We start from the raw sequence: 55,066 nt of genomic DNA on the forward strand, positions 1-55,066 counted from the left end.
ATTGACGATTACAGAATCATGTGAGTCGGATCCCTCGAACGGGGCATGCAGGGAAGGTGGCAATACCCCCTTGGTGTGCATATAACAGGTACATTCATGGGCTCTCAGATGTAGATCCAGAGCTTGTTCTTCAACACGGAGTGGTGCACCGATATCTGTGAGCGACGAATGGAGGTTTAACCTCACGCTGTCGAGTGCAAATATCAACAATGCAAACAAAATTACGACACTTGCAGGTTTTGTAAAGAAAGTTTATTATTTTACTGATCCTCTCCTCTATACACACTAAAAAGAGGTACTATATGTGGACTAAATGCCCTATCCTCCTTGCTGCCCGACTCACAACCTACATTCAGCAAGTGCTGTGTCTGTACAGCGTAATGTTAGAGCAGCCGTTGCCAACTCCCTGTACTGTGGACCCACCCCGCAACCATCCCAACAGTTCGCCCGTTGGGCACCGCCGACCTCCCCCCCCCCCCGCATTGGGAATGGAGGTTGGTGAACACGGGAAGCAGAACTTTGTGGGGGTGGGTCCATAGCGGCGGAGTTGATAACAGCTGTCACGACCAGCTATTCTCAAACGGCAGTCGTCTCTTCCCCCATCCTGCAGGGAGTGGGAGTCCTTTACCACAGGAGCACTTCCAATTTAATTTCCCGCATTCAGGTGCTGGTTGCATAACCCCCCCCCCCCCCCGCCAAGCGAAAATGTCTCTTTCCTATCTCGAGCAGTGTCATTGTAAGAGAAACGTTCACTTGAGCCGATTTATGCAACCAGCCCACAGGTCCCAAAAGCCAGGCTGGGCCGCAACGGTGACAACACCAGGGACTGGGGTTTGAGAACAGCCGTCGGATATAGACCCCATTACCCTCCCCTCCCAAGCCCACCGTGGCCTCTCCACTTTAGTTGAAAAAAAAAACCCTGGGGCCTCTTTACCGCAGAAACTCCTCCTAGGCCGCGGCTCCCACGCTCTCCAGGACAATCCCACGTTTTCCACTCTGAAAGAATCCCCGGCGATCCGGTCCAGGACTTCCAAGGTCTTCCCAGAACCCGGGGAAATGCGAACCCCTTTTTAAACGGCAATGTTGCCAGGGGGGGTTTTGATGCGACGCGTGGACTGAAACTGCGCTGTGTGTCGCACCCGCTAGAGCGAGTGTGCCCGTGTGAGAGCAGCGCTGGGGGGGGGGGGTGCGACTCAACTCGAGCCGATTGAGCGTCAACGCAGGGCAAATCCCAGGCGCGTCGCTCCGCTCGTTTTCAATCTCCCGCGCGAGCTGTGGATTATACACGCGCCGTTCTCACCACCGCAAAGGGATTTTTGGGGGAAACCCGAGTGAGATATTTAAAACCACAAAACAATTTAACCAGGCCAAAAATCGCAGAAACACCTGTAAGAGCTCACTGTAAAAACCTCGCCCAAATCGTTTTTAAGCGCAATTTCTTATTTTGTACGAGCACTGGTCGCTTTCTTCTGGAATGTGTCTGTAGCCGAAGTGGATTCACTGTGCTACGTTCAACGGTAAGTCGAGAGTTGTGTCCCTCCGTTAATAACATGAATAACGATAACATTCAAACGTTAATAACACTTAAGTTTAAAAAATAAAAATATATAAAAGGCCATGACACGTGGGGACTGAACGCCTGCTTGCACGCACCCCCGACAGTGGCAGGAGAAGTTCCATAACCGCATCGCAACTCACAAAAAAGAAACCCTCCCACAACACACAAGAGCCAGGCAAGAGCGGTGGTTGTCAAGGGCAAATACGGCCAATGCGAGACCTCGCAGTTCAAGATGCACGGAGATCAAAAGTATCCAAATTGTAATTGCCATGGACAGTTAAAAATTACGACGTAGATCCCTCGACCTTCGTTTTTTTTTGCTCTCTGGAAATTCGACTTGCTGCATGTAAACCTAAAAAACACACCGGCTGGGGGTTTTACTTTACCTGCCATCTGATTCATATTAAAAAGACGATGACAAACCCATAGGGTGGAGGCTCGCAAGCACCGCTGTTGGTTTTGCAATGAAAACACGCTCTCTCCTGCCGGCGAGAATTGGCGGGACAACAAAACCAGTGTGCGCGCACGCGTCATTGTGAAATATACCCAAGTCTCGCTGAAGCGCGGCAGAGGCCCGCCGATACCTTGCAAGCCCCGTGAGATCGTTCTGTACATGCACAGCATCCTGACTGAGCACCAGCCTTAAAAGAGACAAGTGTGAGCGCATTCCACCTTTCAGCGGTACAGCAACGTGACAAGATGTGACAACGGTGTGTTGGCCTGACCCACGTTCAGCATCACGGCCCTATGCCATGCCACTGTGGCAATCGGACGTGATCATTCAAAAGGACCGGAAGTTTGTGGTGCCTCTTGTCGGCACGCTGTGCCAGCATGTGTGCAGACTGCCAAACTGGTAGTCGGTGCCCAATAGTGGAGGACTAATAACGAATATACCGTTGTGTTACAAAGAGAAACACCCACTGCGGGAGCGATGATCCTCGTTGGTAGAGATGTCCAGATTTCAACTAAGGTGGTAAATTATGGTCGCCGAGCTCCCAAGACAGCGAGCGGACTCTTACTGGGTCTTGTATCGAGTTCATTGAATGTACACACACGTGCACCACCTTCCAGCGGTCTACTCCCTCCCTTACGAACGCTATTTGCCACTGGTATCACAAAAACGAATTTTCCATTAATTGGATGAAACTCGCCCAAGACTGACGACGGTATCTACCCTTTTAAATCTTCCGACAAAGCAAAATGTCGCTAATGCACATTTTGCTGTGCTCGCTAGCAGATGCGCGAGTCCTCTTTCTTGGATGAGGAAATCCTGGCTTGGGTTAAGGTTTCAATCAACCACGTCCCAGTACGACCACGCGCTTTCAGAGACCCAACACCTGGAATCGGCTCAACCGTGGAACAAGCCGTGGACAATTTCCTCGCTATCCAAGTACATTGCTACACGCGAATTGCATCTGGAATTCTCTACACGACTGCATCGACAGAGTTGAGAGAAAGCGATAAGATAAAGCGATGAGATCTGCAGACACTGCGCGTATATATTTGGACGGCAATATCTGTGACGTTTGCTATTCGCGAGTATCTCCGGAACGTATCCCTCGCGATTAACGAGGGAAAACTGTATTGACTCGGGGAATTGAGTTTGTTTACGAAGAGAGAGTGGGGATGGCGGGTGGGGGGGCATGAGGCTTCTGCTGCAAGCCAAGGCCGCTTCTCACAAGCACCTTACTGGAACCCAACTCCTCTGGGATAGCGCGCCACTAGTTCAGGAGCGACCAGCCACTGCCACAAACAACAGCCAAGCACGAGGTGTCAATTCACTTCGCTCGACGAATATACAGTATTTAGAGAACGACAGTTGTCGTGCGATTGTTTTTGAGAGACCCTCTCTCGCCGGCGAGCTTGGGCTGGGGGGTTCAGCGGCTGTAACCTCACCACCCCCCCCCCCCTCCGCACAGCAGCTATGGGTATTACTAAAACCGCGAAACCGCGAGATGACGGACAACACCGCGGGGAGACGAAACGTCGATGCAAAAGAGAAGAGCTGTTTCTGCAAACCAGAGCTCCGGAGTGTGAATCAGTCGACTCCAGTCACCTGCACGGGTCCCTCTCTCTGCCTTGCGGTCGCTTCAATTCGAGGCTCGCCGGTAGGAGGGCACCCCCCCCACCCCCAACGCTGCCCACAGAACAAAGATTTTTTAAAAGTCCCCACCCACTCCCAACTGCGCAGCGCAAAGAGTTCCCTGTAATGCCTGGAGCAAGCGTGTCGACGCCGCGGCCCAGGTAACACACACAACACACGTGCCTAGAACTCAGGCTCGCGCAGGCAGGCAGGCAGGCACCCCACTTCCCCACCCCCGGCCCCAACCACCCTCGCGCCCCTATGTGTGTAGCACCAATCCGGCGGTGCTCACAACCGTGTGCGAAGTCGCGCACGGCGCCGGAAACACAGAAGAAAATATACACTATAGCCGACCTCCCCCCCCATCCACTGCTCGCTGCCCAGTGCCGGCCTAAACCCCTCCCCCCCCCCCCCCCAATTCCACTTCATGTCAGAGTTCAAAGGCACAGAGCACTCGCGCTGACACGCACACAACACGCCTGCCGCTCGCGCACCTTAAGAGCAACTACAGTCCCTTTTCATTTGTTTCGTTTTAACTGTTTGCTTGACACCACTGCCACTGGATTACCTTCCGGGTGAAGAGCCGGTTGCTGCTCCTGCCTAGGCCAAGTTTAAAAAGGTCAAACCTCAGCGGCTTAAGGTCAAACGTTGGATTGTACCTTTTGTGGATTAAGCCAGTTAAAGTAGAGATTAAGAGACCACCCAATCAGAGACCGGGATTTGAAAATCTAAAATGTCCCAAGTCTTCACGCTGCAGCCTTACGTAGGCGAATTAGTAAATTTTTGTCCGTCAAGTATCTGAAAGAGACCTGCGCTGGCTTCAACACAGGCAACCGCTTAGCCACGAAAATAAGCCTCAAAAACAGCACAGCTTATTTTCCTTTCTTTTTTTTTACCAAAAATATAGTTTGTCATAAAAAATTAAAACAATAAAATTAAAATAAGCTAACAAGGCATGATTAAGACTTACACCTAACTTCAACAAACGCTACTACTCTACAGCCTTCAAAATGACTGCAAACTAAGGAACTCGATAACATTTTTTTGACTTTTTTGTTGTACGTCAACCTACGCCAACCGTAGGCCGCGCGTGTTTTTTTGTAAAAAAAACAATCTAAGTGCTTTCATTTTCGCAAGAGACATCCGAGCTGAGCATCGCACCTGCCTGTGAGTGCAGGTGAGGGTGGGAGAGCAGGGGTGGGGGGCACGGTTTCATCAGGGGTTGTGGTTGGTTTAAAACTATTTTTTGTTTTGCGCGACAAGACATCACAATGTTTGGGTGGGGATACAAACTCGTTTTCCGTGGTGGGGGGGGGGGGGTGGAGGGCGGGGGGGCTGCGTACCCGCCACCGCCACGTTTCTTCCCCGTGTTTTGTGTCGTGCGACCTCATGTCCGTGACCACGCTGCCGCCATTCGCTCTCGGCTCGATGACATGGAGGCCTCAACTCCACCCCCTCCCACTCTGACCCTTCCAGCACTTCAGAGCTGCCCTGGAGACTTCACATTACTGCTTCTGTCCGCTTTCCTCGTTTTTAGCGACACTTTCTTTGACCGCTTTCGTTTGCTCAAATTATTTCTCCACCCGACTGGTTTTGCCGTTTCCGCGGAGCGCGGCGACGTGCGTGGCGCGCGGCGATGGTGGTGGGAGGGGGGTGGGGGGGGTTGAGGGGGCGGCCATCACGAGGCCTGCTCGATCATCTCCACGACCACGCGTCCCTCGTGCCGGAGCGGCACCCGGCTCCCGTCGTGGCCACGATCCGACGCCTCTTCACCTTCCTCCTCTACTTCCGCCACGGCTGCCGCGGCCGCCACCACGTGCCTCCGCAGCCGCTTGATGATGACCTCGCTACGCGCGCCCTCGTCCGCGTCGTCCCTGTCCTCGTCCGAGGGGGAGCCGGCCCTCCGCAGCGGCGACGACGACGCGGCCGCCACGGCCGCCACGGCGTGCAGCGGCCGCCCTCCGTCGTGCGTCCCCTCTATGTGCTGGATGGCCTACGCCCACACACGCGGTGCGCACACGGTACCGTTATGCGCCATCCTTCTTGAAACCACGCACGTGCGCGTACCTTGTACGCCGTTTCCTTTTTCAACACGCGCAGTCGCGAGCGAGCGGGCGAGCAGCGTCACCTGCACGATGGTGTCGAGGTTCTGCCGGGACGTGGAGGCGCTGGAGATGACGGAGGAGGGCGGCGCCATGGTTACCACGGTGACGTGGTGTGGCGGCGGTGCCGGAACAATCACTGTCGGGTGCTGCTGGGGCTGCACACACACATACACACGAATCAATCCTCGAACAAAAATCTTAACACCATATTATGACAATCAAATTGCTAGTGTAGGGAGGGGGGGGGGTGAACCATTACAACTGCGATTTGTAATGCGCTTATAACATAACAATGTCTCAAGAGCGTGTAGGTGAAGAGGAAGATTTTAAGGAGAGACAGAGAGAGAGAGAGAGGAGGGAGCAGGGGGAAGTTGCCTGGGGAGTTCCGGAGGAGAGAGCGTAGCGGCTAAAAGATTGGCCGCCAATGGTGGAGAAGCGGATCTTGGGATTGAGGTGGCAAGAGTCAGTGCAGTGGAGGGAGCTGAAGGAGCCGCTGGGAGGAGGTTGCAGAGGCAGCGAGGAGGCGCATGGCTGTGGATGGATGTGAATGTGAGGACAAGGATTTGGTAGTTGCACACGCTTCCTGGCTAGGAAGACAGAGAAGTGAAGCCAGGAAAGGAGCGATGCAAGTGTAGGATTTCAGAATTAGAATATGTATTCATACTGGAGGAATCCGATGGAGCTATAAAAAGCTCTTCTTCTTTTTTCGATTTAAAGCTTTCGTGACTGCAGGGATTCATATTATTGCTTCTTTCGGTAAAGTCACGTAGAAGGGAAATAATAAAATAAAACTATAAAATTATCACGACGTTTTGATTGCAGCATCATCATCATCAGGTGTGATGATTGCTTGTGTTACAATCGAAACGTCGTGAGAATTTAATAGTTTTATTTGTATTATTTTATTATTTCCCTTCTACGTGACTTTACCGAAAGAACCAAGAATATAAAGCTCTTTTTCACAGGCGTCCAGTAGATTTAGTTCAGGAGAGACCCGGGCTGCAGCATTTACATGCCTAATGTGCACGTGCAGACCTCAAAGCGTGCGCACACACCGACATAAACACCGACACACCAACACCGACAACATAAACACACCAGCACACGCACCTCTGACAAACGCTGCGGCTGTAGCTTGTGTCCTAGGATATGCTGCTGTTGCTGTTGCAGCATGTGCTGCTGCTGTTGCTGAATGTGAATCTGTAGTTGCTGCTGCGGGTCGATCCGTAGCGCCGTGTCCCGGTGGGGTGGCTGTATCTGCAGCTGCTGAGCGATTCCCTTCAGCTTCTCTGGGTACAGCTGAGCCTCCATTGAGCGCACCTGCTCAGCCCGGGCAACAAACAAATAAACGCTCGCAACCGCAAACACTCACGCACGTACGCACGAGCAGAAGTAGACAGATACGCGATGCGTCCTCGAGCATAAGAATCCACGTTTCTGGATTCGTGTACATTGCACGTTATGAGAATCAAGTGACCCCTGCAGGCACCAGCGGCCACTGCACTCACCACGATGTTAAGTCACCGAGCTGCCAGAGTGGCGCCAATCCTAACGCCCCAGGGGAGCTCCGCGCTCCAAAACCACCAAGTGGAATCGGCACGAACCCCTCCAACTGGGTCGCTCCTGGCTCCTAACCCAGTCTCGTGTGTCCACTCCAGGCACCCTGAACTCTCATCCCTTACGCGTCTGTCCCTCTGCCCGCCTGCCCTCCCTTCTCCATACCCCTCCATCCAGCCCCATTCCTCCGTCCCCCCACGGTCCACACCTGCTCCTGCAGGAGGAGACGCAGGCGCCGCTCCTTGTCGAGGGAGGCGCGCAGCTCGAGGAGGTCACGTCGCAGCTCCTCCGCCTTGTCCTCCTCCAGGATGTCCGGCGAGCCGATCCCCTCGTCGCGCTCCTCCGCGCCGCGTCGCGCCCGCAGCGGCGAGCCTCCGTCGCACTCCTGCGTGACGCGCACGGACGAACGCGCACGTTCAAGCAGACGGCGAGACGATCGCACCGGTACGTACGTTCAACTCCTTTCGCAACGTACGTCGCCAACCACGCTAAATCGGAGGTGCACTCATCTGTTCAACTCAACAATTTTTATTTGACCGGGTAAGGCCCACTGAGCTACATTGCCTCTTTTTCAGAAGCGACCTGGCTATCATAAATGATAGCTCAACTTAAGCGGCTCATCACGTAGACATTTATAGCAGCCAAATACTAAATGTGGAGGGAAAAACCGGAAGACCCGGAGAATAATCCATGCGACGAAAGAGAGACATGTAAACTCCAAATATACAGCAGGCGTCAGGGTCGGGATTGAACCCACAACCTCCTGTATCCCAGGCGAGGTATTTTAAATCTCACCACCGTGGCACTCACGGAGGCCACAATGTAGGTAGAGGTGAGACAACTAGAGCTGAGATATCCAGCTATAACTACAGTAACCGATTAGTCTACCGATGAGACATCACTGTGTAGCAAAAAAAATTTTTTAGTTTCTGGGTAGTAAGTGTTATTTCCTAATTGCTTATGCCTCAAAAGTACAGAAAATGGCTATTCCCCACAAACTTTGCTTTTGTAACTAGGACAGTGATACTTTGAAATTTACCTATTTTCAATGAGAAAACGTGGTGTGCATTTGTGTCATTCCTTCACGTAAAGTCCTGGTCACAAAAGCAAAGTTTGTGGGGAATAATAGCCATTTTATATACTTTTGCGGCATAAGCAATTAGAAAATAACACTTACTACCCAGGAACAAAAATCGTGTTACATCGTGATACCAGTTCGATGCACCAGCGCGTCACATTTTAATTATATTTTCATCCATCCAGACGCATCACCCGAGTGCGCAACCCCAAACTGCAGCTCCGAAACACAACCTCCAAGCCATTTCTCTTAGCGGCGCAATGGGAAGGATCTTGCGTTCATCAGTGGCTGGAGCAATTAACCAATGGAACGGCTGCAGTCAAGAACATTAACCACGTGTCCTCCATGTGAGCGACGGAGCGAGCGCGCCCCCTGCTGCTCAGGACTGGAAACTACCACCGGTCACGTGGCTTTCACATAATTTCCCCAGCCGAACGTCATTCCAAATCAGTAAACTTATTGCACTTCATTCAATCTGACGAGAGCCCAATTAGATACAACTTATCGCCCGCTCGGGAAGCGGTCGTTAAAGCGGGCACGTTTAACGCCACAAATGAGTTGTGTGTGTGAAACTTAATTTTTATCGACGCCTCATGGCTCACTCGCGTCAACAAATTCTTTCACGTCTTTTTGACATCAGACCCTCCCATAATTTCCTGCAGAAATGAGCAGTAGACTGCAACCCTGTGGCCCAGATACGGGCCCGCGACCTCGTTTCATACAGCGCGCGACTTTGCATCACACGGTTCCGCGGCCACTTTTTTTTAAGTGGCCTACAAACTACATACTCACGCATCACTGCAAGCAACTAGGTCACATTAATTGGGTCGTAGGGGGGAATATTTTCTACCTGGCAACAACACCGTTGGTCTAATCTTCGGGGCCTCTTGCAGCGAGGCCGTGGCGCGTGACAACGCCAACTGGGCTCTCGATAAAGAAACAAGTCCAACTCCCCCCCCCCGATCCTGCTGCCGTGGAAGGTTCCCCACAACATTGATCGCGTTGCCGACTCGCTGCCCGTGGGGGAGCCGGGCTATCAGCACGGTTGCCCCGCGTGACGTTGCTGTCGCCCCTCACCTGCACGAGGCGCTTGAGGTGAGCGTTCTGCTGCAGTAGCCGCGTCTTCTCCTGCTCCAGGGAGTAGATGTACTCCGCCGTCTGCTGCAGGATGGCGGCCTGCGGCACGGCAACAAGTCGGCGTGGCTTTTGTAATTAAATCGATTCTCTGAAGTTATAGTTTGATGCGACGTTAGCGAGAGCTCGAGAATTGGATCGAATTGTTGAAGTCGTCGTATAAATTACGGCGACGAATTGAACCTGGGTTGCTGAGGGAATGACAAGTTGCACCAATGGCCACACCGTCATTCCCCTACATACAACGGCGGGGTTTTTATGAATACAAAGTCCTCCCAACCCACCACAGTACCCGCCTCCCTTACGTTGTTACGCGCAGAACATGCCTGATGATTACTAAATACTTCAACGTGAGAAAAAGCAACAAAAATAAAGCCACCTGTGTGCACTGACAGTGCTCAGCATTGAATTGGTATCAACGGATAAACTCAAAACAATCTGTTTTAACTTGTAACCCATGGGCGTATTATCTGGGTTAATCATGTTTGCGATAAAAAAAATGAGTGCCTGCTAGTTTATGAGCTGCTCCTCACTCGTCGAGAGTTAGCGACTCCGAGGCAGGTCGTGACACCGCTGCTACCAGTCATTGGCACACAAACACACAAGAGATGCGCACGCCGATGGGTGCGTACCTTGCTGAGCTTCTCGCCGTCCGTGTGCGGGATGAGGGTTTTGAGCGACTGGAAGCCGGCATTGATGCTCTGCATGCGGCGGCGCTCGTTGCTGTTGGCGATCTCGCGGCGGATGCGCCGCTCCGTGTCACGCTGGCTCTCGGGGGAGCCCACCGACACGTTACCCAGGCTGTGAGACACGGTGAGACAGTGGTGAGCAACAGAGTCTGGGTGAGACCCACAGCGTTCGGGTGAGACAGTGGTGAGAGACAACGTCTGGGTGAGACACAGCGAGTCTAGGCGAGACGCACGGTATCTCTCTGAGAGACGCGCAAACGACTCGGTGGACTGTCACAATTCCAGGGTCACCATTTAAGGTCACGATCAGGGTGCGAGTTACAATTCTCCAATTTGTCTTTCAGGGACATGATCCGAGGTCACAAATCAGGTTAACGATGCAAACGTACAGCCCTTTTGTACATGTACGCATACATTTATAGCAGTGTGCATTTTAAAAGAGTGCTAAAAATGTTTGGATCGGAAATAAATAAAAATTACAGGCACAATTTTAAGCATGTAAGATTAGCGTAACAATCCGTATCAATCAGTAAATTGTTAAATCCATGGCATGAGGTAAACGTCTTCATAAACTAGCATTCTGCCATGTTCATTTTTTTTGTGATTAACGCTAACACATAAACCACAAACCATAATCCTGGCAGGTGATATATCATGAAAATTAAACATTCCACTTGGCTCATGAGCCAAGCAGGTTAAAGTAAAACTCAACTATTTTTTTTGCTAAAACAATTTTTATTTGACCAGGTAAGGCCCACTGAGCTAATAGCTAGTTTGTCATAAGCGACCTGGCCACAAATGATAGCTCAACCAAGTGGCTTATACTCCGGAAATTTTTAACAGCCAAATATTCTAAACGCATGTTTCTAAATGAAGAAAAAAATCGGAGGAACTGGAGAAAAATTCACGCGACCACGGGGAGAGAGACACGCCAACTCCAAATATACAGCAGGCGTCAGGATGGGGATCGAACCCACGACCTTCTGCATACCAGGCGAGGTAGTTAACATCTTGCCAACATCCCAAATAAACTATGATACATGATTAAGTTGGTCGGTAGTATATACAGTGTCCATCATGGGCAGAACGCTTAGCGTCTAAACTGTTTTGTATAAAGTCTTCCGATTTACTGGCCTCTTCTGCGGACGTTTCATATTGCATTTTTCTTCCCTCACCAAAACGATGTTCTCCATAAAGCATACTACGGTGCCCTTCTTTAACGTGCCACAAAAGCAGCTATCACTGTGACCTTGCTATCACACGTATTTCTAACCTAGGGATAAAAAGTAAATCTAAATATGTATTCGCATTTGCTTCCAATAAGCCGCGTTTTGGTGCAATAGCTAAAAGACAAGCCGATTAGCAAAAAACGCTCCGAACAACCGTGCTTAGAGAATGCTCACGGGGGGGGGGCATTCATCACATGCGCAGCGGTACTTTGCGAACATGTAGGTGGTACAGTCACGTGACAATGACAGGTGCATCAGCTCGATGTTAAACAGCAAAGGTGGCTTCACACAGGTGGCGGGCGGGGGGGGGGGGTGACTGCTCATGCGGGGTATATAAGGTTCATTGGGACAAAGCCCGTGCCATTGGGAGCCCGAACAGCAGCAGCACCATGGAGTGCTCCTACTCCACAACCCCCAGGCCTTGTGCTGCTTGGGACCTTCAGAGCCACCTGTAGCTTCTTCCACAGCGAGTGGGCAAAGCCCCGACCTCACACCACCCCCCCACTGCTATCTCCCCCCCCCCTCCTCCCAGCGTATATTTGTTGCTCATTTCGTCATCAGCCATGGCTAATCCACCGCTGTATGAAAGCCTCCACAAGACCAGCCTTCCTCTCACGATCATGCGATATTATGATCCACCTAGCACCTGCATGACAACAGATTTCGCTCCCCCTTTTTGAAATCTGAAAGCTGGCTCGCGTGGCTGTGAGGATCTCCCATCCTTGGTGGTGGTGCTGCTGCTGTTATTTATGTTCTGTATTAACCCCCTCGGGTATTAAATGAATGCTCACCTGTCACAATTTGCTGCCAACTCTGCGCATCAATGAGCCATTGGACCCTTTGTGTATTGTATCGGGGACTCCTCGTGTCGTCATGGACTGATAATAATTTACGCGTGAGTGTTAGGGCCAAACCAGGCAGCAGCAGCAGCTTAATCATTTGCAGATTGTGGCCGCATCGTCCACAGGACCGCCGGCTCGGGGACACAAGCTTTCAACAACTTGCATCGACGTTGTTCTGCCTTGCACCGGGGATTACAAACGATGCTTTCCTTAAAATGAACGTAATCCAAAACTCCGGTAACGGGCCCCCAACATTCAAACACATTATTTAAGCTCGTCAGCTATCCGGACAGACAATATCCAGCAGGATTCATTCATTCAACGCACACCAATTCTATAAGACCCCCCCCTCCTCCTCACCAAACCCACGCGCGCAATTCCACCTTTTGTGGTCACGTTCAGCAAAAAAAAAAATCGGGCTTGTAAACAACACAATTTGCTACTTTGGACGAACAGATGTTGTTGACGAGGGGCAACTCCGTGCAACAAAAAGTATAACCCGTAAAAACAAAGTTTTTCACTATAAATCCTTTATATATGCGCGGCAGCGAACTTAATATAAAGGATTTAAAAATATATTCGCCTGTGGAGGACGCGGGAATCGATCCCGCGACCTTTGGCATGGGAAGCGAGGGCGCTACCAACTGCGCTACTCCGCCACGGCCTGTGGAGGGGTTACGCTCTGGGCTCTTATACTGTGAATGAGTTCTATTTGAATATATGTAAAATAAATTTGTTTTGCCTAAAAAGTGTAACATTTTGGGAATTTTTTTTCACGAACATTAATTGTCTGGCACAACGAGTCTGTGTGGAAAATGTCAGCTCGATTGGATCACGGGAAGTGGGTTAAAAAACGACCGAAAGATTTGCACGGTCGTAAGCAAGCACGCAAGCAAGCAAGCGAACTTAATATAAAGGATTTAATAAAGGATTTAAAAAAGAAACACGGGAGCCCGTCCATTGAACAGTCACAATGAGAGACTGCTGCTGCTGCTACCGCCACCGCCGCTTTCCTTTACGAGACTGTCGGGAGCCTGGCTAGGAGAGAGGGCCCCATCCCTCGTGTAGTGGCAACAAAACCACGGTGACTGGTCCGCCATGTGGCCGCGGACAGTTAAAGGGGGACACACCCCCCCCCTACGTCACACCCCCCCCCACGACCCCTCCCCCCTCTCACGTCACCACCCCCCCCAATCCAACGGCCGCTTCCCCCCTCCCAACTTGACGGCCACTCCCCCTACCCACGGTCGCTTCCCCCCCCCACGTCACTCCCCCCCCGACCCCCCTCCACGACCCCTCCCCCCCTCACGTCACACCCCCCCCCGCACGTCACACCCCCCCACGACCCCTCCCTCCCCCCTCACGTCACCCCCCCCAACCCACGGCCGCTTCCCTCCTCCCCCCACGTCACCCACCCCCCTCCCAACTTGACGGCCACTCCCCCTACCCACGGTCGCTTCCCCCCCCACGTCACTCCCCCCCCGACCCCCCTCCACGACCCCTCCCCCCCTCACGTCACACCCCCCCCCGCACGTCACACCCCCCCCACGACCCCTCCCTCCCCCCTCACGTCACCCCCCCCAACCCACGGCCGCTTCCCTCCTCCCCCCACGTCACCCACCCCCCTCCCAACTGACGGCCACTCCCCCTACCCACGGTCGTATCCCCCACCCCCACGTCACCCGCCCCCCCCCTCCACGGCCCCTCCCCGGTCACGTGGCGGGAGCTTCCATCAGCTGTGGCCGTGCACGTGTTGCGGCCTACAGGGGGCGCCACGTGCACTGCCCCATGGCCCCCAACTCAGTACGGAGACGCGAACCGCAACACTCTAACCCCCACACTCTAACCCCCCCACTCCCACCCAGTGTTCCTCGCGAATTTTCAGGGAATGGAGCCCTACTTTCGCCGATAAGACATCATCAGTGCGAGGGCGGCCACACATTTGAAACCACTGGGGTTTGACAGCAGCATGATAATGGTGGGGGGGGGGGGTCACATTTGTGTACTGTCGGGGGCCGCACTAAAGGCAATCAGGGGCCGCCAGTGGCCCGCGCGCCTTGCAATGAGAAGAACACTGATCTCTAGAGACGCGACACGCAGCAATGTAGCCTGCCAGCCATTGTCCATCCTACTCCAAGAGCCAAAAACCACGATCGATCATAGATTGACACGGCTCTAGCCGACTACAACGACACCCCCCCCTCACACCACTCGTGCAAGCACACTCCAGTGTAGCCTACCCCATCCCGACACACACCACAGAAAGACCCACACCAATCTACCCTACTCATAAACGCACACCGCTATGGCCTCGACCAGCCATGCTCCACCACTCACACGCCACTCGATCAGAACCACACCGCTCTATCCTGTTAACCACGTACACTGCTAGCTAATCTACACCACCACTCTACCACACATCGCTCTCGCCTATGCTGCACCGTGTCATGCCCACACCACTCACGCAGACCCACACAAACCAACCCTGCTCTCTGCTCCTCTTGCAATCATCTTAGTACGTATGCAAAAATCTGTCAAAACGTGACACTCCCCCCCCTCCCTATATGCATGCGTACTTTTGCTCCCCCCTCCCTTGCGTAAACTAGACGCACCCCCACGCCCCCGAATCCTATAGAACGGCCAAAATTTAATCCACTTAGAAACAATCAAGGATGAGTAATATTAACGTGTTTAAGCAAACAGATAGTCCACCGCCGCACTATCCAACTCATTTGAAGGCCAATGTAGACAAATTACTATCGTACGCACATTGTCAGTAGCCCCCGCCCCCATACGCACAAGCGTACGCATTTGGGTTACCCCCCCCCTCCACCATGCATTACGCACTCAATGGATGGGCCCCTATTCAGGCGCTGCACGTGCGCGCGCCTTTCCCGCTCTCTCTCAACCCTCCTCCTCCCCCCGGTGTCTCCTGGAAACCGCGAGTTACGACTGCTGAGGGCTGGGCCAGTCCGGAGGGGAGAGGAAAGGAAAGGGAGGGGAAGGCATTAGGAGGTGCCCAGCAGCAATTTCTCCTTCTGCCCAACCCCATGATGAGCGGCGCCACTCCTTCTCCCATTCATTTACAGGCTCCACGCGCTGGCTACCCCAGTCCACGTGCTTGCTGCTGCTGCTGCTGCGAACCAAAGTTTCTCTCCCCCCCCCACCTCCTTACCCCCTTTTCCAATCGTCTCATTTTGTTCGATACTTGTCCGACGAACAAAACGATTTCACCGGCAGCAATTGGAGAGCTCTCCCGGGCGAGAGAAGCCTGATCAATGCCCATTTCGTCAAGACGCGCATCGCGTGGGATGGTTTTGCACCAAAAAGATTCAGAAAAAAATGTCGTCCTTTTGGTACAGACTATAACAGATCGGATATTTCGGAGTAAGTTTAAGTTGAATAGTTTTTTACATATAAAAAACCCACCCATTGACCCCCCACCCCCCCCATGTATAATTGGATGTACGAGACATCAATTCACTTGCACAAATAACCACAGTTGTTTACGGCGTCTTAAATCAATTGTGATAAAATATAAATGAAGTCTTGAATGGAATGCGTCTATCAAGGCGGGACTTATAAGATCCACTTTCCCATAGCAAAAACTGGGGATGCGTCTTAGTGACCAGTTTGTATAACTTTAGACACTGGGAACATGTTTTGGCCGATCATTTACTTCCGAAGCGTCTTATAATTTTATAAATCGGTCTCAAAATACTTTTTAAAACTACCATCGCAATGCGTAAATGTAGAATTTGACTCGATGTAAACCTCTTTATACTAAATTACATTTCTCAAGACACTCAATGACAACCACCCCGTTATTGTAAATAACATGTTGCAAACGGTACATACAGTACTTGTGATAACCCCAGCCATATAGCGTGGCTGTATTAACTTATACCACCGCAATGAAACAATGTTTACACATCGGCAAACGAGTCTCAAGACTCGTTGTGGAAGAAGATACTGCACCGGGATGGTTGGTCAATTCCATTAACGAGTGTCACGGACTTCACTTGGAAGGAAACCAAACAATAAATATTTTGTAATAAATCCATATACAGTACTGCCACCTTCCAATCCTGCACAGCATCTGTGATTCCCAGACTGTTGACCCATCCATGTAGCTAACAAGCGACGAACTCTGATTAGCTTACAAGTGCATATTCGGTAAAGGTGCGTACGAGTGATTTAAATAATGCCACTTAATACTAAGTGCGTTTGATTATATATTATTAAAAAATTCTTGTTTTAGTATCCTTACTCGTCCATGCTGCAGCAAGTTATTCTGCATTGCTATGGGACCACCCCTATCCCTCTTTCCCCACCGCGTAGTCAAGTCAAACCAGACGCAAATACTCCCAAAGCAGCACGTGTCGCCACTACAAGCCGTAGACACAACTGCACTTCGTACCATTCTCCCCACTGGATGACAGTAGTTACACGTGCGTGCCTGTGTACATGTCGGGGGGTCGACCTCTAGCACGCACTCATTGCATCGAGGCTGCAAACACCAGACCGATGGTGAAACTCGACCCCGATCATTAATCAACATCATCGATTGCTCCGGGGTAACATTAAAAGCCAAAGCGCATCGCTTTGGTTGGGGCCGCCAACGACGTTGGATGTTGCGTGGGTGGGAAATCTATTCCTGGCCAGAGTAACGTGGAATTTCCGTGCAACGTGGGCTGCCCACCACGTGTTTTGTCATCGCCATCGTTGCTGATGCAGAAGTAGCTGCGGCACGTGCAAGACGAGCTAATTGAACAACGCTTCTCTCTCGCACTTGACATATGGGAAGCTCTCCCCTCCCTCCATTCTCTTTCCCTTCTCCCGACACGCGGTCCCACAATCTTCACGTTCTCCGCCACGTGCTCCTCATCCTCCCTAGCTCCGCACTCTTCCTCTGCTGCCGCTCCCAGCATCTCCCCCCCACACACACAAATACATTAATTTCCCACTCTCCCTTCCATCTCTCTACGGTACATCTCTTCCCGCTTTGTCCCCATCTCCATCGTTCACCCCTCCAGTGGACTCATTCTCGCCTTCCCTTCTCCCCCTGTTCTCCACAACAACCGCCCCCCCCCTTCTCCATCATCTCTCCTCTCCCACTACATTCCATCCTCCCCCCCCCAAAATCTCCGTTCTCTTCCACAGACTCCCATCTGTGCCTGCTCTCTCTTCAAGAATCCCATCTCTCCCTACACACATCACCGTAACACGATCTCCACCCCCCGCCACACCACCACCTCTCGCCATCTCCACGTTAACCGCACATCTTCTAATCTCCCCCCACCACAACCTTCCTACACATTTACCTCTCCTCTCTACAACCTCTCCTCTCTACAACATCACCACCCCACCCCAACATCTCCCTGTCGGCCACCTCTACAAACACGAAATCTCCTCCCTCCCGCGTCTCCCCTACAAACATGGGGGGCGGCGTGGTCACCACGTGGCCAATGTTTTCAACACAATCGCGCGCCAAAGGCGCTCGGGCGGCGTTTAAAACGACAACACCACAACGGGGGAGGGAGGGGGGGCTGCTGCTCCCCCTTTCCGTCAAATTAAATAAAAACACCGATTACCGCTCGCAACAACAATGCCCACGTCTGCCGTGCAAAACAACAACCCGATACAACCGAGCACACGCGCAATATTTAAAGTGCGCAACGCGCGCGGCGTGCGATGTCCCTCCTCCTCCCGTGTTGCAGCTCTCTCTCTCCTCCTCCCCCCCTTCGTCAACACTTGTTCTCTCTCTGTATCACCGTGTCGCACGCAACTCGAAACGACAACAACGCCCGCCCGACCGACCTGCACAGGCCGCCGATGACCTCCTGCTCCGCCTTGCGAAAGTCTCCCAGCGCCACCGCGGCCGCGTTCTCCGAAGGCACCACGAAGTAGGCCATGCTGCCCGGGGGGGGGGGCAGCAGCGAGGGCAGCTGCTGCTGCTCCTGATGATGGTGGTGATGAAGCTGCTGCTGCTGTTGATGCTGCTCCTCTTGATGGTGATACTGCACCTCTTGATGGTGATGGAGCTGCTGATGCTGCTGCTGGTGATGAAGCAGCTGCTGATGCTGCTGCTGATGATGAAGCCGCTTCCGCTGCCTGCAGCCGATGTTGGTTCAACTACTGACCACCGCTCGAACGCTTCAGCTGTTGCTGCTGGACACTGTCGATGCAGCAGCTGCTACTGCTGCTGCTACTTCTGCATCTAAATGCAACTACTCGGGACTAACCCAGCCTCGCTGCTGCTGCTTCTTCTCCTTGTCGCTGCTGCTGCTGCTCACCTCTCGCAACTCTCAGCGACTGTTCCACCGAGACACTTCAATGACTGACACTGACGCTGCCGCTGCTGCTGCTGCTGGTGGTAGAAACGACGCGAGCACGGCGTGGCTTTGGGGGGGGCTGGGGGGGGTGTTGGTGGTGTGGGGGGGTGTTGGTGGTGGTGGAGGGGGGGTGGTGTTGGTGTCGGGGGGGGGGTTGGTGGTGTTGGTTGTGGTTGTTGTGGTGGTGCTGTTGGGGACACACACACGCGGCGAGCGAGAGAGGAGCGAGAGCGGAGGGAGAGGCCCCGAAAATGGCGGGAAACAGCTGGGCGAGCCGCAGCACCGCCCCCCCCCCTCGAGCCCCGCCCCTCGCCCCTCGGGCCCCCACCGCCGGGGCCGCGTGTGCTGCCTCCGCTGCACGCCCCACGTGTCAACAAAGCACTACATTGGTGGCCGCGTGGTGCCGGGGGGGGGTGTTTAATTTTAATTTTAGTCGCCGCAGAGCACGTTCGGTTAAGTGGAGACTTGTGTGGGTCACGATTTGACGGGGTTGATGGCATATTTTGTAATTCTTTTTATCAGCGCGTGGCTTATTACGCACTAATTTAGAGCGTATTGGTCACCCCGTTTTCTTAAAATGTCAATGTTCATCCTATAAAGTCCCATCACAAGGGAGAAACACAACACAAATGTTTTGTCCGTATTAAAACTGCTTTACGCCGTATGGAGCTGAAAACTGAATGTCCCTGTACAAGAATAGCGGGTGAATCGAATGGGTTGACACGGTATGATGATGATGATGCACCTCCCCTGATTTCAAATGTTCTATCTCAATACACAATAAAAAAAAAAACAACACTTAATTTTCATATGTATTATCATGGTGATAGTCGCTATAGATGAAGGTTTATCATGACATTAAAAAATATCTCGATTAAAGGAATGAAAGCTGAGTCGAAACACGTTTGCTCCTGCTAATTAAGCACGTGGGGTGTTATTTTTAGTATTGTATCGTATTCTTGTTCTCTCAACACTGTTTACATCAGTTATACATCTTGACTTAAAGCTTTCGTGACTGCAGGGATTCATATTCTTGAGTCTTTCGGTAAAGTCACGTAGATATAAACAAATTCTGAAGACGACCGCTTGTGTTGCGATCGAAACGGCGTAGTTTTTTGTTATTTTCTTTGAACATATCTACGTGACTTTACCGACCGAAAGACCAAAGAATAATAATGTTTACGGCAAATACTTTGTAAAAGCTGTGACGAACGTCTAATTGTTATGCCACCCCAACCCCAGTTTTTAGACTCTACTTCGCATATTTAAAGGGCAGTTTTTTTGTTAATGTAAAAATAGATTTATTTTTTATTTATTCGGAAATGTTTGGAGGCCTGCGAATGTCCGGGATGGAACGCGTCCCGAGATTCACGTCCACGTGATTAAAGACTTGATCGATTAAAATCATCTTGCGTTGTGATTGCAGGTGGACCATATATATAGCAGCATCGTGAATGATGACGATAGGGGGGGGGGGGGGGCTTTATACAGGAGTGGATCGATCGTGGCCACTAATATTGCAATTATTTTTCTAACCATATCAGTGTAACCCCCCCCCCCCCCAAATCAATGTCTGTACAAACCTCCCAATAAAAACCAAATTGCACAGAACCTACCGATTATTATCGGTTCAACAAAAGCAATGTGACTTTAGAGAAACAATTCTAGATTTGAAGATTTCGTGACTGTAATAATTCATACTCTTAGGTTTTTTCGGAAAAGTCACGTAGGAAAAAATTATAATAGAGAAAAAAAAATATTTCTATTTTTTATTTGGATTATAATTTTTTTACCTACGTGACTTTACCGAAAAAAACCTAAGAGTATACTTTAGAAACAACTCGCAATGAGGGATTCGTCTGCACATCTCCCCGCGTGCACCCATCGCCCCATCCGTGATGTGGTGAAGGAGCTCGTGGGCAGCAGCGTCAGCTGCGCGGAGGGATTCCGACTGCTGCTGCTCGGGGCGCCGCGTGTGGGGAGACCTCGTGTCTTGGAGGAGGGGGGGTGTTCATTTGCCCTCACAACAACAACGACGAGCCCAGCCCAGCCAGCCCCCCTTGCTTTGATCACTCGCAACACCACAACACTTCGCAGGCCGCCCTTCTGTCCGCTTCACGCGTTTGCGTCGCACGGTCACGGCCGTTCGAAGGCTGGATAGCTCAATTGCCGCGAGTGAATGGCGGCGGTTGTTTGCAGCCTGTCGAGTGGTTGATGATGGTGGGTTGGTGGTTTATAGTGAGTGGATGGAGGAGGAGGCTGGGCCATCGTGAGCAATGACGATGGTGGTATTGGGGGGGGGGATGTAAACGAAAGGGATGGGCGGGCTGGCGCTGCTTTCAATGAGCGACCATCACAAATGGCGCCTCCGCCCTCGTGGTGCCGAAGAGACGAGGGGTGGTGGCGGTGGGCGGGGAGGGGGAATTGCCCGCACGCCGTCGCCTTTGTAACGAACGCCACACACGCCGACCACGTGCGTTGCCGTTGCCAAGATCGACACGAAGGCGGCCATCTTGGTAAGGGTTCCGTCCGCGTGACTCCGTGAGGGAGGGTGACGTCACAGCATGTGACGTCACGACCACCGGCTGTGTTGCCAGCGACAGTTATCCAACCCCCACCACAAACCACCCCCGACCAAGATGGCGGCGGAAGCGCATGCGCAAACCAAATTGGTGCGCGCGTGGCGTCATCGGCCACCAGCTGATGGAGAGAGGTGGGTGGGGGTACTTTTGTTTTCTTGTTGCCCGTTGGTCGATAGGTAATCACGTGCCGGTGGCGAGCGAAAGCGCGACACCCCATTGGTTGGATTTGAGATATTGGGGTGGGGCCAATGGAATGTTCTCCCCAACTCTTCCACACCTCCCCCCACCCCACCCACCCACTCCTACACACGCCCCCCTCCTCCTCCCCCCTCCAACTTCCGTTTGCTGCGAGTTGTGGATACGCGCGCGCTGATTGGGTGGTACGCGACGGTTGAGTTATGTTAATCATTTATGTTAATTATTTTATGCAAATTAAGGTTATGTTAATTACGCGCATACCACGTGGGCTCCAGTGCGAGCAAATCGCGCTTGAGCTCTTAAAGTGAAGCCGAGACGCTATTCTAGATTCAATTTTAGTTTTGATTGCGCGCGTCAATCGATCAGGGTAATCGATTACCGATACCAATTACTGGCGACCAATCGGAGCCGGCGATGGGAGTGCAGGGCGCGTCACGATTTTGCTGTGCAGCGTAGTCCAGAAGTCTTGTGACCACCCCCCCCCCCCCCCCCATTTAATTATCCTAAAACTTTATTTTTAAATTAATATTTTAAACATAAATAAATATGCAAATTAAAAACAATGTTAGTAGTCAAATAATTGGGGGAGGGGGGTCACAAGACATCTGGAGCACCCTGTAAATCTGGCTCTCGATTCATACGCATAGAATGCTTGTACTGATACACAATCGATTATGTAAAATATGTAAGTAGATTAATCAAAGTATTATTAGTATTATTAATCATTATTAATCAAAGGATTATTTGCTGCATTCGCAGGGCTGCGCAGACATACAGTACTGTAACAAACTCAACATATTAGTCACCAAAAACACTGGCCTCAAATCGAACATTAACAGCTAGGCGACGTTTCGGGCAATGACCCTTCATGGGGACCATCAATTCTATTTTATTTTAAAGCAGTGCTATTGACGAATTCGTATTTTGTTTATGTTACACATTCTAATGTTGCTGTGAAGACCATGACAGACTGGTAAACATGTATTATGCTTTTCTTCATGTAAGCTGAGGCATCGATTTAAAGTTTTCGTGACTGCAGGGATTCATATTCTTGGTTCTTTCGGTAAAGTCACGTAGAAGGGAAATAATAAAATAATAATCAGGTGTGATGATGATTGCTTGTATTGCAATCGAAACGTCGTGAGAATTTTATTGTATTATTTTTATCATTTTATTATTTACCTTCTACGTGACTTTACCGAAAGAACCAAGAATATAAGCTGTTCAGTTTTTTTTTTATATAAATAAGAGTTTTGTCAAACGATTAAAAAACCTTACGTCTCGAGTTTCCTGGCTGGCTGCTGGTCAGGGCTCCTTCTCCACCCCAACATTAACAATTCAGAATCACAGTCTTTATTGAGACTGGAGGAATTCGATGAGCTATGAAGCAATTTCCCACAGATGTCCAGTATTGTTAGTGGCTGCGGGTCTTTTCCGTCGAAGCTAGCTGCCTATGTGGCTCAATTTGACTTCCCGTGGCACGAATAAGACCTGAAACGGTGGAACAAGTTCGGAAGACGTGACATTTCGACACCTGAAGATGTGGAGTAACGAATACAGAATATCTTCTTGGTTCTTTCGGTAAAGTCATGTAGAAGGGAAATAATAAAATAATAAAAAGAAACCAATAAAATAATTCTCACGACGTTTCGGCCACAACGCAAGCAGCGTCTTTCCGACAGACCTGTTCTTCACCTGAGGACGGCTGCTTGCGTTGTGGCCGAAACGTCGTGAGAATTGTATTTTATTATGTTTTCTTTTTATTATTTTATTATTTCCCTTCTACGTGACTTTACCGAAAGAACCAAGAAGATGAATCCCTGCAGTCACGAAAGCTTTAAATCGAAATAAAACTTAGATTAGTTTTCGATAGGGGGATAGCAACGAGGTTTATCAGACATCACTCGCCACTGATGTTCTGCTGTTAGGTTTGGTTTGAGAATTCAACTTGGGTTCGTTACTTGGTAGGTTCAAAGAACATTGCGCTCACCATTGCGCCACCACTCCACCCCCGCAACGTATCGCTCATCTTCTTGGTTCTTTCGGTAAAGTCACGAAACGTCGTGAGAATTATTTTTATTTTATTATGTTTCATTTTTATTATTTTATTACTTCCCTTCTACGTGACTTTACCGAAAGAACCAAGAAGATGAATCCCTGCAGTCATGAAAGCTTTAAATCGAAATAAAACTTAGTTTAGTTTTCGATAGGGGGATAGCAACGAGGTTTATCAGACATCACTCGCCACTGATGTTCTGCTGTTAGGTTTGGTTTGAGAATTCAACTTGGGTTCGTTACTTGGTAGGTTCAAAGAACATTGCGCTCACCATTGCGCCACCACTCCACCCCCGCAACGTATCGCTCATCTTCTTGGTTCTTTCGGTAAAGTCACGAAACGTCGTGAGAATTATTTTATTTTATTATGTTTCATTTTTATTATTTTATTACTTCCCTTCTACGTGACTTTACCGAAAGAACCAAGAAGATGAATCCCTGGAGTCACGAAAGCTTTAAATCTAAAAGAATACAGAATACTTAATTTCAGAACTGCTGTAATCTTTACAATTCGCGGCCCAATTTAATCCTATCACCAGACTCGAAAAATATATATTTAAAAAATCCTTCACAATACATGTTATCTTGCCATTTTATTACGCATTTGTTTTTTTATTACTTTTACTGCTCCGGCTACAGGATTGTGAGAAGAGTGTGAAAAATGACAGCTGCCTCTTAATTTTTCCGTTGTTTTTGGAGGTGATGTTTATTTTCCATAATTAGAGGCTTGGGTTCCGACCACTTGAGATGAAACCCAACGTCTCGAAGTGTTAGTTGGAAGGGTTGCGTAGCGGTCATATGACACTGCATTCTGCAGACGATGAAGCCGCTTGTCGGGCTTTGGCACAAATAAGTAAATGCAAATATTTACACGTGTCTCTTTTGTAAAAAAAAAAATGCATTGCACATTAGAGCCCAGTGGGATATTCAATAACCAACAGCCATAATTTGGCCGGGGTGGGGGGCTTCTTCTGCAAGTTGGAAGGCCCCGTTGGTTTCAGCAAAGTGCTGTCACGCACGGTGGCTCCACTGAGCTGCGTTAACCTCGGCCAGAGAGGCTCTGTTGGGATCCCTGTGTGTTCATAGTTAGTCCAGATGTCTTGTGACCCTCCCCCCCTGCCCCAATTTATTGACCTCTAACATTTTTCCCCTTTGCATATTCACTTCTGTTTTCGATCAAACGTTACTTGAATTTTTTATTTAGTTTTTAATAATTAAATGGGGGTCACAAGACATTGGCCGCCCTGTAGAGTTCAGTTTGCAGTGGAACGTAAAAGGTGAAAAGTTAACCTGTTCACCACAACCACCGCCCCACGGCCTCGCTGTGCAGTAGGTTGGTAGGTCTCAACATTGTGAGATAGGGATTACGAGTGTTGAATTCCATGATTAGTGTAACGATTCCCATAATGCGTATCGTAAGATCTTTTTTTGTCTCTCCTGATGAGTAGTAGAAATAATGACATGTTTTATAACAGCCCTTTGTCAAGCCACTGATGGACGAAGGCCACACGGTGTCGGTCATTGGGCTCGTTTGACCATACTTCACCAGGCTGGTCGGTATTGATTCTAGATTTGAAGCTTTCGCGACTGCAAGGATTCATACTCTTAGTTTTTTTTGTTCGGTAAAGTCACTTAGGTAAAAAATAAAAATTACTGTATCACTTGATACAGTGAATTTAGCTGTGACGGTCCCACCTGAAGACGGAGACTTGTGTTGCCTCCGAAACGTCGTGATTTATTATTTTATTTCTATTTGTTATTTTTATTTTTTATGTCTATTATTTTTTTTCCTACGTGACTTTACCGAAGAAAAAAAAAACCTAAGAGTATGGTCGGTATTGGTTGGTTAAGGCAGTACCTTGGACCAGTTCAGATATCACTCGTAAGCTGTGGCCGGAAAATGCGCGTACCAGTATGAAAGTGTGGGGATTCGAACTGATCTGCTTTTTTTTTAATCTTGCGTTCAGCCGGATGTCCAGTTGTGACTAAAATAAAAAAAAACATCAAAGTGCACTTAATATAAGCCTTGAGCTTAACATTAGCATGAAGATGATTGAGTAGCTTAGGGTGGTAAGGCTGTGCCCGTGTCACACTACTGAAGCAACACTGCATTAATATTGGGTTCAAATCCCATATTGCCACCCAAAATAAAACCAGGTTGTAGAGTAATTTATACCTCTGCCTGGTAACAGTGACTGAACATGAACATTGCATTTTCTTACACGGATAAATATATTGCAATATTCAATAACGTATAAATAACAAGGTAATAATTCAGTGTCTGTGTATATACGATTTTAAAGAATATAGAAATATTTGTTATGCCACCTTTCAGTCGTGTCACAATTACATCTATATAATTCGTTCTGTATGTGATTAAATAAGAATGAACCCGAAAGGACGACCACCACGAATATTGAATGATAAGACCAGCTCATGTGCATGAGTGAGGTGCATTGTGGCATCACAGCACCTCCAGTGATACTTTGCTAGCAGCATTTCGGATATTGACCATGAGGCTACTCCAGAAACTGTACACATGAATATGCATATTTAAAACATTTTTTACTTAACTCCCCTCCATTGGGAATAAGGAGGGATGGATAGTGGCTGTGTGGGGAGACCTACATCAAGCAGTGGATAGAACATGCCTGATGGTTAAATGTTAAATATAGTTGAACATTTGTAATGGTCCCCCTTTCGAATAGTGGCTGTATTGAGGAGCTGCGAAAGTAACTTCAATTGAGTTACATTTGTGCGTGTTTCCAGATTTCAATTGTGCCTACATATTTTGACATAAGCATGTATTGATATTTAGTCTGGCCTGGACACGTTTTTCCAAGTTTATGGGTATTTTTATTGACTGGAGCTGATGTAATACAGCCGTAATACAATCGTCGTGCTGAAATCTGCGTTACATCTCAACTTTTCACGCTCAACTCACAAGTGAGATGTCTTATTCCTGTTTTTTTTCTCTCTCTAAATTTCAAAGCAAATTAAATACATAATAACAAAACGTGCGATTGTCCTGTTTAGTGTCTTGCTCTGAAAACTCATGACTGCTTCTCCGAAGCAGCAGCAGCAGCTCGGAGGCTGCACATTCCATGGCTGGTGAGGCAGGCGGGGACCCTGGATGGAATGCGTTGTGGGGGCAGGGGAGGTGCTGCGTGTTGCGTGGGAGAGAGAGAGCGAGAAGGGCGTCAATGGTTAGTGGGTGGGTGGGAGCAACAACGCAAGAGTTGTGGGCAGAGGCTTCAGGGATTGCAAGGACCCCCAGGAGTCACAGGTGCTCGCAGAGGGAGGAGTTGCCAAGCGTTCGTGCCACGTGCGTCTTTGTGAACGAGGCCCCTAAGCTCGCCAACAACGGCGCTCGCTCCCAACAGTCTGTTCATGGCTATACTGAGAGGTGGGGTGGGGGGGAGAGAATATTTGTTTGTGGACGAGTGCATACGCTGCACGCTAACAGCATTTGTCCCGACAGCGTGTGTAGGTTACACCGCTGTTGGTGGGATGTCTTTATCTTTGTTTCTGTGTCGACGGATATTTGAACTGGTCCAGAGCCTCTCCGAGGTCGACTCAGCCTAAAATGAGTACCCGCTTCGGTGGTGAACATCAGCACCTGGGGAGACAAAGGCGACCGGGCGTGGTGCTTTTGATCCGCTCCACTTTCCCTGGCAGTCTATGGTCCTCTACAGTATATCTACATTGGTGTGGGGGGGGGTCTTTGTCGTTTTGTGTCTCTGGGTTCATCCTTGCTCCAACATATTCCCTTACCTCGCCACCACACCGTGTATAAATAATCCTGAGTTTAGCGTCACTTTTGACATCAGCCATGATCAATCCACTGCTGGATGGGGAGAGAGGGGTGGTAGGTCACTCTCTATGTCGCCATCCCTCTCCCCTTAAGGTCCCCGCGGTGCAAGAAATCCCACCCGGCACCTGCGCCCGATCCGATCTCATCGTCTCCATCTCAGACTGGGAACGTCCCTACTCACCGATTGAGGTTGACACTTTATTAATCCCAATAATGCGGTGTTGTCCGCGTGTTTTTTTGCCGGTATCGAACCGTGATGCGGTGGTGCCTTGGCCTGGACATTGTTATCGTGACCCTGGAGTCCATTTCTGTCCGTGCACATTCTTTGCCACCATGCGCAACAATTGCTAACCAATCCTCGCGTACGTTTCCCCTTGGATTGCAGGGCGTAAAATGAGCGAGAACGTACGTTGAACTTCTTTTCGTAGCCAACCGTGGTAATTGGAGGTGCCGGGAAAGACAACAAACTAAACACACACAGCAGTTCTTAAGAAATTAGTTTTCAATGGATATTTTAAAGTGCGCATGACTACATGTGCTTCCTGATATCTACTAATAACTTCTACCAGTTGCATCAACTTTGTACTGTGGACACAAAAGTCGTCTCGCATATGTATTACCGCCTGTACTTACTTCATATGTGAACATTGCTGACCGTACAACATAAACCTGAACAGTAAATCCAGCCGAAAGGGAGACGTATACTCTGTGTGGGTGTCAATGTGGGGAGTGGCGGTGTAGTGGTTAGCGGACTGCGCTACGAACCCGGCAACACAAATTCGACCAAAAACAGCAGCGAATGTCTGAACCAGTCCTGGGCCTCCCCTAAGTCGGCTCGGCCTCAAATGAGTACCTGGTGCGGTGTGAAAACATCGTCATTAGGGAGACAAAGGCGACCGGGCGTGGTGCTGGCCACCCACCCCCTCGTGTGTCGTTCTACCCTTCATAGGTGCTCGCTGACAGCACTTGCACCAACAGTATGTGGGCAATATGGGGGATATTTGTCTTTATTCGTGTCTGCCTACCCATATGTGTAGATTAGTTTGCGTGAAACACACTTTGTAAAAACATTTTTTAATTTAGAGGCAGCTTGGATATTTCTCAGTTTCTCCCTCCTAGCCGAATGCTCCTCTGTGGCACAGATTGCGTGTTGTACCCTGGCGGAGTGTGTGTTTGGCTTGGCCTGGAGCCCTTGCTGCGCCGTCAAGGATGGTGCTCTGTCCCTGGCCTTGTGAAAAGAAAAAAAACATTCTCCAGCTAAAATTAATGCTGAAAAAAAAGCTTCTCAACGTCAGACATTAGAGGACACGTTTTACAATCACCAGATGTATCTGAGTCGTGCTATTGGTGTCAATGCGAGAAATGAAACACTTCATTTTTGAAACTCTGACACTCACCAGAGCCTCATGTCAGGTAATGGCCCTTAAAGAGGCCGAAACAAAACTGCTTCTGGTGTCTTTTTAAAACGCATTTTCCCACCATTTTATGTATCAGTGGCTTGCCAAATGTCTATTCTGTATATAGTACCGTACTGTATATACAAATTTTAGCTTGGAGATCTGGGTCAGATCATATTCGGCAAAACACATATTTTATGTAATAGATTATTTATGCGGTCATTCATACGTGACAATACTTAGACCTAGTTTAGTCCCAGATAGTTGACTGGAACTTAAAAGCGAAGCTCTCTGAAGCACTAACTCAGTGTTTCTGGCTCAACCTTTGGCAATGTGGCTTATTGGAAACATAAATGGCCAGTGCACTGTCCAACTCAGTGCATAATATACTGCCGTATTTCGTTCACAAAAAAGTGTTGGTGGCCATTTGTAAGCCTTGGCCAGAAATGCAATAATTTGGCCACAGATAATTCTTGGCTTCCTGTTTCTCATACAAAAATTTGGGCTCTTGGAGTAGGAATACATGCCCATCCCTTAAATGAAAGCATGTGTTTATTCAGGTCCTAACAGCAATGGCCAGAGGGCATCAATGCATGAAATTCTTGTATTTACGCAGGCCCCAAAGGCATTGGCCAGTGGACATCACGTAAGAGAGTGCTGCTGGAGGAGGGCAGAGGCTTCATTTATATGTTTGGTGAGGTTTTGGCATCTCCATCTGAATTGGGTCCCAAGCCTAACCTGACATTTCCGAACGCAGCATGACCTGGCAAAGGGATGTGGGAGTCAAGTTTCAGGATCTGTGGCATTCCACCCAGACCATCTACCCTTAATCGAGGCTGAGCACAAGTTCAGCCGTCAACATTAAGATGGGGATGAGCGGTAAGCTAAACCCTAGGCACGCCTGACTTGTAAAACTTTAACCAACGTGTGCCCAGCCAGCCGTGCCAATGAGCCTGGCTCGAGCCAGTTTCCACCATGTCAAGTGTCTGCCATATGTGTGTACACATGTGTACTGTGTGTGCACGAATGCATACTTGGCCACTGGGTTTGTGTATACTTGAGGCGCGTTCGGTCAAGGCATACCTTTAAATAATGTTTGAATGTTTCGTTTGTTAAAGAGTAAATACACATAATAGGTAACCAATTGGCAAGACGTTAATAATTTATTGCATTGCGTTGGTTTCTCTAATTCCTGGCAGCGTGAGTGGCGAGTTTCCAGTTTATTTTGTTGAACCAGGTGAGAACTCAAGGGACCAGAAAAAGTATCATTTGTGAGAGTGACGTGGGTCACCAAAACGATAACAAAACATTGAGGTAAATAGCAATTAGTGCAAAACCAACGGGAGTGGTGGAGTGTGGTGACACATGCTCATTTACTCATTCGCAGACGTTGCTCAAGGTTAAATAATGGCTTGTTAAAGAAAGCATTGTTTTAACCCATCCATGCCTTTTAGGTAATGTTTCTTTGAAATACTATATCCATGACTTAAAGCTTTCGTGACTGCAGGAATTCATATTCTTTGGGTCTTTCGGTAAAGTCACGTAGATGGGTTCAAAGAAAATAACAAAATCATGAACCGATCTATGTGACTTTACCGAAAGGCCCAAAGAATACTGTATCCATATTGTGTTTTTGCGAGGTAATTTTTCTTTTAATAGTCAAATGCAACAACCCAAAATACCAATATTGTAGAAGAATAAAAAAACAGCTAATAACGTTTTAAAAATCCAAGCAAGCCGTTCAATTGTACTCTAGTCTTGTGTTGTTTGAGAACGTAGCTCGAACGCAATGATATTTATACTAATTGTTCGGGCATCTTGGTAAGGGATGTTTACACTTTTAAACATACTTTTTAATACATAGTGTGGTCAATGTGGTTTAGTCTTGGAGTTTTTTTCTTCTCCCCATAACGTGTGCCACACAACAGATTCGTAATGCAAATATAAAAGCGGCGACCTCTGAACTGCTGTTTGTAGCGCCAACAACATTATCATCACCAACTCTACACAAATACATTCGTAGACAATTTAGAAATAACTACATTAATTATTTTAGTCTAACAGATGATGGGTCTGCCGTATTACTTTAATAAACAAATGTAATGTGTGCACTGCATATTGCGGCGATATATATGTAAAATCATACGGTATTTACGAACCAGTGACCACATAACCCCACCACCCCTTCTCCTTAACAAATGTGGCCGCGCATGCAGCCTCATTTAAAACCATGCATTGAGATTATGTTGGTGTCATGTCCAAACGATGGGCCACTTTGTTTAACTATCATTTGTTGCCGGGTCACTTCTAAAAAATAAGTGAACACCTCAGCGGGCTTTGCCTGGTAGGACGGTGGTATATTAGTTGTATTTGTACGTGTTTGGGCGATTTTTTTACCATCAGTTTAACACGTTTTCAGTTTCATTTATTTGGTATAGCCCTGTGAGCCATTCGGCTCTTGAATCGGGTGCAACCGCAACAAACCAAAAAATTAACAAGAAAACATCTTAAAGTGACTATGTGACTATATGCAAACAAAAAGTCAAAGAAAAGACAGCAACATATTGCACAAAAAGCACCGTACACCAACGCTGTGTGCAAAAATCCCAGTGGGATGCAGGCTTCATACTCTTAGGTTTTTCGGTAAAGTCACGTAGGTAAAAAATAATAGAAATAAAATAATAAATCACGACGTTTCGGAGGCAACACAAGTCTCCGTCATCAGGTGGGACCGTCACAGCTAGATTTACTGTATCAAGTGAGGCAAAATTCCAAGAGTCAAGCTCTTAAATACAAGTTAAGGGGAGAGGGAATGTGGAGAGGGTTATCTGAATGTGGAAGCCAATGAGTGGAACGTGTTGGGGGGGGGGGGCGGGGCTAAAAGAGAAGAGTAGGTGCATTTTGTTGATGTTTTACCCGATGTTGGTTGACAATCCAAATACAAAAAAGGAGAGGAGAGTGCTGTTAAACGCTGGGGATGTCAACAATGCAGGCTTGTTTACCATGCTTGTTTTTGCGTACCGTTCTCACCCCGTGCCACTACTGGACATCATACTCTTAGGTTTTTTTTCGGTAAAGTCACATAGGTAAAAAAAGATAATATAAATAAAATAATAATAAATGAAAATAAATCAACCTACTGAACATCTGTGAGAAAGGGAGAAAAAAGCTTCATAGCTCATCAGATTCCTCCTGCAGTATAAATACATATTTCTGATTCATTCCCAACTCACGCCACCTCCCCAACCCAGCCAAATGTATTTGTGAAGCTACCAGACTCCGGCTTTGCCCCTCTCACATTTCCTACACTGGATAGGGAGTTGGAGGTGGGTCCCCCCCCCCACTGCCCGGCGACGCAAGCACCTATTGGCGCGCGCGCGAGCGAGCGAGCGCTCCTCGCCTGCCATTGGTTGGAACGAGAAGAGACGACCAATGGGAAGAAGGCCGAGAGGCGAAGTTGGGGTGGGGGTGTTTGGGGGGGGGGAGGTGGGGGTTGGGGGGAGAGGTGGGGGGAGAGGTGGTGGGGGAGTGGGGGGTGGGGGGAGGTGGGGGGGGAGGCCCAAGAGAGCTAGGAAATGTAAACGCGAAGTGGACCAGGCGAGATTGTTGGATCCGGTTCCCCAATTGGAGTCAGCAAATGGGGGGGGGGCTCCCCCCGACCCCTCCACCCCCTCCCTCCCCCGGTATTAATTGTAGCTATAATCTTATATTTTATATATACATACATACGTGTATTATGTAATTCGATCAATTAAAGCGGCCATTCGTTATCCGCTGCTGGATGACGATCTTATTTTTTGCGTTTTTGCCACTTTTTTGGGTCCCCTCGTGTGCCAGCCACCTGATCATCATCCCACTGATGTCCCCTTGGCGTGAAGTGGTTCAAGCGCACCTCACTCTTTAGAAGACTTTAAACTCTTTGCATGCCAAAGTACGCACTTTGCATGGACTATATAGACGGGTTGAGGGCGATTTGCTGTAAAGTATCTCAAATTATCTCAATTTTAAAAGAAATCGAGGCGATATCAGCCGTGTAACAGATGACCTGTTTTATGTAAACAATAAGGTGCACCATGAGAAGATATCCGCGACTTTTACTTTAATACCACAGGGAAAAGTGCGTCCTAATCTGCAGAGTTAGCTACAATGTACAATTACCATTGGAACAATTACCAAAAACTCCCTTGGGCTATACATTTCTCACATACAAAAGCCACAAAGCTCTTGACAGCTTAAGCACTAAAGACTTAAATGGGCAAAACATTTGGTAAAGTAATTTATAAGCCAGTGTCCTGTTGGCGATGTTTCTACTTGTAATTGTTTATGCGGTAAAAATGGATAATAAAACAATGTAATCCCCAGGAAATACGACTCATTGCGTGTCGAGACACCTTTTCTCAAAAGTCTTGCCAACTAATATTGGGATGTTTGGCCAAATTCCTCAAGTGAAATTGTGGCTTCACGTGAGAGCAATTCTAGATTTGAAGCTTTCGTGACTGCAAGGATTCATATTCTTAGGTTTTTTAGGTAAAGTCACGTAGGTAAAAAATTAAAATTAATAAAAGTAAAATAAAAATAAAATAAAAATCACGACGTTTCGATTGCAACACAAGCAATCATCATCAGGTATAAATGAAATAGCAACAAAAAATTCTAACCAGAAAAACTATAGACAGACATATAAGCAGACAGATATCACCAAGATACATAGAGAGAGAGTAACACAGGTACAGAGAGGGAGATCGTCTCTGTGGAGTGGCCTTAAATAGGCAGAGGGGCGGTGGCAGAGAGATGGAGGGGGTTAGATAAAAAATTCACATGTCAATGAGTGCGGAAAACGCGTAAAAAATTAACATGTCAATGAGTGCGGTAAACGCGTGAGAGCACAAAGTACAACCTGGATCAACCCTCTTTGGTTCTTTCGGTAAAGTCACGTATACAGATAAAATAATAAATGGTATTATTTAATTTATTATTTTATCTTTATACGTGACTTTACCGAAAGAACCAAAGAGTAATTCCTGCAGTCACGAAAGCTCCAAATTAAGATTGGATCAACCTTCTCATGCGGGGGGGGGGGGGGGGGGTACCACTCAAAGCTCCGCACAGATAGATTCAATAACTCCTTGCTGTACAGACACAAACTGCAGGTCACCTCGAAACCAACAAATACAATGGATATTAGGCCATGCCACACTTCCCATCCTGTTGTATGAACCTTGTATCTCTTAAACAAGCTCGACCACAAGTTCCCAACCGGGATGGTGGCTATGCAACGGCATGGATATCGTGCAGGATACGATTAGACAAAATACAATAATACATAACATTAATTACAATTATTTGCACTGCGTTGGGATCTAAAGAATGAAATGCATCTTATAAATGCATACCTGTCAACCCTTCATCAGTGCCTACCTTGTCACAAACCAATTCAGACCTTATACTGGTAGGAACCTCCTGGTTACACCAGCCCACAGGGGATTATTGTGTCCGTCCGTCCGTCGTGCAGGGAGGGGCTGGGTGGGGAGGGAGGGGCTGGGTGGGGAGGGGAGGGTGGGTAGGGGCTTGGTGGGGAAGGTGGGGAGGGGCTGGGTGGGGAGGGGCTAGGTGGGGAGGGTGGGGAGGGGCTGGGTGGGGAGGGTGGGGCTGGGTGGGGGGTGGGAGGGGTGGGGCTGGGCTGGGTGGGGGGGGCTGGTCACCCGTGGTGCCCTTATAAAACTCAACGTTTAACCTACTCACGCCGGCTTGTGCCCGCCCTCACAGTCGGCCATATTTGCGGAATACACCACGCCGCCGTTGACCCTGGCCATTGACCGAGCAACCCAACGTTACTACCAGCTCCCTCCGCAGGAATGTGTTTGGCCACCCCGTGCCCTTATAACCCTCAACGTTCATCCCACAAAGTCCCATCACAAGGGAGAAGCACAAACAAATGGACACATTTGTACCCCTATTGAAACGGCTGTGCGCCGTATGAACCTGAAAACTCAAATTCCCCGTGTATAAGAATAGGGGGTAAACCGTATGGATTGACAGGTATGCAAACTCGATGATGAGCGTTACCAAAATAGCACAAATACGTACAAACCATAATACGGGGGGGGGGGGGGGGTTGGGGTAAATATAAATGTGTCGTGAAACCCTTCACCACCCGACAGCCAATTAGTCAGATCTGTCAAGTAAACAGAACGTGCCAATGCCTTGCTCGTACAGCAACACCGGTGTGTGTGTGTGTTGGAGAGCAAAATCCACAACATTTTGCAATCCGAGTTCGACGTTTCGCCGGCCATTACAACCGACATCTTCAGGCGAACGAAAACATAATCGGATCGCCGCGACGCGAATCGAACACCGCGACAAGAATCGAACACCGCCCGCGATTCTAATGGGCGGGGCGTGAATAATAAACGCTGACGACGAATCGAATCGACGGGAATTAGAAATCGGAAGTTTTAAATGAATCGAATCGGGAGCGGTGGTGCAACGATTAGCGCGCCGGTTAGGTAGACGACCTCTGAAACCCGTCCCCCTGGACTTCTCCTAGGTCGACTCGGCCTCAAATGAGCAAACGTCGCTGGTCAACTCCACCCCGCTGTCGCGGCCCTGCAGAGGCGCTGCTGGCTAGCAGCACTTGCCCCTCGGAGTCTGTGACAGGGGCTGGCCGGGGGATCTTTGTCTTTGTGGTGTTGGTGCCGTGGCTGAGCGCTCCCCCGGTACCCGGTTCCCGACGGGGGTTGAGACCCGATTCCCGACGGCAGCTGGGACCCGGTTCCCGCCGGGGTCTGGGACCCGGTTCCTCGGGGTCCGGGGCTCGGGAGAGAGCGGAGGCGGCGGCTTCCTTTGGTGAGTGGCCTCTGTGTGTGTGTCGTGTGTGTGTACACATACACACATATACACACTTGTGTGTGTGTACACAAGCGTACACACACACACGTGTACACACACAAGTGTACGCACGTGCACACGCGTGTGTGTGTGTGTACACAATAGTAAACACACACGCGTACGCACAGATGTGTATGCATGAGTACATATGCACGAGTAGACACATCCACACACGTGCACACACATGCATACACACGTGCACACACACGTGCACACACGAGTACACACACACGAGTACGCATGCACACACATGTACACACACGTACACACACAAGCGCATACACACACGTGCACACACACACGTGCACACACACGTGCACACACACGTGCACACACACGTGCACACACACGTGCACACACGAGTACACACACGAGTACACACATACGTGCACACACGAGTACACGTGCACACACACACGAGTACGCATGCACACACACACGTACATATGCACACACACGTACATACACACACACGTGCACACACACACACGTGCACACACACACGTGCACACACACACGTGCACACACACGTGCACACGCGCAGAGGTACACGCGTGCAGAAGTAGTGTACACGTGTGTTTCACAGGTATACATGTGTACACACATTCATATACAGGTTAGTCTGCAGACAGGTACACGCGTGCAGAAATACTGTTAACTTGTATACATACTAGTGAATGTCTATACCTAAGCATTGGTCACGTATTCACTCGTGTGTGTGTGTGTTGTGTGTACGAATGTGTGTACCACATTGATCAGTTTACACTCGGAGTAAACTGATAAAGGAACTTGTACACAAGACAAAGGAGAAACTATCTCCTGTGACCTTAACAGACTTGGTGGTGGTGGGTGGGGGGGCTAAACATGCTGCTTGTTAGCGAGTGACAATCATGAGTTGTAAAAAGATATAAACAATCATCACCAACAGCAACAACAATTATTTAACAGGGAGGTTTGTGTAACGTAAACAGAACTTGCCAATTCGTTACATCGATTGTGCCACAGACGTTTACAAATCTGTCTGTCGCCTGATGATGCTGGTTCCAAGTCTCTTGTAAATGTTGTGGATTTACTCTACAGCACACTAGTAACGAATCGGCACGTTCTGTTTATGTGACAAACCTTACTAATTGGCTGGGTTTAACGACACATTTATGTTTACGCGATCTAACACTAAAAAAAAACCCCTGTGTATTATGGATAATATTGATCGCGAAAGCCTTCGTGTTCAATAATTGTTGTTGGTGATGATGATGATGAGGCTACGTGGCTGTGTTGCACACGCACAATTGTTTATATATTTGTTTAAAACTCAACACATTCGTCAATAACACTGCCTTAAAGGAAACTAATACATTAGGCGACGTTTCGGGGAATGGTCCCTTTTCCATAGGACTGTATACACACACACACAATGCAGTACAGACGCTCCAGTATGCGGGCTACATACGAGAAGGGGGGCTGTTGCACATTCGCTTCATAATTATCACAGGGGGCATCACTTAAATGGAAGTCCTTTGTTAGTTCACTGCTTGATCCTGCAGACAACACACAGCGTATGTCCACCAACGCGTACACACGTACACTGTGACAAGGTGTACGTGTGTACGCACACAAAGGCGTACGTGTGTGCACACTTGAGAGCTATTAAAAGCAATTATTGACGAAGGTGAGGATTTTGTTGTTGATACAAGTACACACATGCACACCAATTCCATATAATTTTACATGTGTATAGAGAGTACATGCAAAGACAAAGATCCACCACCCCCCGTATAGCCTTAACAGACTGTTGGGGGCAAGTGCTGTGTCTTTGAAGGCCGGAACGACACACGCGAGAGAGAGGGTGTTGGGTGGCGAATACTACGGCCTCGTTTAAAGCTGAGTCGACCTAGGGGAGGCCCAGCACCGGTTCAGATATTCGCCAAATGTCGATGGTCCGTGAGCGGGCATTGACCTCGTCTCGCCCGGGGGGGGGGGGTCGTAGCGCTGTACGGTAACCGCTTACACCACCGCTATACATGCACACACGTGCACACACACGTGCACACACACGTGCACACAGATGCACACACGTGCACACGAGCACACAGACGCGCACACACACGCGCACACGTGCAAACCCCCCCCCCCCACACTGTAGACTATTCATGATGCAACAAAGACAAAGCTCCCCCGTGTAGCCTTAACAGACTGTAGGGGGCAAGTGCTGTTAGCGAGCGGCGCCTATGAAGGCCGGCACGGCACACGAGGGGGGTGGGTGGGTCAGCAACCACGTCCGGCCGCCTTTGTCTTACCGAGTGGCGATGCTTTTACACATCGCACCAGGCACTCATTTGAGGCCGAGTCGACCTAGGGGAGGCCCAGGTACCGATCCAGATAATCGTCACCGGTGATGGTCGCGAGCTGGAATTGAACTCTGATCGCCGGGTTCGTAGCCGCTAACGCTACCACGATGCACACACACACACATCGCACTTGATATGGCCTTTGATACCAACAGATGCTCGCATACACCACGTGTCCATACGGATACGTACACACTCACACGCCACGTAGTGTACGGATACACACACGTGTGTGTGCGTGCGCGTTGTGTAGCACTCTCGTGAAATACAACGCTGCGGTCATTTACTGCACAGTCTATGTGGGAGTGCGAGTGACGTTTACGCTGATTTACACGCTGCACACGTATACATTACAAGCACACGTGTGCACGTGGTGCACGTACACACGTGTGCACGTGCACAGGGCACACGTGTGAACGTGTTGTATCATCAGGTCTGCGCGTGTGCTCAAGTGTTCGTAATCAACGTTTTTGGGTTAGATCGCGTTATTTATAAATGTGTCGTAACCCTCCACCACCCGACACGACCAATCAGCAACAAAAAAAGTGTCACGTTGACAAAAGACAAATAGTTAACTGCTTTAGCCCACCGGTGTGTTGAAGAGTGAAACCACAACATTTACCATTTTTTGAGTAGTACGACGTTTCGCTGGTAATTGCATCCAGCATCATCGGGCAATTCGCCAGAATGGTGAGGCTCTGCTCAAGTGCGTTTTCCAGCGGGCAGCCCCATGGCTTAACAAAGGCAACCGGGCGATTTGTCTCTGCAGACTGTCAAAAAAAAAGAAACCCCAGTGTGTATATTCTTTGGTTCTTTCGGTAAGGTCACGTAGATAGAAAGAAAATAAAGTGAAATAAAAATAAACAAATAAAAATAATACAAAACAAAAACCGCTAATGTCGACTGTATGATGTAGACTGTCGTCAAAATCTTGATTTGAATCTTGACTTGAAACTTTCGTGACTGCAGGGATCCATCCTCTTTGGTTCTTTCGGTAAAGTCACGTGGGTAGAAACATTAAATCATTCACGACGTTTCGGGCGCAACACAAGCGTCCGTCATCAGTTGTGTGGCGCCCGAAACGTCGTGATTTATTTTATTTGATACCTACGTGTCTTTACCGAAAGAACCAAAGAGTCTGTGGTCAAAACGTAACCCAGGTGACGATGGCAGTACGGCAGTGGATTCTTGAGTCTCGTCTGTGTGGAGCTGAATGGCCATCACCACCACGACCCCCCTCGATATGCGTGGTGGGGTTCCTCCGTGCGGGTTCCCCTCGACGCAAAGCCCGAGGGCTCCGTAGTTTTGGCGTCTTGGCCACACAAACGTCGGGACCCTTCCAAAGGATGGAGATTAGCTGAGGCTACCCACCACCCCCCGCTCCCCCCGGAGTAAATACATCGAATGGTTATTTCTGTGCGTTATCATCATCATCATCGTCCGTCACCCACGGTGTGAGTGGCAGTGGCATGTGTCAGAATTGTACATTTCAGAAAAAATAACCACGTAACAAGTGCCATAAGTTTATACACAGTGCTCATACGTTTATGTTCGTAGACAGCGGTTTAAAGTAAATCCACCGCTCTATGGGGACGAGCCGTGGGGTTTATTTGACCATTCTTCACGCTGGTCAGCTGATCAGTGCGGGCGAAGGCGGCACGTGCAGACGCGGGGGCATAGGGAGTACGTCCAACACGTGCAGTGGCATTGCCACCAGCTGATCACGTAGCCCCCCCCCCCCTGACCTCCGTGACAACTCGTGCACAGCTAAGGTCACCCATCCAAGCACTCTGCAGGCTCAACTCTGCTTATCATCCGAGATCTGACGAGACGCAGCGCGTCCCGAGTACAGCCTGCCCGTACGCACGGCACGCTCTTATTAATTCATGCGTGACGCGTGATTTCTTCATGTAAGCACACAATATGCAACATTGACCCCCCCCGCCCCCCCACGGCGATAATGCACACGTCCATAATTCCATTCATTTAACGCGGTGAGGGCTCATTTGAATCGCGGCTAACCAGGGCCTGGTCACCGCTCGGGTCGAACCGGTTAATTAAGCCTTCATTAGCTCGGTGGTTTTTGAACAATTAGAAATCGCAGTAGCAACAGCGGTTGAATTGTGAGCGATCGGCTTTATGAGGCTGCGCGAGTAAGCCCTGGGAAATGGAGCAAGGCGGTCGGTGCAGGATGGCAGCACGCAACTACAGAAGTTCTTAGCACAGGGAAAGAGTGACATCTACTGGACATGTCCAGTGGACGCACATTTGGAGGTGACGGCTCAAAAATTCTCCGTGCGTTTGTGTTTACGGCTTAACAGAGAAGTTTTGCGTCCGACGAAAACTCATTTCGAACAGATATCGTCCCTGCCCTATGAGAAGTGCATCAGCGTTGTTTCAAGCGAGCCTCAGTGCTGATGAGTCGTTGAATGACGAAACCGGTCAAGTCTTTTGCTGGTATTTCGCCAATGCTCCTGCTGACAATATGGCACTCCCAGAAAGAAGGCCGTGTGGCCGATGGGATGTGTGAAACAAACTACTGTAACTCATAACGTGGAGAGACAAACACGGGAATGAGCCAACATTGTTGTTTATTTTGTGAACAACTTCAATTGTCGCGTTCCGGTGATGATAGGAGCTACCCGTGCGATAAAAACAGCAGTAATCGTATTGTGCGTTTTATAAACTGTCGCTATATCCTTGGTTTTTTCGGTAAAGTCACGTAGAAGGGAAATAATAAAAGAATAAAAATAAAACAAGACTTTATTTATTTATTATTTCCCTTCTTCGTGACTTAACAAAAGAACCAAGAATATGAATCCCTGCAGTCATGAAAGCTTTAAATCGAAATTTGTCGCTATATCCTCCCTTGCTTTATATATATATTTTATATTTCCTGACAATATTTTGCGATGTAACAAACACAAAAATTCACGTTTTAACTAAACAACCATTTCAGACTTCCTGTAAAAAATGCTGGATTTTCATATGCATCTCAGTGTAAAGGAAGCCCTGGACTGTTGTAGAAGTTCAGTACAAACTTATCGTGGAACCCACAGCATATATTGTGTGTTATAAGTGTAATATCTGGCAAAGTTGCAGTGATTTATCAGGCCTATGGGCAGGCACTTATGTTGAACGAATAGCATTTGCAGAACTTTGTAACACAAATCTTCATTCGAGCAACAAGCAAAGCAGAGACCAAACGCAAAAACGCGAAATACAATTACAAACTTATCGGAAGCCGATATCGCAATAATCATCATGTTGTTAAAAATCGATTCCTAGGTGATTTTGTTACTTGTTCTATCCCACTCGCGAACAAATGCACACGCACACCCGCTTTAGATCATCATCGGTAAAGACATTATTTATTTTTGTATCCGGTTTTTCCATGTTTATTACAATTATTTAGTTTTAAGATTATTTCCCATTCACTCCTTGTTTCGATTGCGACGTGTCTATTTTTGGCTGCCTTGTACCCAACTTCATTATATAGGTTAGGCTTAAGTGTTGAAAATCGCTGCTTTGGCTTTTGCGGCACTCTCCAAAAGCGTAACCCCGCGATATTCAAGGGTCTCCTGTATCTTCTTGGTTCTTTCGGTAAAGTCACGTAGAAGGGAAGTGATAAAATTATAAAAATTAAACATAATAAAATAAAATTCTCACGACGTTTCGGCCAGAACACAAGCAGCCGTCCTCAGGTGAAGACAGAGCTGTCTGAAAGACAGCGCTCCAATGAACACCGCTAAGCTTAGCAGCGTATTTTAAGCTGGGTGGGAGGAGAAGAGCGCCTTGACAAAGGAGTTTACATATCAACAGAAGAATTTAGCATTGAATAAGCTGTGTTAATGTGAGAGAATTAGAAGACGCTGCCAACATAGCAGTGTTCATTGGAGCGCTGTCTTTCAGACAGCTCTTTTTCTTCACCTGAGGACGGCTGCTTGTGTTGTGGCCGAAACGTCGTGAGAATTTTATTTTATTATGCATTATTTTATTATTTCATTATTTCCATTCTACGTGACTTTACCGAAAGAACCAAGAAGATAAATCCCTGCAGTCACGAAAGCTTTACATCGAAATGGTCTCCTGTATTTCAATGGAGGTAGCAGCCCTGCTCTGAAGTACCCGTTACCTCGTGTTGATTGGCTCCTCAACTCCAGCCGCATCCTTTATCCTCCACCCTCTGAACCCACGCAGGGGAGGACGCCTTTGAAGTGTCATGCTGTGTCGATCTTCCCCAATGCGACTTCTCCCCCGGATAAACTACCAGATGGTATATCATCCCCCTATAAATTGCCACATGGCAGGCCTTACCTTGGATAAACTACCATATGGTAGATTTTTCCCCTATAAACTAATTCATGGTTGACGTTTACCCCGATAGACTATCGTATGGTGAATCTGTACTCATATAGACTTATCTTTATTGTTAGAATATAAATAAAATACAAATAAAATAATATCACTAAAGTCGCCATTTAAAATATTTTAAAAAGTTTCATTCTTATTGTGAGGAGGTTGTAAAATAAATGTGAGAGCGTCAGTAAATAAAAAGCAAGATCACGGAAAAATATTAGAATTAGGTTAGTCCTGCTTGTGATGTGTAGCCACGAGTGTGAATTTTTGTGTTTGTGGCAGAAAACTGGAATGCAAATGAGATTTGCATCCACCATGGGCACGTGTCTTACGTGATAATGTTCGTGAAAGTGGCGTTTAAAATGTCAATCATTAAAATTGTTTTTATAATGTGTGCTGTGGTCTCTTGTCACAGGAGGGGAAAGAGCCCAGAAAATTGGATTGGTCAACAACCACATAGCCCTTCTTGGCACCACCGAGACCCAGAAGCCCGATATTGAAGTCTGACCATACATCTGAAACCTTGCTCATTCGCCGCACACGTCATGCACGAGAGATTTTAAAATAAAATCCGAACGTAATTTTTTTATATATATAAAAAACAAAGTTGCCGTCAAAGCTTCAGCGACGAGGAGCTCACACATTGGATGGATGCGTCTGCTCCGATACTGATGAGTGCGACAGAGGGCCTGCGATGGGCGGCCAGGGCGCAACATAGCGATTGCGCGCGTGGGCCTGCCCTGCACGCACATCCCTAGCCCAGAGGCCTCCCAGCGCCACCCCGGGCTCGCAGTATAAACGACGACGCGTGCTGCACAGCACCAGCACATGCCCCCAAAGTGTTTTTATTTAAATTCGCAGAAACGTCGGTGGCTGAACGAAACGTCAATTTCCTTGCGCAGAATTTACACTTATTTACATCACTCTGCCGAGTTCAAATTGCAGTTGCCCCTTGTTCACGACACTTAACCTAAAAAATCCCCAGTAAACACCCCCCGCAAAAAGAACCACCTACCATCACTACCACCATCAGAACTCCAATCGCCATCACCAGCACCATCACCCCCACGCATCTGTCGGTGTTCTTGGCTCGCTGGCTCGGCGTCTCGCGCATGGTGACGCAGACCGTGACCTCCCCCGCGCTGCCGCTTCCTCCTTGCACCGGCCCCACCGTGCCTTTCGCCGCGTCCCGGCCGTCGCGTGCCGACGCGGCCATGGAGGCCGTGTGTCTGGAGGAGCCCCTGGACTTGAAGCTGGGCACCGGGAGAGCAGCGTTGGCGGTGGCGGGGGCCGGCGATGACTGCGGACGTCGCTCTCTGTCCAAGAGCCGAGCGGCGGTGGCGGCGGCCGCTCAGCAGTATTACGATTACACTGCGCGTGAGCGCGGAGGGCTTGTGCTCAAGATGGCAGATGACGGGACGGCCCTCATCACCTCCTTGCCCACGCTCACCCCCACAGGTATCGTGTGTTTGTGTACGCATGTGTGTGTCTGTGACAGTTGTAATTTGGCACAGTATGGGGTACAGGTGGTGCATCTGCCAGTCATCTCAGTCAACCCACGGTACCTGGGTCTGTCCCGTGACCTCCTGCCAGCGGGTGTTCAACACTTCACGATGCCTTAAAGTGTACATAGCCTGGCTTGCGTGCCTTGATGATGGCAACGCCACTTAGTGGCGAATGGCAGTTGTGTGTATCTGTGTATGCGCGCACGCATGTGATGGTTGTAACTATGTACGAGTTTGCGTGTCTGATGATTGTGGTAACTGTGTGCGCGTGCGGCTTTGATATTGGCGTGCAACTGTCTGTGTGTCTTTGTATTTTAATTTAGTGTAACTGTGTCTGTACGTGTGTGCGTGTAATAGTTGCGTAATGGTGTCTTTGTGTGCGTGTCTGTATGCGCACGCGTTAGTTGTGTTTAACTGTCCATATCCGCACGTGTTAGTTGCGTGTAACTACGCGGTCTGGATTTGCGCGCACGCACGCACGCACGTCTGCGAACAGATCTGCTGGAGCAGGCCCAGGAGAGACTGGGCCTGGACGAGTCCACAAGCCTGGGCATCACTTTGCACCGCGCCGCTCTGCTCGCCAAAAAGGAAGCGAACGTAAGCGCGACAGTGGCGCTCGCCCCACGGGGGAGCGGAGGCTCCCACCAGCGCAGCCTCACCACCGGCGGGGGGGTCTCGCTCCCTCTGCGTACTCGCCAGGCCTTTTAACGATTCAAGCATCGCTCTCTCAATTTTTAAACCCATTTGCAGCGTACGATTTTTTTTCTTCGAGAAGATAAATTTGCATTCATATATTTTTTTTTCATAATCGCTTTGCGGGTTTAAAAATTGGCGGCCTACCGCTTATCTCGGTAGGGTTTGTAAGAGCAGTCATCTCTCATCCTACGGCAAACAAAATATACGGAATTTCCCTATAACATAACTTATAAAATAAGGAAATAATTTGATATATGTTTTGTAAAATTCCCATTGACGTAATTTTTAAATCTCTAAATTCTATATTTTTGGTGGTGGGGGGGGGGTGAAATCGATCAATACACAATTCGTAATTTGTCCTAGCGTGCATTGAAATCGAACAATGTACGATTCGTAATTTGCCCTAGCGTGCATTTCGTGCTGGTCCAGGTTGTTTGCGCACACTTTCATGCTTTACTGGTTTCTCGCGCTTTTCATGGCGTCCTAGTTTGGCTTGTTTTGGTACAGAAATGTGATTTTGTGACTTATTTTTAGTATTAAGATTAGTATTTTAACATAATTATCGATTATCCATGAAATATGTGCTTTAAAAGTATTTGCTGTATTCTTAAGTGTGATTTTATTACGTCCTGGGATCCGTAGGAATGCATCTCCATTTATATAATGGAAGTTAATGGGAAAAATTTGGTTCGACATCCACAGTATTTTGCTTTACGGACAACTTTTCAGGAACGTATCTGTTCTGTATATCGAGGGATGCCTGTGTGCATTTATCTGATATTGGTGACCCTTGTAAGACTTTACCCTGATGCCTAAACCATGGTTAATTGAGCATCATGACCAAATGCTGGAATTTTTGCAAGACATCATTCCGTAGATTTTTATCTTCATTGGCGGACTCGTTGCTGTTTAAGGAGACGCAGGCTTTGAAAAACGTTGAATTCAATTGACTCGTAAACGGGTAGCTTCACGTGAAGGTTTTTATAAAAAAGAACAATACAAACGTGAAATGAAATGACAAAGTAATGGGGAACTGATATCGCGATAATCGTCACGCGTATGAAAACTTATATTACGGCAACGCTAGTCACCAGCGCTGGCCAGATGGGTTGGCAAAGCTGCCCGGAGATTAGATTCCACTGACTCCCGTGCCCGGGACTGTTTGTACTGCATGGTGCAATCTGTAAGATACGCAGGTGCAAGCCCATGGATTGGTTTAAATGCCCTTATCAAGATTTTTTAAATATATGAACGCTTTCACTGAAAGCCGATGCGATTATTGTAAAATTGGCATGCGTTCCTATTCAGGGCTATTGATCTCTGCAAAAAGGTTTCTTGTGTGGAGTATTTAATGGTCTCGGCCGAGTCACTGTTGATTGCACAAGACCATCCATTGTAAAACGTGGTAAGTGCTGTGCTGCGATTGTGTGTGTGCACTTGTGCGTGCCGCAAGTGCCTGTTTCAGTTGTGTTCTATACAGGAGCTTGCTAATAGCTCATGCACTCCAGCAGTCTACGACGCTACACAGGAGATCTTTGCCTGACCTGTGCGCTGTAGGTGCCTTGTTTACCAATATACAAGTCATGATTTCTTGCCCCCCACCCCCCCACCACGTGTGGCTCTTTAAATAAGGAACTTTACTTCTGTGTTTTGTGTATTCTGTGTGTGTGTGCGTGCGCATGCGTGGCCTGCAGATGAGGTGGGATAGCCTGGTTCTGCCGCTGGGCCCAGATGACACAGATTTCTCGGGGCCGCTGACTTGCCATTGGAAACGAGTACGTCACGCAGCCACGCACTGCAGGGCCCAAATCTGGCGGCGTTCGTGGCCACAGAATACGTTACAGCAAAAATATGTTACCTGCAATTAAATAGTTACGGGAAACTGATATCGTGATAATTGTCATATTGATAGGTTGATTAATATCGTGGCAATCCTAGTCACCTATGCTGGCGAGATGAGTTGACGGTGCTGCCCAGAGGTGATATTCCACTAGATGTAGTGCCTGAGGCTTAGCAATGCATGACAAGACTTGTAAGATGAGCAGGTGCAAGCTCATGGACATCGCTAATACCGAGGTTGTGTGTCCCTAAGTGTCCTGAAGGGCCTCTGCGGTGATGTGACTTAACTTGTATGTATGTTTAATGCCTTTGGCACTCTACGCAGCCAACCGTGCTAATCGGAGGTGCATCATACTCGAGAAGAGATGCCACAATTATGTCAATTGAATGCCAAACTAAAGCTTTACTGTAATATTAACTTGACAGGATTTTTTGTTTTATCATGAGTGAAACTTACAGTTGTTCCATACTGCTCAGGTGAATGCCTACAAGATTGATGCTGTTTGGTTTTAACGCTTTCTAAGCAAGGTTCGAAGCATCGATGCGTTAACTCTGTTCGTCCGAAACGGTGGGCGCACTCCAACTGTCGTAAAGATGATGCAGTATTAGCGATCCCGTAGGCTAATATGGTGTTGCTATTGGGGAATAACCCTTTTTGACAATTGGCCAAATCGATCAAAGTGTTGCCCCAAAAACTTTAAAGACAAAAAATAGGAGCAAAAAGTGGTGTTTTGCGAATATGCAAATAAATGTTGCCCTCGCCGCTACTCGTAGACTTTGTTACTGCTAATTAAATTCCTCCGAAGACAAACGCGCATTGGGAATAACGTTACATATAAATTACGCGTGTGGGTGATTTTCCCCGACCTGTTTTCGGAGTTGCTCCGTTCAGTAATCCACAAAGATCACTCCATATAACCTTACCAGACTGTTGGGGCAAGTGCTGTTTCGAGCACCTTTAAAGGCCGGCACGGCACACGAGGGGGTGGCCAACACCACACCGGCCGCCTTTGTCTCCCCTAGTGGCGATGTTTACACACCACACCAGCTATTCATTTGGTTCTGGGTCGACCTAGGTCAGGGGTCGGCAACCTACGGCTCCGGAGCCGCATGCGGCTCTTTACGGGCTGCTTCTTGACAATATGTACGTATGTACAGTATGTACTCAGATGCATTGCGGCTCTTGAAATACTGAATTTTGTACCGAATTGGAAAGAAATGGCTCTTCTTGTTATTTTGGTTGCCGACCCCTGACCTAGGTGAAACCCAGGGCTGATTTAGATAATCGTCACCGGTGTTGGCCGTGAACGGGAATCGAACTCAACCACGAACACTACCGCTACCCCCCCCGCCCCACGCGCGCGTTCCCACATGCGTGTGTTCTCGCGCGCAGTGCCAGCAGGTGTTCGACTCGCAGCAGGAGCTGGTGGAGCACGTGCACGACGCTCACGTGCGCGCCGATCGCGAGGTCGGATACTGTTGCCACTGGGAGGGCTGCGCGCGCATGGGGAGGGGATTCAACGCGAGGTGAGGCCTACGCTTGCGTGTGACAGAAAGGAAGAGAAATCGGGCACGCAAAGCGGATTCTTTACCACTTTCCGACGTGCGGTTGTCCTCTCGACGCATTTACTTTCCCGATAATAAACGATGGGTTTCAAGCCGCACGACGGGATGGCGTCGCGTGGCGAGGTGTCGTGTGTTGTACGTTGCGAGATGACAACACGTCGCCTAGGCCACTAAGGGTGATCCGTCAATAAATTTAACGAAATTTTTCGTTCAATTTGAGCGGTTTTCGAACAGGATGAGTCTCGTTTTGCAACGCTCTCGTTTATGTTGGATTATCGTTATTGAAGTTATCGTGCTCCCCCATTACAGGCAGAAGGACAGAGATAATGCATTTAGAACGTGGGATTTTGCTCCACTGACATACACAGGACTGCTCCAGGCTGTAGCCCCCGCAGCAACCTATAACACCTGCATGGTGGTCACCCATGCAAGCACCATCCGGGCTCGATCCCCCTCAGCTGCCGATATCTGACGAGATTGGGTGCATTCTGGGTGACGGTGAGGTTGCACGGAGGAATCGCAAAACATTTTGCGGTTCGATGCTAAGTATTAAAATCCAGTCACCGCATTGTGAAGCATCCTCCAGTCTCCGTTTATATCCGTAAAGTGTCCGCAGCGACCAGGTGATTTGGCCATTAGGCCATTGACATTGCACATTTACGGCCCTTTTTATCAATTCGCTCCCGGGGCGAGTGCCTCGCCACGCTGCGTGAGAGGTGAGAGTTCATCGACCGTACTTCGCCACGCCGGCGTGTAACGTCGTGTAAATGTGGCGGCGATGACGACGCAGGTACAAGATGCTGATCCACGTGCGCACGCACACCAACGAGAAGCCGCACCAGTGCCCCATCTGCAACAAGAGTTTCTCGCGCCTCGAAAACCTCAAGATCCACGGCCGCTCGCACACGGGTCAGGGTGGCAGTGCTCACCACACGGTGCATCGCCACCGCACGGCACATCAGCACCACACAGCACTTGACCACCACCACACTGCACGTTACCAGCACATGGCGCATCACCATCACATGGAACACCACTACCACCACATGGTGCATCAACACCTCATGGAACACCATCACCACCACACAGGACTTGACCACCACACGCTACTTCACGCAAGCCACGTGGAACATCACGCACACTGTCTAGCGTGCACACGAGACAGACACACTCCTACCTTGTCTCTCACTGCTCCTCGTCTGTTTTATATTTCATATACAATATTTCTCGACCTCTATTCTAGAGTTTATTTCTAGCTCCTTGCTGTCTTTGAACCTTCACTCTGCTCTTCCCTCTCTGCATCCCTCCCCTGCCCAACACCTCCAGGTGAGAAACCGTACGCGTGCCCATACCAGGGCTGCAGCAAGCGCTACTCCAACTCTAGCGACCGCTTCAAGCACACGCGCACGCACTACGTGGACAAGCCGTACGCCTGCAAGACGCCTGGGTGCCTCAAGCGCTACACAGACCCCAGCTCGCTGCGCAAGCACGTCAAGGCACACGGCCACCAGCACGGGCCGTCGCCCGACGCTCCGATCTCCGGCGGCTGCCTCCTCTCCTCCTCGTCCTCCTCGTCCTCCACCACCACCCTCCCCTCACCACCCCCGGTGCTGCTGCCGGGCTCGCCGCTGACGCTGCCGCTGGATCTGAGCGCCGTCACGGCCCCGTTCGCCCTCGGCTCGCCCGTGGTCAACCTGAGCAAGGCGGCCATCATGGCGTCGCTGCTGTCTGCGATCACGCTGGTGCCGCCCACGCTGCTGCCGACGCCGTCCTCCTGCTCCTTCTCGTCCTCGTCATCTCCCGATGGTGCGACCCCCGCGCTGGAGGCGCAGTCGCCCACGCGGACTTACCCGCTCATCGCCCCCTGCCTCGGCAGCAAGATGTCGCTCTCGTCACTGGGACGGGGTCTCGGAAGTATTGGCGGCGGCGGCGGCGGCGGCGGAGCTTTCAGCCGTGCGGCCGGAGTTCTGGACGCCGACTTCCTGCTGGGCTCGCCGATGGCCGGCGGGCTGCTGGCCGGGCTCGGAGGCCTGCCCCGGCTCTCGGCGGAGGCGGTGGCGGCGCAGCCGCTGCCGTCCCCGCCGCCTGCGTGGCTGCTCATCTCCCCCGGGCCACTACTGATGAGGCCCACAGCCATCCACACGGAGTGACCACTGCCGCCACAGCCGCCACCCCCATGACGCCGTATGCTGCCGTAACGCGATTTTAAAGGAAGACGCCACAACCCAATAAAACAACGTCGTCATCGTCGTCTTCACCACGTAATATTTATACCGCACCTCCCATGCAGTACATGTGGATGCGCTCTGTGGCAGAATGCAGTTCTGGCCTGTGAGTGGACATGAGTCTGCCAGGAGCGGGTGATGTTGCTTTGTTGTTTCCAAATTAAGTAATTTACGAGTCATTTGTCAATTTTGGCAAATTTGGACCAAGACGCTGGCGCACAAGGCCTACTCCTCTCTTTCACAGTACATAACGTCATCTTTAACGTCCGCTGTGAATCGGACGGCACTTATCTTTATTGGTATTACACCCACAGTATTAACTATGGCGGTCACTGGCTCTCGAACCTGCGAACCTTTGCAACAAGCGGCAAATGCGCTACCGCCTGCTCGTGCAGGGTGTTCCATTCATACATACCCCGAAAAACACTTACTACATCTTTTTTACGCTCGCCTCTCTAAGATATCGCTTTTACAATATTCAATCACCTGTTGAGAAGAAGAAAGGGTTGTCATTACAAATCAGTGGGGTATCTATAAAAGTATTTCAATCGAGGCTGGCAACAGTGCGATGCGGTTGCGGAAGAGCTCCAATAGATGGGACCCCCAAGGTCTCCCTGAGCTGAATTGAGAATCTCTGCATCACTTCCAGGGCTGGTAGCGTTCCTGAGCACCCCTGGGAGCTTCTCTCCTCAACAGGCAATTTATACCATGCCAAGTGCTGTTTACATCTATAAGTTATGAACCGACCGCTGTGTGTCCCGCCTGGCTGTCCGATGAGACGGTACGAGTGGGAAGCTTCGTCAATGAGAAAATTCAAATAATGGCCAGGCATTCCGCCGCGGCGCTCGAGTGACCTCGCTACGTTGCCGTATTTGACATGGTTTGGCGATGCCACAGTGACGTCTGCCCGAGCGCTGTGGTAGCGTGCCGAACCGTAACTTTAAACCTTCTTGGTTCTTTCGGTAAAGTCACGTAGAAGGGAAATAATAAAATAATAAAAATAAAACATAATAAAATAATTCTCACGACGTTTCGGCCACAACGCAAGCAGCCATCCTCAGATGAAGAATGAAACACCACCAAGCTTGGAGCGTATATTTAAGCTGGGTTGGAGGGGGAAGGAGGGCGCCTTGACAAAATAATTTGCATATCAAGAGGAATTTAGCATATTTATGGGAAATACGCATTCCTCTTGATATGCAAATTCTTTTGTCAAGGCCCTCTCCTTCCCCCTCCAACCCAGCTTAAATATACGCTCCAAGCTTGGTGGTGTTTCATTCTTCACCTGAGGACGGCTGCTTGCGTTGTAGCCGAAACGTCGTGAGAATTATTTTATTCAGTTTTATTTTTATTATTTTATTATTTCCCTTCTACGTGACTTTACCGAAAGAACCAAGAAGATGAATCCCTGCAGTCACGAAAGCTTTAAATCGAAACGTAACTTTAAAGTCCGTTTTCTCGTTAACGAAGCTTCAAGCTCATGACGGACAGCCAGAGAAGCACGGCCGTGGCGTGCGATATGTCTACACGACGAGGTGGTTGTTTTTTTGGGTTACGTCTTATTGTTTTTATGGAGTTAGTGTTGTAGCGTTGTTTGGCCACTTAATGTGCACGGACTCACGGGGAAGGGGGGAGGGAGGTTTCTTTCCTGCAATAAACGGGCGCGCGCACACACTCGCTCCAGTACACGCACGCGCACACACCCGCGTGCAAGGGCACCCGCCGCGTATGCACACTCGCGTACCTACGTGCACACGCGCTCGCGTGCTGTACCAGAGGGATGCTTTTTTTCCGACGACGTATGCATTTGCATACATACCGTAGAAGCACTTGTGTGCATAATAATGCAATTATGCATACGCAACGTATAAATATAAGCGGGCCGTAAACTGTTGCTGCTCCGGTGACAACACTTTCTTAGCATTCCAATTGATCTCTCTTTTCTTGACAGAAAAAACGTACTCGTGCCATTAGGCCCACCTGCAAGCCTTGACACTGCCGGTCGTTAATGAAGGCCTGCCAGGCAAAGTGTCATATCCTTATTTTCGCCGGCGAAACAAAGACATTTTGCAAATCTTACAATTACACCACGGTGTGGATGTAACGATTAATCCATTTGCCGATTCATATTCGATTAGTATTGTTTACGATTCATTGCAGTTGATTTGCTCGTGTCACATTTCACTGAACGGAGACAATGTAAATGTGTAAATGAGGCGGAAAAACGAATTTAAACAGCACAAACAAGACCGTTAAAATGAGACGAAAAATAATTGATTTCTGATTCAAACGGTGGATTCCCTTGTCTTGAGAATTAACCGAGTTGCTGGGGGGAGGGGGGGGGGCAATCGTCAAATGCATAAAATTGACAGCAGTAGCCGGCTGTAACAACTCTGGTTCATAATGCCATCCTGTTGTGTTGTCGGCTCAGATCAGACATCCCGTCAACTATTGGACGAAGCTAATTCATTGGCTGTGCTGCCCCCCAGCACAGGCTGCTGGGTTAGACGCTCCCAGTCTCTACCCTCTGGCGCTGCGGGAAGCGATCGAGCGATGCGAATCTGCGCTTTACGAGAAATAACCACAGGGAAAAGACGCATCATCCAATCGTTTCGTAGGTTAACCGAACGTTCGATCAATTGGTCATGAGAAAACCATTACTGATATTCCTAATGCACCACATGATGAAGCACTGCCATGCACCGTCCATGAACCACAGTGTTTTTCAGACAAGCTTTACTTATAAGCGCGGCTGGATTCGTGTTCGACGGATTGATTTGAAAGTCGGTTTTAATGATTTCTTTTTACACTTCCATTCATTCCTCAATTCTCCTAAATTGAAGAATGAACAAACACCCGAGGCCTTTAAACGCTTTTCGTCGACGACGGCTACCGGGTTCGCTGTGAACCCGCGCGAGCTGAACTCACCGGTGCGCGCTGAGCGATCGCGATCCGGCTTCCTGCTAGACCCCCCCCCCCCCCCGCGTGGTTCATTGGGGGGCTTGCATTGGGAGGACCAGGACGGGCGCAGACGCTCACACCGGCTTGAGCCGTACCTTGCCAAGGGATCGGCTTGGGGTGGGGAGTGGGGGGAGGTGCCCTGTGATTGGGTTTACGACGACGTTAGGGTTCACGTCACTGGATTGTGGACACCCGGATAGAAACGACGAGCAGACTCGCAAATCGGCGGAGAGTTTTGTGGTCTCTAGCAACTGCTCTGCCCACTCCATCTCTGTCCTTTCTCTGTCTCCTGTGCCAGGGTTCTTCAATTGGTGGCCCACGGGCCATTGTTGGCATATTGAAGGCTCTTGCAGTGGCCTGCCGAGTAATGGCCCGTTGCGGCTTACCGAGACATAAAGAGATTCGGATGAGATCATTAGACCTCCTTTGCCAGTACTAAAATATAATAATAGGGTTTTCCCCCTTCTTTCTGGCAACACAACTGAAACCTTTTTACAAGGATTCATGTCTGCATTAACCACAATACTTGCAGTCAAAATGCAAACAAAAACATACTATGATAATATATGCATTGTCCTTGAAACTGATTGGTCCACACCAGAGCCAGCTTTCTTTTGAGCCTCACCTTGTGGTTAATGCAGACATGAATCCTTGTAAAAAGGTTTTAGTTTTGTTGGCAGAAAAAAGGGGAAAAAACCCTATTATTATATTTAGATGAGTGAGATGAAAGAGCGAGAAACGGAGAGAAATATATGACGCAGCTGGGAAACAAGCGGTACATTAGCGGTCACGTATTCATACAGTCGGGTGTCATATCTCACGTGGCCTGCCAGTGCATGCTAATTTTATTGTGGCCCTCTGGCGAATATATTTGAAGAACCTTGTCCTAAGCTGTCGCCGCTCTCGCTGCCTTCTCTCTCAATGCCCCCCTTTGTGCATTCGTCAATGTCTGCTGCTCCGTTTGGCTGTTCAAAAATCTTCTCTCCATCATGTCCGACCCGTGTCTTCCTCACCCTCATGCTCACACTGCTCACGCCGCTCACTGAACACTCACTCCACGCTCATTCTGCGCTCGCTCACTCAACGCTCACTCAACATTCGCCCCACGCTCACCCCACGGTCGTTTCACCTCTTCGCTCACCCCACAATCGTCCCATGCTTACCCTCGTGCTCACCCGCGGGCTCACCCCTAGGCTCGGCACACGCGGACGTAGCGCCAGCGTGTGTTCTCGCTCACGCTGGCGCTGAATTCAAAATGTTTAACTTTGCACTTTCTTAGGTTTTAATCCACGTTCCGGTGGCTCGTGACGTTCGATTTCACAACGCACGTTTAGTTTCCGTAGTTTACATGAACATTATTTTTTTTCTCTCCCCATGGTGCATTTACACCACTGACGTGTTGCTACAGTGCACGTGTGTATTATGGTTTCACCTCACTTAAGCGTTATTCTTTAGAGTTGGTAGCATGCATCAGCTAGCTTCGTGGTACGTAGTGCATATTAAGAATTTTTTCGGGGGGATCATTCCATCGCCGAGTAAAGGCCGCAATGAGCAATTAACCAACCATTATTACTGTCGAGTAAAAAAATACGGATAAAAGGCCCTTGTTTCAAACTATATACGAGCCCTGAGAATAATTGCCGCACGGTCACACAGGACACTGTGGCGCTGACATTCCATGTTTTTTTAATCGGCCAGTCTTGATCTGCTCGGCGAAAGACCTCTCAAAGCAGACTTCTGTGGGTTCTCACTAGGCATGCAACGATGCATCGATTTTAAATCGATTCTTACGCTCTCGATACGTGTGCATGCGGTGAATCGTGTTTGTGTGAATCGAACGTTTAAAGTTAATGCAAATGATACGGCGGTGTCATTTTAGGCTAATGGAGCAAACATCTGTACAAATGAGAGGGCAGAGAAGCCGAGAAACAATGCAATTAAGAGCAGATCAAAATATGGGAAATTTTCTGTTTTTGAATCTAATCGCAATTCACAATCATGATAAATAATTGAATCGCTGGGG

General features: G+C 48.9%; 2 protein-coding genes across 2 annotated transcripts; one reads left to right on the forward strand and one right to left on the reverse strand.

The window, feature by feature from the left end:
- Positions 1-5,173: 5,173 nt before the first annotated feature.
- On the reverse strand, positions 5,174-18,399 carry TFAP4 (transcription factor AP-4). Its single transcript, XM_078605028.1, has 7 exons — positions 18,096-18,399; positions 10,148-10,316; positions 9,459-9,557; positions 7,512-7,688; positions 6,857-7,066; positions 5,770-5,901; positions 5,174-5,634 (listed from the first exon to the last, which is right to left on the reverse strand). The coding sequence occupies exons 1-7, from the start codon at positions 18,188-18,190 to the stop codon at positions 5,320-5,322; spliced, it is 1,197 nt and encodes a 398-aa protein (XP_078461154.1). The 5' UTR covers positions 18,191-18,399; the 3' UTR covers positions 5,174-5,319.
- A 16,738-nt stretch (positions 18,400-35,137) lies between these two features.
- Positions 35,138-51,248, forward strand: GLIS2 (GLIS family zinc finger 2). Its single transcript, XM_078605042.1, has 7 exons — positions 35,138-35,502; positions 42,667-43,709; positions 44,253-44,353; positions 46,147-46,227; positions 47,685-47,818; positions 48,648-48,766; positions 49,184-51,248. The coding sequence occupies exons 2-7, from the start codon at positions 43,364-43,366 to the stop codon at positions 50,005-50,007; spliced, it is 1,605 nt and encodes a 534-aa protein (XP_078461168.1). The 5' UTR covers positions 35,138-35,502; positions 42,667-43,363; the 3' UTR covers positions 50,008-51,248.
- The last annotated feature ends 3,818 nt before the right edge of the window (positions 51,249-55,066 follow it).

Source organism: Lampetra planeri, chromosome 23, assembly GCF_965212315.1.
Source record: "Lampetra planeri chromosome 23, kcLamPlan1.2.h2, whole genome shotgun sequence".
Taxonomy (NCBI): Eukaryota; Metazoa; Chordata; class Hyperoartia; order Petromyzontiformes; family Petromyzontidae; genus Lampetra; species Lampetra planeri.

Coding starts and splice junctions, on each gene's coding strand:
- GLIS2 (XM_078605042.1), top strand. CDS start 43,364: ATGGTGACGCAGACCGTGACCTCCCCCGCGCTGCCGCTTCCTCCTTGC. Junction 44,354..46,146: donor TCGCCAAAAAGGAAGCGAAC/GTAAGCGCGACA, acceptor CGTGGCCTGCAG/ATGAGGTGGGATAGCCTGGT. Junction 48,767..49,183: donor CCACGGCCGCTCGCACACGG/GTCAGGGTGGCA, acceptor CAACACCTCCAG/GTGAGAAACCGTACGCGTGC.
- TFAP4 (XM_078605028.1), bottom strand. CDS start 18,190: ATGGCCTACTTCGTGGTGCCTTCGGAGAACGCGGCCGCGGTGGCGCTG. Junction 10,317..18,095: donor GTCATCGGCGGCCTGTGCAG/GTCGGTCGGGCG, acceptor CGTGTCTCACAG/CCTGGGTAACGTGTCGGTGG. Junction 5,635..5,769: donor ACCTCGACACCATCGTGCAG/GTGACGCTGCTC, acceptor GTGTGGGCGTAG/GCCATCCAGCACATAGAGGG.